The sequence below is a fragment of the Rhipicephalus microplus genome, chromosome 3, assembly GCF_043290135.1.
Source record: "Rhipicephalus microplus isolate Deutch F79 chromosome 3, USDA_Rmic, whole genome shotgun sequence".
In the NCBI taxonomy this organism is placed as follows: Eukaryota; Metazoa; Arthropoda; class Arachnida; order Ixodida; family Ixodidae; genus Rhipicephalus; species Rhipicephalus microplus.
The window spans coordinates 212,691,375-212,763,463 of NC_134702.1; the positions used below are offsets into that span (position 1 = coordinate 212,691,375).

The 72,089-nt window shown below is 43.2% G+C and overlaps 1 long non-coding RNA gene and 6 other non-coding genes across 7 annotated transcripts; 6 read left to right on the top strand and 1 right to left on the bottom strand.

Annotated features, from left to right (window-relative positions):
• Positions 1 to 27,784: 27,784 nt before the first annotated feature.
• Positions 27,785 to 27,857, bottom strand: TRNAT-CGU (transfer RNA threonine (anticodon CGU)). The gene has a single exon. It is a non-coding gene; the product is annotated as a tRNA-Thr (tRNA).
• Positions 27,858 to 28,402: 545 nt separating this feature from the next.
• TRNAT-CGU (transfer RNA threonine (anticodon CGU)) lies at positions 28,403 to 28,475 on the top strand. Its single transcript has one exon. It is a non-coding gene; the product is annotated as a tRNA-Thr (tRNA).
• Positions 28,476 to 28,860: 385 nt separating this feature from the next.
• Positions 28,861 to 28,933, top strand: TRNAT-CGU (transfer RNA threonine (anticodon CGU)). The gene has a single exon. It is a non-coding gene; the product is annotated as a tRNA-Thr (tRNA).
• Positions 28,934 to 29,318: 385 nt separating this feature from the next.
• Positions 29,319 to 29,391, top strand: TRNAT-CGU (transfer RNA threonine (anticodon CGU)). Its single transcript has one exon. It is a non-coding gene; the product is annotated as a tRNA-Thr (tRNA).
• Positions 29,392 to 30,234: 843 nt separating this feature from the next.
• TRNAT-CGU (transfer RNA threonine (anticodon CGU)) lies at positions 30,235 to 30,307 on the top strand. The gene has a single exon. It is a non-coding gene; the product is annotated as a tRNA-Thr (tRNA).
• Positions 30,308 to 30,692: 385 nt separating this feature from the next.
• TRNAT-CGU (transfer RNA threonine (anticodon CGU)) lies at positions 30,693 to 30,765 on the top strand. The gene has a single exon. It is a non-coding gene; the product is annotated as a tRNA-Thr (tRNA).
• Positions 30,766 to 43,502: 12,737 nt separating this feature from the next.
• On the top strand, positions 43,503 to 47,227 carry LOC142804122 (uncharacterized). Its single transcript, XR_012894466.1, has 2 exons — positions 43,503 to 43,759; positions 46,665 to 47,227. It is a non-coding gene; the product is annotated as an uncharacterized LOC142804122 (long non-coding RNA).
• Positions 47,228 to 72,089: the final 24,862 nt, after the last annotated feature.

Genomic DNA, 72,089 nt, shown 5'->3' on the forward strand with positions numbered 1-72,089 from the left:
GCAACACAGTATTTCTTAGGGTATGACGTGTTTCGGCAATTTGAACACTATTTATTTTCTTCTGGTTACGCATTACAGCTCCTAAATATATTCGTCCATTATCTTGCGTCATCGTAGAGACTTTTCTGGCGTAAATATTTGTGCAAGTAAGCTGACAGTTATGGCGACAAGCGCAATTAGCGCATGGCGTATTTTGACGTTTCTTACCTCCTATATCAGGTCACAGTGACCTGTGAAGTGGCTGCAGTTTCTAGTGTTGTCTCACATGAGATAGCTGAAAACAGCTCAGCCAACTTAGAATACTGCATTGGGGATAACGACAACGTGGTGTTTATTGCCTGCACCAAACATCGCAGAAACTTCGAGCACCCGCTTCTATACGCACAGTTCCTCACGCGTACGCCCTTTGGTCTCACGCTGGTCTCGATTTCTACGAATTCCCCAAAGTTAACGCATACAAGAGCTTCCCCGTGGTTATTTTTCTCCTAAGCAATCCAGGAGATCACCTTTGCGCTGATATTCTATATCGGGAAGCACTCGGTACACACTTGGCCCACAGAATAGTTTTCAGAGCTGACGATGCTGCATGGGAGTCAAGAAAAACAGCCAAGTGAAAGACAGTGAGACAAGCTTCACAAATTCAGACTGCAATGCCATATAAACTATAACAATTCCTCTCGTTACGAGGAGCACTTGCTTTGCACAGAAAACGCCGCTTTCCAAAACCGAAAAGCAGCGGCGGTTATCCACAGCACTCAATAGACGGGAAATAAACATAGCTTGCGTTCCGGCACTGAAGGAGTGAAATCCGATGTCAACAGTTGTAAGACATCATTTCGTAACGAAATATTTGTCGTGCTTCGAAGCTACAACGCGACACTCATTTTAAGGCATTTCGAAGATGTAACTGCGGCCTTTGTACCAGTAGTGAAAGGAGATGTGGACATCTTCATGGCCTTTTCAATGCTAGACGAAGAGGTCGTGCTAGCATTCAATGTACCCCGACCTGTCAGGTACACATACGAAACATTCTTTGCTATGAGAAACCACGGTTGCCCAGACATGTCTTTTTTCGCAGTTTTATTAGGTTCGAGGGAAGAGTTCTGCATTTTGCTGGTCATCATGCTTGTTGTGGGGTTGGCGATGAGCGTTCGTGACTGCAGCTACACAGGGGTGTTTCATTTGGATGCAGTTCTCGACTACATGATGTTTCTCATCGCGTCCTTCCTCGCAACCTCTATGACTATACCCACGACAAGCGCTGAAGGTCATCGTTGTGACTCTCGTTTTCCAAGCATGATCATTCTGTCGACCTGGATGCTAGCGATACTTACACTGTCCGTTTATTTCCACGGAGAACTAACTTCAAGACTGGCAGTACAACTTCCGTACGACTACGTAGACGCCTTGGCAAAGCTCTAAATAGAATTGGACTACAGAGGCATTCAGCCTTGCGTTGTGGCAAGCAGCTGCATGAACGATGTCATTGATGGCACCGATCCGTACGCTAACCAGACCTTGTTCATCAAGCTACAGAAGGTATTGCGCCTTCAACCGCAGGGAGCTGCCAGTGTGTTCAAGTCTGTGGAGGAATGCTTGAAGTGTGCCTCTCAACCAGGCTTTGCCTGTTTCTCGTGTCCCATAGAGGGTTGCGCCACCACATAGCTAACGCAAATTTTGGTAGAATCTAGAGAGTCGTTTAACGTAGTCTTTAGCACAATGCCATCTACGAAGAGTTTTTGTTTCGCTCGAGTCTGCGACTAGTTACTGCAGAGGTTATTCGAAACACAGCTTGGTCCATTGAGCGCTAAATACTGGCACTGTGACAACGACATTGCGATCACGGAGACAATAAATGACACCGAGGGCGTTGTGGAAGTTATCCGAATATGCAAATGGTCCGCGTTCTTAGCGACCATGGCATGCCTCATGTGCCTGGCAATCATTGCATTCTGTATTGAGCTTGCTCAAGGCTTTCAACGGACTCAGATGAAGCGTGCGTCTGCTATAGCCCGGCATGCTTCGAGCGAAGAGGTTATCACTTAGCACAATGGTGGTCACAAAAGGCGGTGAGCGCACCAGACTTTCCCGGTAATTGGTTGTAGTTCTAGAGGGTAAATTCAACCTTAACCCCTCTTTCTTTTCTTTCACATCAGTGACCTTTCAGTGGGCATAGCCGCTGTCAACGTAGAAGAGAGCGTAATGAGCCTGAACGGCCTCGTCGTCGTTGTTGCCCTTTTCCAGTGGTGAAGACCGGTTTATCAGTGAACAACTTGACTTTAAGTGCATATATACACGCAAGCTAGGTACCATATACAGTTATTTATGCTCGGACTTGTGCTACGTAACTTGACAGAGCCGAAGGTGCATAGCAGTGCTACTATGAGAAGAAGGCCCGTGGGAAGCAGGGAGCCCGGTAGTAACATTCTGGTTACTCTTACCTGTTCTAGGCCTGGCAAAGAAAGGATAAATGAATACCGGGTCAACAAACTGTAACTTCGTTTTCGGTTGGTCTTCCCCTACCCTTGTTTTCTTCAGTCTTTCAGCCACCTGTCGGAAGAGATGAGCGGACCGGATGATAGGTGGCTTTGTTGAAAATACACCGTCACGCACAGTTGTGGTGCCGCCTAGCTCCTCCGGTTAGTCTGCCTCGATCAGCCCGCCACTTCCGCTAATGTTCATCTGCGTGCCCTGTCCACAGGTGGCCCCATCCCATCTAGTACATGGACATGTTTCCTCATGTCAGATGCACCTGGCTACCTGTTCTCGACTAGCCCATTCATACGAAGCAGCCATTCGACCATTTTTGGCCCAAAGGCGCCACACCATTGCAAGATGCTTGCTGCTGATGCTGTTGATTGTGCTCGGGCTATTATGCCCTGATGCACGTTTTGATGAAAAGCCATCATCAACGCCCTTGTAAAAACGCCAAAGCCCTTACGCACTGGTTCAACTAGTGAAGGTGCCTGGTCCTTCTAATTTTATTTATTTTTAATTATTTTGGCATACCGTATCCTTTTATGCATATCTCAGGAGTGGAGGTAGCACGCGCAAAATGGTCAAACAGCACAAACTGTTTTTACTAAACAGGAAAGTCAGTGGCGTACGAAAATTCAGCATGTGTTGAATATATAATATGGCCATATAAAGAATCAATAGTTTATTAGCGCAGACGAAAAAGTTCGAATTATATGCAGTACCTTCGAGATGAAAAGAAGGTATAATCATCTCACGATGTCTGCAGGATGCAAGTTTAGCACCTCTATTGTCCACATTCTGTACGACAACACCTTTGATTTGCGCCGCTAGTGCAGCAGTTTGACTTGTATTAACGAAGCCTCAGGTGCGTTTGCTTCCGTTCGCGGTAATAAAAAGCACCATTATTGCTAAAGGTGGTGCTTGCTTTCGGAGTGTGAAGTGTTCGTGTGTCTGTATGCGAGCATCACAGAACGTTTGTCAATGAAATATTACTGAATTTTCACCACAAGTTAAATGGTAGATCATATAGTGAACTTTTGTGAAGCTGTTTCCTGCATTGCCACCGCATTGAGGTTGGTATCAAATTCAATCCATTTAGATTTACGTTTCGTGCAAAACAGCATTGAACGTAATATACCACGTAACAAGAGCAAGCAGCAAATTGGTAGCTTGATTTAATAAAGCGGTACTTCAAATACAGTACAATGCCAAATATATATCCATCCACTCTCTTTTCGTCGAGCACCTTCACAGTTTACTCACATGGTCACGTGTGTGTTCGCCCAAGTTGACACGAGGACAAAAATCTTCGTGTACTTTTTATTTTTCTTCTAAGCAGATTCTATCAATCTATTTACGCCCTTCGCCCAAACAGATTCCGCACATAAGGTGGATCTTTGGCGCCCCCGCCATGAGAGGCGTTGCAAGACTTTTGCAGCTTACATGCTTTCACCTTTTCAGTCAGCAATTTTTTCAACGAGAAATTATGTCATGTGATGATTAACTACGCAACATTGTGTATTGAGCCATTGTGACGTTATAGTGACGCCACAGATTTGGTCATTTGTGTTAGTTTTCCTAGCAGTGCGTTATTCGAGTATCTACTGTTTTTTTAGTTAACATGTGCAGCTCGTGATGTATACTGCTGCGTTCACCGGTGATCAACATGAAACAGTCCGAATATCTGCCAGGTCCTGCGGTGTCCACGGCAGCCGCCTCCAGGCAGCAGACGGGCCCTTACTGCGACTGGTAGAGCTAGATGGGTGGATGGAATTGGCATCCGTTCCTACATCCCGGTTGGCTACAGTGTCATCCCCAGCGTTATCTACGACGTTGACGCTGCCATTCCAAGCTCCGACTTGTGTAGCCTGGTGAAGCCAGCTAATCAAGCCAGCGCCATTGCCCAGGTTGCTCGTTTAGATTCCTCACACTCCTTGAAAAAAAATTAACGCCAACTTTTTACCTTCGTACGTAAAGGTGACCCACTTCTGCCTTCCTGTGAGACAGTTTGCGGTAAAGTCACTGCAGCATCGCAACTACGGAAGTCTCAGCCACGTGAATAATGTATGTGAAGGCAAGCGAGTGTGTTCTCGCTGCGCTAAAACACATTGCTCAGACGGTTTCAAAGCCAGTACCCTGAAGTGGTTTAATTGTAATGGATCACATGAAGCTTCGTCAAAGCATTGCCCAAAAATTAAACGTGTGACAGCTGTACTGAGACAAATTGTGAGAAATCATACATCGCATCGCGAGGGAGCCATAACAATCAGAAAGTGGCGCCATCGGCGCCAAAGGTGTCGTTGAAATCCAATACATCTGCATCCGCAGTGCCTATTTGACGCCCTTCTTCACCACCTGTTTTACCACCCGGTCTCTACAGGGCTAGTATGAATCATAAAGCAGTAAAAAGCATGGTTTCTGTGGATTCTACTTGCCCTATATTTCCACCTCGATCAGCCATCCCAATCAGCGACGGCCGGTACAAACCAGAACACCATAGAAGGCATGGATAGAACTTATGCTGCCTGGCCTCTACTGTTGAAGTTGCAGCGTCATGCGGATTCACAGAGCACCTCGGCAAGAGTGAAGCTGCTATACCCGACCGAAACGTTGCCAAAAGAGTTAAAACGAATCACCATAGTTTTCCAATTTCTGTTAGACACCACTTCTAGTGTCGGTAGGCTGAAGCCACCCTACGCTGAGTCTGTAAAACAGGTACTGGGAGTTCTATGTCCAGTGCTTGCAAGCCTTCGGTAGGCACCATGACCCAACGATTTACAGAGGAACGTTATACGCCTCAAATCCGGCATCGACTCCTATCGACTTTAGCAGCCAAGCTCAAGCTACTTGTATGGTTTGTTTTTCTATGTGATCTTCTTGTCTTTGCTACTTGTTTTTCCACCTTCTCCTAAGCATTTGTGATGTGATGATGGTGTCCCACGATTTCGCTATTGGTCACGTCATGTTACATTGTAGCCATGGTACGCCATCAGACCACTTAACACGAATGAGCAGTAGATACATGTGTGAAACTTGGACAAACCCCACCTGTTGTTGAAGCTTGTTGATGCATGTTTGGTTTTCGCCAAGTATAACAAAAGAAGCGTGATTCTTTGTGCAGCTTTAGCATTGCACATACATGACCGCTATATACACACTTACTAATATGACTGTTTAATTTTTTCTTTGAGTTGTTTAGTGTTACTGATAACGCTGAAGTGCTAACAATTTTTCTACAGTCGTATTCAGCTTCAGAAGTTAAGAGAGATCCGCATAACTTAAGAAGTACAGGTAACTGAATTGAGGCAGTCAATCACCTACAACAATAAAAATTATCCCGCTACTTTACATGGCAACGCTCTCCGAAGGGCACAGCCGGTTGTCACTGGTCGTATGACTCTTTACGTCAGTATGGATTCCACGCCCGCTGGGGCAGGATTGTGCACATCTACCTTTGACAAGGAAATGCCACGGTGTGCCAGAGTTCTATATGATTGCCATCATTTTATATGGAAATGAAAAATGTGTCTGCGAGAGATGTCTTTTAAATACCCCTCTGAATATCTGCTATATTGCATCTTGACGTGCCTTTCGTGTTCTCCAGGTGCGGTGAGCTTTTCGTGTTTAAGGCCTGATATGGCGCTTTGGTTGGTACACGTTGGGTTTTTTACAAAGTAGTTGGATCTTCTATTAGAGTTCCTTAACAAGCAGCATGTCAATAGTGATGCGTATTCCTTTATTGCTTAGTCTGCTACTGATAATCACAATTCTTAAGGTACCGCACCATCATTATAATATATTTACTCTTGAGGACCCCTCATTGTGCACTACATAACGTGGTGACAGCGTAAGAGATGGTCACCACATGTTATAAATTTAAAGCACAGCAAAAGAGACTGAAAAAAACTGGACAATAAATGAGCCCTATAAGCTCAAAAAGAATAGGACTTACTACCTAGACTGTGTATGGTACGAACATACCAATAACTGCTTAAACATCACCGAATTTACTTAATCGGGGATACCTACACTGGGAGGCATACATCCTAATAAGATATGACAGTCAACAAGAATCACGCACTTAAAGCACTCGCTAAACCCTGAATACATTGAACAATGTGACAAGCTGACATACGTTGCGATGATCTTATAGTCTCCACATAGTAGATCTATGCATAACAAGCAAGCTATTGTGCAACTGGTGAAGCATGTAAGGGTACTTTTGCACTGTAACAGAAAAACAGGAAGCTCATGGTACTGCCGTGATGGCATTTACTTGAAGGTCTTATTTCTAATGGTACACAGGTGAGCTGCAATTACTCTGACGATTTCCTCTAAAGCGCTGAGCCAGGAAAAGGAGTCCTGAGGCTCATTTGCAGAAACATTTTAGCCCTTCAATATAGATTGTTAGACTTCCATTAAGCACATCTTTTCAGATCCTCGCGGGTCGGCAGAACGAATATAAAATTTGCCGCCTCCTTTTTGAGTAAAATTGGTGCATTACAAGTAACACTGGTGACTGATCCTTTTAGACGTATCCTGCCTGTTCCACTGAACCTTCGGTCAACTGCGAGCGCACCACACCTGTTGTGTGACGTTCTCCGTGGAGACATGAGCTGAACAGTGCGGTGCCCATGTTCATGCTTGTAGGTGATTGTTCTCAAATACTTTTGTGTACCAGCGTACGCGGCGTTCGCAGGATGTCAGCGCTCAGAACAATGCAATGACAACTGTTTGTAGTGTCGCGACATCATGCGTAGACCTCAGCCATTCCGAGATGAGCTTAGTTTGCGTTGACCACGCCGTCATTGCCAGCAACAACTGCAGATTTGGAAAGTTAAGCAACAATGAAAGTTTTGAGTAGACGGATGACCACATAATTGCCCGCAGCTGCCTTGATACAAGGTGCGTCACCATAAGCGTGCGCTAGAGTGGGAGGAAGGGAAGTGGGGGCAAGGGGTGGCCACTCCTCTTCGTCAGATACGAGAGGGACGTGAAATCTGCTTCATACATTGTATATATAAGGAGGAGCGGCATTTTTAATGACCTTCATCCACCTCAAGCGGAACCCTGCGCATGCCTATGTGCGTCACCTAATTGTTGTTCAGAATGCTTTGATCATGTTAGAGCCTAAAACAGGGGTTTTAAAGTCGTTCCGTGAACATATCTCTTGTAAATTCTGTCCGTACATAACTCTCTCATGGGGCACATGCTAATTAAATAAAAGCTTTTATGGAAAGTTCTGCGATGCAGATGTTTTTCTGCCGCATGATAACATTCTGTACGTTTGCATCTGATGTAGTTCTCCTTGTGGCATGTCCGTATGTCCGTCTGTGCTCGAATTTTTTCTGGCTTGTGCGCTAGTATACGACACAGGCACTTACAGCGTCACATATTGCAATGACTTCATGGATGGTGGATTATTTAGCCATATGTTCATCTTCTCGGCGTGAAAGCAGGTTTGCGCAGTGGTCTCCAAACTGAAGAAGGCTTTTGAACTATGTATATGCGTTTAAGTGTCGCCAACAGTGACTCATTTACCACAATACCAGAAACATAAGAAAATGAATCAATATAACTGTATTTTGACGTTGTTGTCAAAGAAACCAGCAATGAGGCTACCTGTGAGAGGAGAAATTCTGCACCAGGAACATCTGCAAACGCCTGTAATAACATGTGTTCATAGTTCACACGAAAATACCGCTGCAGTATGCACGAGAAGTAGCGGAGTTATAAAAGTGATTGTGATCAAGCAAAAAAAATACCAGAGCCACAATCAGAGAAATACCATTAGCACGGTTTCATCAGCACTCGTTTCACATTCCACATACAGTTTTACAGACCGACAAATGACGGGAACAAAATGATCGACTAAGATCTTCAAAAATGATGACACTGCAGGTGCACATTTTCTTTTAAGCACTGTGGGCTTTTGCAAACAAAGTATGATGTGGTCTATTCTTTTATTTGAAATTCGGCATACATTCACTGTCCAGCCAGCTTTTCATGAGCTCTATACAATCTTTACATCTCAAAAAGCATTTATAAAATAACAATATACGTGCAATGAGCAATGATCAACGTGGTGTCACGTGGGGCCAACAAAGGCTGTTTTCGAAGGTCTATTTAAAATACATTGCTCATTAAGGGCAAAACAGACTTTTGATTTTATTCATAGGCATTTATCAGCACGTCATTTCAAAGTGGATACGGCGGCGCGCATACCGATGGTTTTGCTGGCACACTTTGAGGTTTCAGCTGTGGAAAATCTTCTGGACGCATCAGTTTTGGTGAGAATGTCCATGCGACCTTTTCAAGTATTTGGACAATAATAGGAACCACCCTGTGACATGGAGGAAAGCACGTTTGTGCTAAAATACTGCAAAGGGTGCTTTCTTGCACCTCTTCCACATTTACCGCGTTTCGCAACAATGCCTCTTTATTGCTTTGAAAGTAATCCTCAGCAATCTTTATTACCTCTATCACTTCCTGCAGAAAACATTCAGGGCCTGGTGGTGGTCAGGAAACGTTTCAGTCATGTCAGCTTCGAAAGAGGGCCATTTTCAACAAGTGGAATGCGACAATTTTCACACTGCCCCGCCGCGGTGGTCTAGTGGCTAAGGTACTCGGCTGCTGACCCGCAGGTCGCGGGTTCAAATCCCGGCTGCGGCGGCTGCATTTCCGATGGAGGCGGAAATGTTGTAGGCCCGTGTACTCAGATTTGGGTGCACGTTAAAGAACCCCAGGTGGTCGAAATTTCCGGAGCCCTCCACTACGGCGTCTCTCATAATCATATGGTGGTTTTGGGACGTTAAACCCCACATATCAATCAATCAATCAATTTTCACACTGCGTTCACTTAAACACACGTGAAACTACGTAGCCCGCGAGATACACCATGGTCTCTTCTAAATCAGTGCATAATTCTAGGAGATCTTCTGGGCTTTTAACATTGTTCTTATTTACTTCTGTATCAGCTGAGGCGGGAAAATTCACCAACATGCAGCCTTCCTCCTCAGCATAGCTGCCATGCTTGCTGGGTTTAAAAAATTGCACTAGTGTTGCACTCCTCAAGCTTCATTTTTTATTTTTATTTAAAATTCCTTACAGGCCCTTTGCAGGGCATTGAGTAAGGGGGGTAATTGGTGAAGTTTTACAGATAACACAAAATTAATTCACGCGTTACAAAGCGTACCAGCACAATAAAAATATGACGCGCATTGCAATATAAGTTGAAGTTAACAGGCGATAACAAGAAAAAAAGAAAAGGCGATTTCATAGTGCACACACGACAGTGGGAACCGAATACAGTCATTATAGCATATGAAGGCGACATCAACCAAAGATAGCCAGCTGGCTTTACCTCAACGACGTGCCGTAATTTGTTTATAAGTTGCAGAACATACAATAGAAAAAGCACCAAAAAACGCAGAACCTATGCCCATATATAGAAAACATTTCCAGTGTGCAACAAACATAATCGGGCACAAAATCCGACACGTGCAGCACAGAGGCAAGTCTATTGTGAGAAGAGAGTAAGCAGCAACTGACGGAAAGAATTATTGTCTGATACAGATGCGATGTTATCTGGAAGACCATTCCACAAACGTATGGCGCGAGGAAGAGCAGATGAGTTGAATGAATCAGTTGCCCCGTATAATCGCTTGAAACTGAAGTGATTATGCAACCTACGTGAAGTAATGGAAGGAAGATCGAGGTGGAGTGGGAGGGGTCTGTTGGTGTACCCGTATTTGTGAAAGAGGCAAAGAAGGGAAATGTCGCGACGAGTGCTCAGGGGTTGAAGAGAAAGATTGTTTTTAATTTGCGTTATGCTGCTGTGATAGTCATGATTGCGTGAAATGAAACAGGCCGCCTTATTCTGAATAGCTTCAAGCATGTTAATTAAGTAGTTGTGATAAGGGGACCTGATAGGAGCGGCAAATTCAAGCTGGGGACGGACAAAAGTTTGATGGGCTAGTTGACGGACGTGAGCGGGACAGCTATGTAAATTACGGCGAAGATATCCTAAGGACTTGGAGGCTTTCGCGCTAATGGTGGTGATGTGGTGAGACCAGGAGAGATTGGGTGTGAAATGAACACCAAGATACTTATAGGATAATGCCTGTGATAGTGCAGAATTAATGATAGTGTAGTGGAAAGTGCGAACGTTTTGTTTGCGCGTAAAGAAGATTATTTTACATTTTTCCGTGTTCAGGGACATTAACCATTTGTTACACCAGTCATTAATGCGGTGAAGGTCGCTTTGTAGAGTTAAGTGGTCGTCGGGGGATGATATAGGACGGTAAATTATGAAATCATCTGCGAAAATACGCATGCAGGAAGATATGTTATTTGGCAGATCATTTATGTAGATTAAAAGCAGTAGGGGGCTGAGGACGCACCCTTGTGGAACGCCAGAAGTTACGTGGGAAAGAGGGGAAGGGGAATTGTTAATTATAGTAAACTGCTGACGAAGTGAAAGAAAGTTGCGAAGCCAAGATAGGGTAAGAGAGTCTAATCGGAGGGCAGATAATTTAGAAATCAGACGGCAATGGGCACGCGATCGAAGGCTTTAGAAAAATCGAGGAAGATACAATCAGTCTGAAGGTTACTGTTCATATTGGAATGCAGCTCGGTTGTTAGTTCTAGCAGCTGTGTTTCGCAAGAAAAACCCTTTCTGAATCCGTGTTGGTTCAGAAAAAAGAAATTATTTGATTCTAAGTGTCGGAAAACATGGGAAGCGATTATGTGTTCAAGACGTTTGCAGCATATACATGTAAGAGAAATTGGACGGTAACTTTCGGGTAAATGCTTATTACCGGTTTTGAACACAGGCACTATTTTACCAATTTTCCAGTCAGAAGGAAGTTGACCTGTCGCTAAAGATTGCCTGAAAAGGTGATACAAAATGTTAACAAAAACGGAGGCGGTGTTTTTGAGAATTTTAGAATTCATTTCAAGTCATAGAGTCCGGTACAGGGGTTTTTTCACACAGCGTGGAAAAGAAACTTTTGAGACCGTCCTGGCTTAACCTGCCAAAAAAAAATAAACGTACTGAAAGTCGCACTTGCTTGGAAGTAAGTCTTGCACTTCTAGAGCTGTTTTTGTCGCTAGAATGATGCCTGTCTGCACAGGCTTCCAAACTTCTTTGTTTCCACTGCCAATATGAACGTCAAAGAATAACGTGGCTGTGGCATTAAAAATGCACTGGTATGAAACTGGTATGAAAGATAATATAGTGTATTTTTGGCGAATGGAAGACATGCTAATGCAGGCGTGACCAAAGCAATTGCGGCCACGGTCTCCTAGAAAATGGCTTACTTTCACTATCATTGCGCTTTAGCTTTCTTTTTATTTGCGTTGAGCCTCTGCATTTCTTTCGTTTTTTTTTTTGATGGACCGCGTCCATTTCATAATTTTTGCGTGTTATTCCCTCCTCCCAAAAATACACACAAAAAAACAAATGCTTTTATGGAAACGAGCGCTTATTAGCCTCTTGTTTATCCATCCATTCATTCATTTTCTCCAACAGACGTTCTGGTGAACAAACCATAACAGTCTCATAAAGCGCGATTGAGAAGCTGTGTCATTCCGCGGAATTGTTTGCAGTGAAAGCAGACTACAGTCGTGCATTTTTGACAATTGCCGAGGTGCGAGCGAGGTGATGAAGTATGAGCCGAGTATTTTATGTATTTTTATTTATTTATTTAGTCAGCGCCACATATTCAACAAATAATTATTTCAACATTCTGTAGACCAGAATGTTGGTCCAGGCAGGAGGGGCATAAGAAACATCAAGTGACTCGTACTAGCAAAAAAAAACATGTATCTATACACTAACAGAGGTCACATATCTGTGAAACAGCAACACAATTTACAGCATATTCAAACACTCTAATCACCAAGTAGATACGTTTCCAGCGTTATAGCAAAATATTCAGCCAAAAATATCTCATGCGGCCATGAATTCTAGCCATCAACTGTTCTGGGAAAATAACTGTATTTGTAAGCATTATTTCGTGCAAATATGGGTGCAGAGAATCGATCACGTTTTCAGCGGGTGATCCCAGCAGTGGCTGACTGAACGCAACAAGGTACATTTAAGGCAACTTTCCCTGCCATAATTTTGTATCAAAATTGTAAACGAATAAACTTCCTTGTTGGTTCTAACAAAGGAATTCAGGAGGTTGATGACAACTCCAGTTTGAAGCATCGCACAACTAGGTAATAAAAAAATCACAGCATGTCACCGAGGTGAATGATGACGAGTGGGGCAAAGCGTGCGGACGAACGGATGCACACATGGATAGATGGGCGGACGCACGGAAGGACTAACGGACGCTTCGTCCCACTCATCATTCACTCTGTAGATATGCCATGACACCGTTTTTATTAACATCCAATGCAATGCAACTGGCTACTACGACAACTACGATGACACGGGGCATACGACCCACGGCGTAAGGAGCTTCACCCGTAACGAACACTTGTGTTGATGAGCAGACAGAAACAATATTTCAAATGCAGCACTTGGCGATGCTTTGATATGAGCAATGAGAAAGGTGCCTTACCTCGCAAAGAACGCTATTTTTTGTTGGAACGAAGTTTCTTCGGCTGATGTGGAGCCACTGCTGCTTGCGCAAGCCATCGCGCTTACTTTGGGGCATCATAAAAAGTGCGTAACATTTTCCACGGTTGTTGTTGCAGTTAGAGGCGCAACAGCACGGCATAGCGACCGCACATATCACAGATAACAAAGCGCACGCTACGGTTTTTACGCGGAGAATCGGCGAAAACGGCGTGAGCGAAAAAAAAACACAAGCAAAGCGCAAGATCCACGCGTCTCTAAGGGCAACCGCAAAGGAGACCAATAATAGTGCAGAAAAAGTGTCGGAGACCGGGAGGATGTGAAAAGGGGGCGAGGAGGCAGAGAGGAGGTTGAGCGCGCAGCGGCGAATACAGTGGATGGCGGTACTACAGTGTACTGCAGTGTACTAGAAGGGAACAGTGCAGTGAACTGAAAAATACAGGGGCCTTAGAGTGAACGAGGCGGCCGCGCCGCATCTCGGCTGATTCTCCGGCTGGTGACAGCAGCGGCGGCGCTGTAGTCCCATGGTACTGAAGATGTCAGGAACGTCTGCATTGGGAGCGAGCGCCCGAGCCAGCGAAAGCGTGTAATTGCTCTTTCTTAGCGCCTTTAATGCGTCTAGGAGCCTTTATCAGCGGATGCACCTGCTATGTTCTATGGTGCACGAGTGAATATGCAGGCACGCCGTAATTGCGTCGATACATTCACTGTTTCAAGAGCCTGCCGACCCACAAACAAAAAAAAGTCAATCGGACATTGCACGAATACACCTAGCTTCTTACTCAATCAGTACTTCGAGCTGCGTTACATCATAAGTGGCTACTGGTGAACTATAAAGAGAGGAAAAGTATGAAAATCGTGAATAAATCATACGCTCGTTTTGTCCGAAGTCTCTACGATATCTAGAGCACAGTGTTCCTCATATCAGCCTACATGCGCTCGATTGTTTCACGATAAACCTGAGTATACGTAACGTTGTCACAACATTAATTGGGGACGACACTGTTTTATCATGCCAGTTTTGTGGAAGATAATATTTATTGCTTTCTAAAAAGCTCATGACACATCCCTAAACATAACAATATTAAACTTACTAGAAGAACACAAACATTTTAAAAAGTGCCAATTGTATATATAGCCCATCTGTTAATCTGCCTAAATTCATTGTAACCAGTTATCATTTTGTATCGACAGCTTAAATTGTGCTGCTTTCTAAATATTCTATTGGCATAACGCCATTGCAAGCAAGCAAATTTATGACGATGTTTCGTATTATCAGCGTAGTTATATTGTTAAGTGTCAAAAGTGTAGGCAGGCAGTGGTGCATCTTGTTTTGAGAAATTTACCTTCCTCGTATATGTACACAATACACACACGCACACACACACGGATATATATATATATATATATATATATATATATATATATATATATATATATATATATATATATATATATATATATATATATATATAGGCAGGGCATGGTGGTTGAGTGGCCGTAGCGTTGCATATAGTCCAGTAGATCCTCCGTGAGCGGTCACAACGTGGTTTATTTCGACGTTTCGGCCTAGAGTCTGGCCTTCATCAGGATGAAGGCCAGACTCTAGGCCGAAACGTCGAAATAAATGTGACCACTCACGGAGGATCCACTGGACTATATATATATATATATATATATATATATATATATATATATATATATATATATATATATATATATGTGTGTGTGTGTGTATGTGTGTGTGTGTGTGTGTGTGTGCGTGTGTGCGTGTGTGCGTGTGTGCGTGTGTGCGTGTGTGTGTGTGTGTGTGTGTGTGTGTGTGTGTGTGTGTGTGTGTGTGTGTGTGTGTGTGTGTGTGTGTGTGTGTGTGTGTAGAGGCAGGCATGGTGGTTGGGTGGCTGTAGCGTTGCAAGTAGTCAAGTATATCCTCCGTGAGCGGTCACAACGTGGTTTATTTCGACGTTTCGGCCTACAGTGTGGCCTTCATCAAAATTGAGGGTACAGTCTGTTGGTGCTCAGCTTTATACAATCTTAAATCAGAGGGGGAGAAAAAAAGAGGGAAGAAAAGAGAGAAAAGGAGAATATAAGGTGGACACCCTCGGGCGTCCCTTTCACTCTTCCTTCCCCTTCCCCCTCCATCTCTCTCCCCTTTCTCCTCTTCACCTTTAGGATGTCTGCGGGCTGTGTATCCTTCCTTTTACAAACGCATTGTTCCCGACCAGACGGCGCCTCCTGGCTCTGGCGGTTCGGTGTCGGGAAAAAAGAGCTTTTTTTAAGAAGTTTAAGCCTTTAACTACTCAGCCAAAGCCACCTAGAACAGGTTAAGGCCTGCGCACTCCCTCCGTGACGTCATGCGCCTTGTCTGAGTGGGCCGCGCCTCACGAAAATGTTTGTCTGCTAGCCGTCAAGCTCTACTCACCTCCATGCGCTGGATGTGCATGGGGTTGCCTCACAGAAGTAGCAGTAGTAATCACATATATGTACTTTTCACTCAAGCAAGCAGATGTAAACTCAAGGGCAAGATATGTTAAAATACGACATGCTAAAGGAAGCTTTGATTATTGTGCCCGCCAGCCGTAGTGTTAGAAGCGTGTCATAGATACTACGGTATGACGTCTTTTGATTTCCTTGAATAAAAAGAAATAAACCACGATCAAATAGTGTCCACGCAGACTGCATCATTTATTTATTCTTAGGTGAATCTTCAAGCCCTTAATTCTAGCTTAATTAAGCGTCTTCAGTTTTCTCTTTAACACTGCACCCTCCTTTACTGCTATTAACTTGTCGGTTTTCATTTGGACGCAGTTTTTCAGTAAGGTGTTGGTGGCTGCCCACAATATGTTATGAAGCACTGTGTCTGGATGGTGTCCTTAGCAACAAATGTCCAAATCTTCATTGTCAATTAAGTGGTGCTTCACCAACCTGAGAAGAAGCTGCCTTTAGTACCGTGCTGCATGAAATCGGGTAGTATTCTCTTTTGAGGTTAGCTTTTCAAGCACGAGTTGTTTGTGAAGAACAGCACTGATTACTATTGGTTAGGAAAAGAGGGCTCCTCGTGTGAGGCCTTCGATTAGCGCATCCTCTCCCATTGGCATATTCCTATCTCGTCTCGTGATGTTGGCCGCACAATTTTCACAGGGAATTTTTCTGAGAGCGGCGTGGATGCAATAACGTGCAATATACACTGTTGTAGGCAAGCTTTCTTCCTTTGACTTCACGTCCTCTTCGGTCACCTTCATGCCATATTCTTTTATCACCTTGGCAGCATCAAGCACAATGCTGCTCGGCTTGGGCAGCTCTTTAATGTCTGGAAATACCAGCGAGTTTTGAAGCCTCAGTTGGGCTTCTGATTCAAATATTTGTTGGACTGAAATATGGTAGTTGGATCCACATAGCGGACCGTAACGACCAAACTTCTCCTAGAGCCTGTCTGTCTGAAACTTTCAAAGCAAGACATATTCAAAACGTAGTTCATCCAGGCAATACTAGCTGACTTCAATCAAGGAGTACGATGTGAGACGTAGTGCCGAGTGCGTCTCCGTGGTTAACGGTCCTGCACATCCAGTGCCAATCTTCAAGTTTTTCGAAGTGTCAAGCCAGTCCACAAATGTATAAAGGAACTGCAGCTACACGTCCTACCTACTTCTTAGGGGTGCTTGATGAGAATTTCTTAGGTGCTTGCCTTTCGATGGTGTTTTAGTGTTGACAATCCACCACCATTTGTGTATTTATTCAATAAATTCGGCAGTTTCTAGGACAGAACTCAAACGAATGTTTGCACCAAAAGTTTTGAGTGCTTCTGCAATGAAGGGACTCATCACTTTCAGTGCTAGTATCCCGTTTTTTTCTTTCGAGGTTGAAGGGGTTTAAAGCCTTGTAGGTAAGTCCGTATTCATGCTTCCAAAGATTGTGCTGCTCGAAAGCGTACAGTTCACGAAGCGTCTCAATGTTGCTTTCTTCACTTGCACCTACAATGTCGTACTTGGAAATACGGGATACAAAATTGAACAGCCTTCATTTTTCTGGTTCAACCAGTGGTTACGGATGCACATCAGTGAATGCACAGTATCGACAACAAAAAATGGCGACTTTGAATTGTCTGCTGGATCTGGTAAACAATGTCTATTGTTTAGTTTTCCGAAAAAGAAAACGACATGAATTTTCGGTTCACGGCGTTGTTATTGGTGATAACGGCAATTACTGTAAGTCCTGCTTTTTCAAGACCCAAAGTTACTTTTTTCAAGAAGTCGTGGAAATTGCTGGCTTCAATGCTGAAAAGAAGGAGAATGCTTACCCCATCTTTAGGCGCAGAAAGCAACGAATTTGCCATAAAAACGTATGCTGTTTTTCCTGATTCAGAGGAATTTGATGCCGTGCCTGTAAATGAGCCGCCGTTATTCTCAAAATATTGCTGGATGTGAATTTCATCTAACATGAACTTACGACTTACGACAGCTTTAGAAGGCTCATCTTTTTTGTAATGTACTGCATAAAGGTTTCATCGCTTTGTTCATTTGCAGGACTAACATTGTACTTGCCACGCATCCTTAATATTGTGAAAGGATGACATAATGTTAATTTCCCAGTGTTGCGAACAAATTTGTATGCGTGAGGAGTGATTGTGTGAGAAATGCTTGCTAGTATAAGAAGATCTGAATAATATTTCAAAGCTCCTCGCTCTTTAAGTAGAAGGCGCAAATGTTCGTTCAGAAGCTCGAGTGCTTCTAATTTCTCTTCTGGCAGGAGGTCACCAATAGACAGGTCATCAAGAAGAGAAAAAGTATGTGGAAGCAAGCTTTCAACTTTTCTTCTTTTTAACAGACGTCTGGGGCATTGAAGTGCTCCACACTTTCAAACATAGTCTGGAAGCTCCGAACGTCCTCCAGATTTTTTTAAATGGGAACATCAGTAGCTTCATCTTTTTCCAGTAGGCAGAAATGTGCAACGCGTCGGAAAGAACCACCGAACGTTCAACGTCTGGAGGTAGTGTGTTTCTCTGAATGTGTAGAAACATAATACCAACTATCCAATAGTCGGACAACTTTAGTTCTGAAAGTTGTGACACAAGCTGCTCAAAATATGCCACCCTATTTTCGCGTTCATCCTCTTCGCGCGAAGAATGCGACATCTGAATAACCTTTTGTAGCTGATCTGCCTCACGGCGCTTCCGTTTTGAGTCAGGCTCCTCGCGAACCGGAGCACAGTCGGATAGGTAAGCGGGCCTGTTGGGAAACATCGTCGGCACTGCATCTTCGGTTAGTCGAATAAGGCTCATCGAAATTCTATTAGCCCCGAGATCAAGCGGAGTAACCACCTGGTGACCACTGGCTGAAGCACACCTATTGTGGATTGCTCCCTGTGTCGTCTGCTATCCACATAGGCTAGCACGTGCCCGTACGTCATGCTCGTGCTCAAAGTGTGATTTTTCTCAATCTGTCAGCGCAAGATTAACTACTTGTACGCTTGCCTAGCACTGTCTACAGAAGCATTTGGCCTTACTCGCCTGTATATGTACCGCAATAAGATGAGGTCGAGCACTTGGCAAGAAGTGATGTGTATCGTCGTCGTACCTCTCTTCGCCAGGATAATGTCCGTGTGGGTGCCGCTTTTTAGCTGAAGCCCATCGTAAAGTGCACTTGGCGTTTCTCCAAACATGAGGAATAATAAACATTTTGTGAAAGTTTTGCATTGTTGTTAGATGCCTACTTTAAAAAATTGGGACGTTCTTGCTTGTCGGTTATGCGACGAGCCTTATTTATGCTTGAGATAACCTTGCATTGTACGGTCCCAGTCCCATGACACTGCTGTATAGTGAATTCTGACACTTCGGTACTTCAATTGAATGACACGGAGCGGAATAAACTTGAGTTGCTGTGCGCAATTTTCGCATTGGGCGATATATTTATAGAGACAGATCAGTGTTCTTATCTAAAATGAACGCTTGGCAGTAGTCTGCTGCTTGAAAAAACTCCAACCAAAAATTGTTTTCAGAAAACCAACGTTTCGAAGCCAGACCAAGCGCTGACTCAAGCGCTGTAATAATTTTTTTGTTTGGAGTTTTCGTATTGCCTGATCCTTGCTCTTAGATTTGGGTTCACTTAAAAAAAGTCAGATTGTCAGAATTACTCCAGACGGCGTGCCTCACATATGACGTATTAATTCAATGAGAAGGTCACTTTTTTTCACAATATCTTGAGAACTTTTGTGGCATTGAGCTGTACAGACGAAAGGAGTGGACACACATACGCTTGAAAAAAAAACTTCGTTCCCTCAATTAATCGCACCTTTCCATCACTTTGATGTAGATAATCAATATAAAAAAGCTGCGGGCTGAACTATTAATTTTTATACTATTATAGGAGTAAGAACAAGCGAACATAAGCGCTGTAAGTCACGTAGCTTTCCTAAATAAACATATCGACTTTCCTACATTTATTTCATGAAGAAATTATTAAAACAAAAAGGCGGAATGAGCAATCGTTGTATTTTTGGGTTCATCGCTCAAAATATTGAACTTCTTCCTTTTTTGGGGGGTTGGTATTCATGACCAGCGTGCATGAAAAATGAATTTAGTCATGCTCAGCAATGCATAGTAGACGGGACACAAGCTCAACACCACGGCATATTTATTACGGCTGGGCAGCAGTCAACGCATTTTATTCGCGCACAATCCGCTAACAGCGCTCAGAAAACGCGCCATTGCGTGCTTTTGCATGCGCGCCACCGGCCACCTATCCACACTAGCACGGTGATGGTGCTGCCCCCTATTGCCGATTTCGGGGCGAATAGTCCTTCCGTTGCTATCTGTGTAAGTAGTGAAGTACTCTGCTTTGAAATGAAGTTCGCAGACCTGCGATATGCAAAAGCAAAAAGGAATGTTTTAAAATGTTTTAGCCACATTTCAGAAATGTTTTTCTGCCTCAATTATTTTATAGAAGATTGATTGCTTTATTTGCTTCGTCACAGTACTGTGTAACAGGAGGCGGAGGGAAAAGCCGTAATGACGGCTTGAGGGATCCTCCGCCCCCTTTGTGAACAATGGCAGCAGATGAAGGACATCACAATATCATACACTTTCACATTGTTTTACGTAAAGATCATGCCACAAAGGAAGGAAACCTGAAAACGTAGTTGATACATAGCTTACACAACAAAGGAACTTGCAGCAATCTTCTGCACCTGAATAAATACATAGTTTATAGAACATATAACATAGTTTGCTACATAGTTTATAGAACAAAAAGAGCCGCTAATTCTGCGACACTTAAATGAGACACATCTATACCTTTGCTAATATAAGTATTCAGAATTCGCGGTAGAGTACATCGAAGCATCTGAAAACCATAATTAGTGCGAAAGTACGGAACGTTCCACATTTCTGTATTTCTTGTTTCATACGCCTTTTCCTTTAAGCAAAGATTCGCCATTTCCGTAAACAAAAAGTTTGCGCGTTTGCAGCTAAGGCAGTACTCTCGTAGTAGTCTGTATTGATATAGGTCATTCACTTTGATTATCTTATATTTTTTAAATAGTGGGTCACTAGGTGCTAGAGCTGTAGCGTTTTCTATCAGCCTCAGTATTTTCTTCTGTATTCTCAGTAATTTTGTTAAGTTTGTTTCTGTAGTTGTTCCCCAAACCAAATAGCAATAGTTAAGATAAGAACTAAACAGCGATTTGTATATCAATAACTTCACCGAATTGGGGATGAGGTACCGGATACGGCTGAGTATTCCAGTTATCCGGCCTAATTTTATTTGAATATTATTTACGTGGTCATCCCATCGCAAAGAACTGGAGAAATGTACCCCAAGTACTTTCACTGACTTCACTATTTCTATATCTGAGCCTCTAAATACAATATTATTCTTCAAAGTCACTTGTTGACCTTTCGAATGAAAAACTACCGCTTTTGTTTTAGTTGCATTTATTTTTAACTTATTGTTACTTGTCCAGTTGTCTAACTTCTGTAAGACGTCATTAGCTTTATTAGAAAGAATAACATCTGATGATGAGGTGACAAATATACTCGTGTCATCTGCATAGATAATAAACTTAACTTCTGGGGAGATATGGACTATGTCATTAATATATAAAGTGAATAATAAAGGGCCAAGAATGCTCCCTTGTGGTACCCCTGAAATTATATTTTTCTTATCTGATACTAAATCATTTATCGAAACAAATTGACATCTATGCGCCAGATAGCTTTTAAGTAACATGAGTGGGAGCCCGCGAATGCCATAATGGTTTAATTTTTCAAATAAAATGCCGTGGTGAATGTAGTCAAATGCTTGTGTGAAATCCACAAAAATTCCGACCACTTTATTTTTTTGTTCAAATTGTTGTAGAATATATTCTTTTTGATCCAGTAGGGCGAGTTCTGTAGACTTATGTTTTTGGAAGCCATATTGTGATTTTGTCAGGACATATTTGGTGCAAAAACAGGATAAGCGACTAAAAATAATTTTTTCGAAACCTTTAGAAAATACGGGGAGAATAGATATCGGTCGATAATTTGCAACGTTATGCTTGTTCCCCTTTTTGTAGAGAGCTATTACGCGTGCCGTTTGCATTTTCGAAGGAAAAACCCCTGTCGAAATACAGAGATTGAATATGTGTGTTAGTGCTGGACTGATCTGATCGATAACATGTTTCACTGGTTTTATTTGTATGCCATCAGCGTCGCAGCTGCGACTGTTTTTTAAGCCGAGAAATACTGTGCGGACTTCTGGTTCGATAGTACCTGCTAAGAAAAACGTGTTTGCAATTTCTGGACCCAGAGTTCGGCAAGTAGCGGTTGATCTGTCGCTAAAGTCTCTGTAAACGAAGTAATCATTAAAAACATTGACCATAGCCTCTCCACTGACCAAGTTTCCGTCATGGAGTACCTCCTTAATTTCTTCTGTTTTCGAATTTCGGCCCATCAAAGAGTTTATTCTATTCCATAAAACATCTGCTCGTTTTGAACACACAGTAAATGCTTGTATATGATACAGCTCCTTTGATTTCTTCATTTCTTTACTTAAGGCATTTCGGAACTGCTTGAAAGCAATTAGGTCCGCCTCGTCGCGCGTACGTATGAATTTCCGGAATAATCTGTTTTTTCTGTCTATTTTACGTAAGAGTTCACGTGTCATCCAAGGCTTCCGACAACCTTTACGTTTTTTCCGCTGTTTATAAGGGAAGTGTTTTTTGTATATACAAATAAACGATTCTAAAAAAGCGTCATAGGCTGAGTTCGCATCATTTGAGTGAAAAACATTGTCCCAATGCAAAGTGCCAATCTCTAAACGGAAAGCATCTAAAGCAGCTTGCGAGACATGCTGATAACTATAAGGAATGTCATTCTGAATTAACGTAGGTGCAGCTGTTTTTACAGAACAACATATCGCCATGATATCACTAATAGGATACGTAAGGACAGCACAGGTAACACACGACAGATCACAGTTTGTGATAAATAAGTCTATGGTGGTCTCCGAAGACAGACTAATTCTAGTGGATCTATTTATAATGTTTTCGCAACCGTTGCATGCAATAATAGCTTCAAAGTCACACTTTCTCGTGCTTTCATGCCCCATGTCAATATTGAAATCACCACCCAATATAACAGTGTATTGATGTTGATTTACAAATGTTAAGAAAACATCTAAAAATGCAAAAAAATCAGACAAGTCACCATCAGGTGGCCGGTAACACACAGCAACTATGACATCTTGAAACTGAACACATAACATTTCGTAATGAGCAGTAACTGAAGTAAACTTTTCGAGCAATACGGCTGGTAAAGAATTTTCAAGTAGCATAGTGACACCACCTCCTCGACGACTTGGCCGAAAAACAGAGAACGTTTTCATATGAGGTAGTTCAAATTCTTCTGAAATATCCGATTTCCAGGTTTCCGTTAGCATAACAACATCAAAACAACCTTTCATTTGATTAAACAGACACTCGAGTTCATTTACTTTGTTTCCCAATGATTGTACATTTAAATGGAAGCATCGGAGAAAACCTCTTTGTACGTTTCCAAACCGCTTCGCTAACTCACGAAGGGCGATATATCCGAGGTCATCCATTTTACAGAGCAGTAAAAACAAACAAAAAAAAGAGATACCAAGAAACAGCACAAAAACCTAACATCAATTGCTCAACGCTGACAAGTCATCCTCACACCTGATGACCTGCGCACGTTCTCCACTCTTCCTACGCACCAAGACCTTCCCATTGGAATGCCATGCAAAGTCATAGCCAACTCTCCTAGCCCAGGTTTTAGCTGCTAATAAAAGAGCCCGGGAACGCTTGGTCATATTCTCAGTTATGTAGACATTTTCTTGTTCCTGCCTCAAGGATTTTCTTTTTTCAAACCACATATTTCGAAGGTCCTGGTGGACAAAGCGAAGGATCACTCCACGCTCTCTACCTGGCCTCGATGCCATCCTGTGAATAGCGGAAATATCCGCCGGAGCAAGTTCCGTCAAACTCAAGGTTTTCGCAAGATCATTTACCTTGTTTAAAAGATTTTCACCTGCAGTCTCAGGAATTCCATGTATCTCCACATTTAGACGTCGGCTGCGCCACTCGAGGTCATCAAAATCAATCTGAAGCTGGGCGAGACCCTTAGCTGGATCCTCCTTCTCAAGTTTGTCGATCTTGCATTTTATGTTTTTTATTTCCCTGTCATGCCCACTCAAGCGTTCTTGAATTTTATCAAAGTGATCCGACAGCAACTGAATTGACCTGTCTATTCCCTCTACCTTTTCATTCAAAGTGAGGAGAGAAGTTAATTTCTTGTCTATGTCCATGATCGTAATCTTAAGCTGAGCATCTCCTATTTGATCAGTGGGCCGTGTGGTACTCTTAGATGCCCCCGGCCTGCAGGCCTCACACTTCCATGCTCTTTTCTTAAACGACTTTTTCTTTTCAGCATACTCCTGTTCACTCATGCCTGAGCATACTGAAGCATGAAAACAGAATTTGCACTCACTGCAAACAATAGCACTCGCGGCATCTTCAATTTCAGCTCTGCAACCGCAACACTTTGTCATGTTTGGGCTCCAAAATCATTCGTCCTCAAAACAAATCGCTTGGCAGCAGCGACAGCGAATGAAAAGTCGTAAACGAACAAGAACAAGAAGTTTAACCAACCTGTAAAACACAGCAGAGGTTATCCAACGTGCTTTCCTCGCCGTCGCCGCTGCCAAAGTGCCCTGCCAAAATCACGCCCCTGCGCAAAGTCTCTTTCTGTCGTGGTGCCGCTGCTGTTTGCTGATGATCTGCGCCGATGATCTGCGCCGTAGAACGACGCAGTTACTTCCAAGCAGACAGGTAGAATGGGCGCGGGAAATTTGAAGTTCAGTCCAGGCGATTTTAGGCACAGCCTTGGGTCAAGGCACCACAGGAAGTTTTCGAAGTCAGCGCCTGTAAAACACAGCAGAGGTTATCCAACGTGCTTTCCTCGCCGTCGCCGCTGCCAAAGTGCCCTGCCAAATTCACGCCCCTGCGCAAAGTCTCTTTCTGTCGTGGTGCCGCTGCTGTTTGCTGACGATCTGCGCCGATGATCTGCGCCGTAGAACGACGCAGTTACTTCCAAGCAGACAGGTAGAATGGGCGCGGGAAATTTGAAGTTCAGTCCAGGCGATTTTAGGCACAGCCTTGGGTCAAGGCACCACAGGAAGTTTTCGAAGTCAGCGCCTGTAAAACACAGCAGAGGTTATCCAACGTGCTTTCCTCGCCGTCGCCGCTGCCAAAGAATGTTATGTTTAGCAAAGATAGAGGTCTATAGGGACGCTGCTTAGTAATCTGTTGCACTAACTCAGGTCTTCGACACAGAATCGGCTTCAAGCAGGCCCGTAGCCTAGGGGGGGTGCACCCCCTAGTGCACCCCCTAGACATTTTCATGATACTTGGTGTTTTACTGGAAATAAATAATGAAAATAGGCGCCCTTCTCAATTTGCCAAGGCTTTGAGGTAGTGCCCCCCTCCCCAAAAGAGTTTCCTGGCTACGGGCCTGGCTTCATGTGAAGTTCTATTGGTACAAATCTTATGTTCTTACCTTCGGATTATGCAGAGTGTCGATGTCAACGCCTTCCTGACGAATAGCGTGTTTTCATTTTATCCTGCGGTGGTCTTTAGGAAAGGAGAACAAGCGGACCTTCGGTCCACTTTCATAATTTCCACGACAGTTCCGCACGCAGCAGCGGTCCATCTTGTGAACTTTCTTGTAATTTCACGTCACGAAACTTCCCTGCTTGCACTCCAAATAACACAGACAAGGTCAAGACTTGCACAAATCTCCAAAGCACGTCCACGAGCAATATTTCCCCATTCTTGTCCAGCGTAGCACCTGGCTGTGGCAGGCCCAAACACGTTCTAACAGGCTCGCCCTAACGAAAGAAGTGTGTGACTGCATTCCCCAAACGGTTCTCACCTTGCCCACCAGTTCGTCGGGCTTAGTGTCGTGACGTCAGACAGGGAACGAAGGAAGTGGAGAGGCCTTGAAAATTCTAGACGGTGCTGACTCAGCGCCCCGTCGAAAACTCGTCGTAGAAAGAGGGGCGCCGCGTATTGCCACAGAGGCTTGCAAGCGGGTGCAATGACAATTCTTGACCACTTCTGGATCACGCGTGAAGTAGGGGCTCCTGACTGTACACAGGGTTGCTGCTGGGCATGTCATGTTTGGCACAATTGGTTGGATAGTAAGGTAAAAACAGAAACATATGACAGCTGTACTTATGAAGAGTAGTTACACTTGGAAATACTTTGAGTGGTCCAGTGCTCATCGCCGCTGCAGTGTCGCGCACTCAGTTATATTTTCATTATTGCCGTTATTGTTTTTTAATGCTTCAATTGCTGCAACTGTACCCGGATTCTCATTAATTGCTCTATCGAAGGTGTTAAATTGGTGAATAAGGTATGCCTCTTGTTGTTCACGTTCTCGGTTTGATATAATCCTGTCTCTAAGAGAGTTACTGATAGTTTGTCGAATGCGTGGTCTGGAAGATTGAGATGTTTTGATAGAGATAGACTTTGGGATGATTTCGCATGGGCTCTGTGATTATTGAAGCGAATTCTAAATGGTGTTTCTGTTTGTCCGATGTACGGCATACTAGACACGTTGCATTCGAGTAGGTATACCACATTAGAGGAATCGCATGTTAGGTTCCCTCGTATGTTAATCGATAACTTGGATTGCGTGCTGGTTGCTTTGTGTGTTTCTCGCATCACTTTACATACAAGATATCGTGACTTTAAACAAGGTTGGCATGAATTTTTGGGGGGTGAGGCGTTGATTTGAGAGTGGACAAGTGTGTCTTTGAGGTTGCGTGGTCGTCGGTAAACGACGCCAGGAGCGGATGAAATGCGCGTTTCAGACGTTTACTTTCTTCCAGAATGTTGTAATGTCGTTAATTAATTTTGTTTACAGTGGAGAAATTCGTACTGTAAGTTAAGCCGAAGTTTATTCGTTGTGGGTCTTCTTGCGTTTGTCGCTTCATAAGTAAGTCATCACGCTTCAGTTTTCTCGCTTTTTCAGCGGCGTCATCAATCACGTGTGGGGGGTTTGTTTATGGAGCATAAGTTTTAGCCTCTGTGAGCTCGTGTTAAAATCAGCGTCTCTTGAGCAGATTGGCTGAAACCGCTGAGCCTGGCTGTATGGAATACTGTTTTTACAGTGGCGTGGGTGATCGCTTCGGTAATGGAGGTATTCTGGTCGATCCGTTGGTTTGCGATATAGGGTTGTAGAGAGCTTGTCTTCTTCTATCATCATGGTAACACCAAGAAAATGTACGGTTGCTTGCGAGTAGGTGTGTGTGAATTGTGTGTTCGGATTTACAGCATTGTAAGTGTCGATAAAGGTGAGAAGCTCATTCTCGCTGTGGGTCCAAATAAGAAATATGTCGTCTATGTACCTTCTGTAAAACAGTGATTTCAAGGAACTTTGTGCAAGAAACTCCGATTCTAGCTTTCCCATAAATATGTTGGCATAATTTGGTGCCATTTTGGTGCCCATAGCGGTCCTGCTGATTTGTCGAATATACTCTTGGTTAAATCCGAATGAAAATCACTCGAGGACTATTCTCGTCAAAGTTGCGATGGCAGAGAAATCTGGGGTGTTAGATTGTCTATGCTCTGTGTACATGTTTTGTAATGTAGCTATGTTGTAATCGTGAGGAATATTTGTATACAATGAAAAGACATCAAGGGTAACCAAGTAATCAAGAGAGATGGAAGTGGAAGGGGAAGGAATAGTGAAAGAGGTGCCCGGGGGAGTCCGCCTTATATTCTCCTTTTCTCTTTCTTCTTTTTTCTTTTTTCTTTGTTCTTTTTCTTCTTTTTCGTTTCTTTCCTCTTCTTTTCTCTCCCCCTCTGATTTAAGATTGTATAAAGCTAAAAAGCTAAGCACCAACAAACTGTACCCTCAATCCTGATGAAGGCCAGACTCTAGGCCGAAACGTCGAAATAAACCACGTTGTGACCGCTCACGGACGATCTACTATATATATATATATATATATATATATATATATATATATATATATATATATATATATATATATATAAGGAAAAGAAGTGTATACCTAAGGGCTCGTTTTTCCGTGTTTTTAACACAATATTAATGAGATGTAACAGACAGTAATGCCAAGGAATGTACAGGGGAAGTTATTAAAACCAATGGAATGTAAATGAGAAGAAAGAAAAGTGGATGAAAAAATTACCAACTGTGAGCAGGAATCGAACCTACGACCTTCGAATTACGCGTTCGATGCTCTAACCACTGAGCTATCACAGCGGCCCTCCCTCCACGCACTTTTTTTTGGGTTTATCTGTGAATTTAGAAGTAGGAGCGACAGTCAGCGCCATCTATAAGCCAAACGACGAGTGTGAAAACACTCTTATGCGCATGTTTGGCGTCACGTAGCACGTGAACTTATTATGAGCGGGCAGCTGATTAATTGTCCCTCTTATACAGCCTAAACACACCAAGTCTGCCAGTACGAGACCCTCGTTCAATGAAATAAGGAAAAGAAGTGTATACCTAAGGGCTCGTTTTTCCGTGTTTTCAACACAATATTAATAAGATATAACAGACAGTAATACCAAGGAATGTACAGGGGAAGTTATTAAAACCAATGGAATGTAACTAAGAAGAAAAAAAAGTGGATGAAAAAATTACCAACTGTGAGGAGGAATCGAACCTACGACCTTCGAATTACGCGTTGGATGCTCTAACCACTGAGCTATCACAGCGGCCCTGACTGAATGGCGCTGACTGTCGCTCCTACTTCTAAATTCACAGATAAACCCAAAAAAAAAGAAGTGGATGGAGGGAGGGCCGCTGTGATAGCTCAGTGGTTAGAGCATCGAACGCGTAATTCGAAGGTCGTAGGTTCGATTCCTGCTCACAGTTGGTAATTTTTTCATCCACTTTTCTTTCTTCTTATTTACATTCCATTGGTTTTAATAACTTCCCCTGTACATTCCTTGGCATTACTGTCTGTTATATCTCATTAATATTGTGTTAAAAACACGAAAAAACGAGCCCTTAGGTATACACTTCTTTTCCTTATTTCATTGAACGAGGGTCTCGTACTGGCAGACTTGGTGTGTTTAGGCTGTATAAGAGGGACAATTAATCAGCTGCCCGCTCATAATAAGTTCACGTGCTACGTGACGCCAAACATGCGCATAAGAGTGTTTTCACACTCGTCGTTTGGCTTATAGATGGCACTGACTGTCGCTCCTACTTCTAAATTCACAGATAAACCCAAAAAAAAGTGGATGGAGGGAGGGCCGCTGTGATAGCTCAGTGGTTAGAGCATCGAACGCGTAATTCGAAGGTCGTAGGTTCGATTCCTGCTCACAGTTGGTAATTTTTTCATCCACACTTCTTTCTTCTTATTTACATTCCATTGGTTTTAATAACTTCCCCTGTACATTCCTTGGCATTACTGTCTGTTATATCTCATTATTATTGTGTTAAAAACACGGAAAAACGAGCCCTTAGGTATACACTTCTTTTCCTTATTTCATTGAACGAGGGTCTCGTACTGGCAGACTTGGTGTGTTTAGGCTGTATAAGAGGGACAATTAATCAGCTGCCCGCTCATAATAAGTTCACGTGCTACGTGACGCCAAACATGCGCATAAGAGTGTTTTCACACTCGTCGTTTGGCTTATAGATGGCGCTGACTGTCGCTCCTACTTCTAAATTCACAGATAAACCCAAAAAAAAGTGGATGGAGGGAGGGCCGCTGTGATAGCTCAGTGGTTAGAGCGTCGAACGCGTAATTCGAAGGTCGTAGGTTCGATTCCTGCTCACAGTTGGTAATTTTTTCATCCACTTTTCTTTCTTCTTATTTACATTCCATTGGTTTTAATAACTTCCCCTGTACATTCCTTGGCATTACTGTCTGTTATATCTCATTAATATTGTATTAAAAATACGGAAAAACGAGCCCTTAGGTATACACTTCTTTTCCTTATTTCATTGAACGAGGGTCTCGTACTGGCAGACTTGGTGTGTTTAGGCTGTATAAGAGGGACAATTAATCAGCTGCCCGCTCATAATAAGTTCACGTGCTACGTGACGCCAAACATGCGCATAAGAGTGTTTTCACACTCGTCGTTTGGCTTATAGATGGCGCTGACTGTCGCTCCTACTTCTAAATTCACAGATAAACCCAAAAAAAGTGGATGGAGGGAGGGCCGCTGTGATAACTCAGTGGTTAGAGCATCGAAAGCGTAATTCGAAGGTCGTAGGTTCGATTCCTGCTCACAGTTGGTAATTTTTTCATCCACTTTTCTTTCTTCTTATTTACATTCCATTGGTTTTAATAACTTCCCCTGTACATTCCTTGGCATTACTGTCTGTTATATCTCATTAATATTGTGTTAAAAACACGGAAAAACGAGCCCTTAGGTATACACTTCTTTTCCTTATTTCATTGAACGAGGGTCTCGTACTGGCAGACTTGGTGTGTTTAGGCTGTATAAGAGGGACAATTAATCAGCTGCCCGCTCATAATAAGTTCACGTGCTACGTGACGCCAAACATGCGCATAAGAGTGTTTTCACACTCGTCGTTTGGCTTATAGATGGCGCTGAGTGTCGCTCCTACTTCTAAATTCACAGATAAACCCACAAAAAAAGTGGATGGAGGGAGGGCCGCTGTGATAGCTCAGTGGTTAGAGCATCGAACGCGTAATTCGAAGGTCGTAGGTTCGATTCCTGCTCACAGTTGGTAATTTTTTCATCCACTTTTCTTTCTTCTTATTTACAGTCCATTGGTTTTAATAACTTCCCCTGTACATTCCTTGGCATTACTGTCTGTTATATCTTATTAATATTGTGTTGAAAACACGGAAAAACGAGCCCTTAGGTATACACTTCTTTTCCTTATTTCATTGAACGAGGGTCTCGTACTGGCAGACTTGGTGTGTTTAGGCTGTATAAGAGGGACAATTAATCAGCTGCCCGCTCATAATAAGTTCACGTGCTACGTGACGCCAAACATGCGCATAAGAGTGTTTTCACACTCGTCGTTTGGCTTATAGATGGCGCTGACTGTCGCTCCTACTTCTAAATTCACAGATAAACCCAAAAAAAAGTGGATGGAGGGAGGGCCACTGTGATAGCTCAGTGGTTAGAGCATCGAACGCGTAATTCGAAGGTCGTAGGTTCGATTCCTGCTCACAGTTGGTAATTTTTTCATCCACATTTCTTTCTTCTTATTTACATTCCATTGGTTTTAATAACTTCCCCTGTACATTCCTTGGCATTACTGTCTGTTATATCTCATTAATATTGTGTTAAAAACACGGAAAAATGAGCCCTTAGGTATACACTTCTTTTCCTTATTTCATTGAACGAGGGTCTCGTACTGGCAGACTTGGTGTGTTTAGGCTGTATAAGAGGGACGATTAATCAGCTGCCCGCTCATAATAAGTTCATGTGCTACGTGACGCCAAACATGCGCATAAGAGTGTTTTCACACTCGTCGTTTGGCTTATAGATGGCGCTGACTGTCGCTCCTACTTCTAAATTCACAGATAAACCCAAAAAAAAGTGGATGGAGGGAGGGCCGCTGTGATAGCTCAGTGGTTAGAGCATCGAACGCGTAATTCGAAGGTCGTAGGTTCGATTCCTGCTCCCAGTTGGTAATTTTTTCATCCACTTTTCTTTCTTCTTATTTACATTCCATTGGTTTTAATAACTTCCCCTGTACATTCCTTGGCATTACTGTCTGTTATATCTCATATATATATATATATATATGCAATGCGCCTTAGAACAGCTACTATTTTTACGCGCTGCATTTCTCGTCTGACTACGTTAAACTTGAACTAGTTTTGAGACCTTATACTGTCGAAAAGGGGAAATATACAGTGAGCATTTGTAGAAGAGGGCTATATTCAGAATAGGTGTGGCAGCTTTGGCTAGTTGGTGTGACATGATGATAGTTATAGCGCGAGAACAGAACGACGACGCCGAGACAAGAAGGACACGTAGCGCTCGCGTCTTTCGTGCCCTTCTTGTCTCTATGTCATCGTTCTGTTCTCGCGCTATATCTATCGCTATACACCGCTTCGCCAACTGTAAACTATTGGCGCAGGGCTACCCATGGCAGTTTTTTTTTTTTTGAGGGGGTGGAGTGTGCAGCAGAACGCCTAACTTTGGCTCTGGGTGGTCGCTGTGAATGCGTGTAAATATTTTATTATACCCTGAAAAGTTGAATTACGAAAACATTTCGTGGTGTATGTTGTTCCGATTCCCTTCCTCTCCCTTTTTTATTTGTGGCTTTCTGCTTCTGCGTGTATGTGACACAGTATTTGTTTATTCATCTCACAGATTTCTGAGCACAGGTAACTTCCAATAAATCGGCGCAGTTATTATGAATATTCTAGACGCCTGACCAACGAAGAAAGAGTTAAGAGAGAAGAAATCGGTATAAGTAACACCCTTTCAGAAATATTTTTGATCTCTCACAAGAGCTTTTATGGAGCTAAAATTCAGTAGATTGGCGTGTCATACTTCCAGGGCTATGGCATCATGTGCTCGACATGAATGATGGGTTGGTGCGAAGAAATCTGCATCAAGAAAACGCGATGGAGGAGACGAAGCGGATAGCAGTTCCTGCACGCGGCGCACGGCTCTGTCAGATGGATGGATGGATGGATGGATGGATGGATGGATGGATGGATGGATGGATGGATGGATGGATGGATGGATGGATGGATGGATGGATGGACGGACGGACGGACGGACGGACGGACGGACGGACGGACGGACGGACGGACGGACGGACGGACGGACGGATGGATGGATGGATGGATGGATGGATGGATGGATGGATGGATGGATGGACGGACGGATGGATGGATGGATGGATGGATGGATGGATGGATGGATGGATGGATGGATGGATGGATGGATGGATGGATGGATGGATATGGCTGCTCCCTTTAGATCGGGCGGTGGCTAGCGCCACCAAGCCGTAATACTTAATGAACCAAAAACAAGATTTATTTTTTTTCTTTAAAAAGTGAATTTGAACATTCGTACTTTGCAGTGAAGGGTTTAATTTTCACTCGTGACTTGACTTTAGCCACCAATCAGATAACCTCCTTCTAGTTAAGTCTACCTGCTTGAAGTCTATTTTGCCCTCCCTGTCCCTAAACCCCAGTGCTTTGAAAAACTCTGCGCCATCATCCTAAACTATAGGGTGAACCCATTTACAGAACATTATCGAGTGTTCGGCAGTTTCTTCATCTCCACACGCACTGCATACTGTGTCTGCCCCTTCGTATTTGGCCCGATATGTCTTGGTTCGCAATGCTCCCGTCCTGGCCTCAAACAGTAGAGAACTACCCCGAGTATTATCACAGATCCTTTCCTTGACAATTTGCTGTCTAAAAGTTCGATAGATCTCTAGTGCGGACTTCTTAAACATGCCCATTCTCCACATGTCAGTCTTCGTTTCCTTCACTTTGTTCTTAACCGATAGTTCTTTCTGGTTAACCCACCTGCTGTTTTCTAAGTATTTACCAGTCAATTTCCTGGTTCGCTTCCTCCATTTTGTATCGACATTCTTCACGTACAAGTAGCTGAAAACCTTCCTAGCCCAACGCTCCTCCCCCATTTTCCTCAATCGCTTCTCAAATTTTATCTTGCTGCTAGCTTCCCTGCCCTCAAATGATGTCCATCCAATATCACCTTGTACTCCCTGATTTGGTGTGTTCCCATGAACTCCTAAAGCAAGCCTACTTAGTCCACGTTGCTTAATTTCTAATCTTCCTTGAACTTCTGATCTCATGCACAAAACCGCATTGCTGAACGTCAGCCCAGGAACCATAACTCTTTTCCATAATCATCTAACAACATCATACCTATTGTAATTCCACAGTGCCCTATTTTTCATCACTGCTGCATTCTTGTTACCTTTAGTCGTCACGTATATTTCGTGTTCCCTCAGGTACTCGGTCCCATTGCTTATCCATACGCCCAGATATTTGTATTTATCTGTTATCTCTAGCGTGGCCTCCTGTATTCTAAGCTCACTCCCTTCGTTGTCATTGAAAATCATGACTGCTAATTTTTCCTTACTGAATCTAAAATCTAACCTATCTCCCTCATTACTGCAGATGTCCATCAATCTCTGCAAATCTTCCTTGTTGTTGGCCATTAGCACTATATCATCTTCGTACATTAATGCTGGTAGTGCCTGATCAATGAGTTTTCCTTGTTTGATTAAAGAGAGGTTGAAGCCCAGTCCACTTCCCTCTAATTTGGCCTCTACTCCTTGTAGGTACATCATGAATAATTAGGGTGACAGGGGACACCCCTGCCTAAGCCCCCGTTTTACTTCTGCAGGCTTGGATACCTGTTTTTTCCAATTTATAACTACCTTGTTACCTTTATAGATATCCTTTAAAAGATTAATGACTACATGTTCCACGCCTAGTGTGTCCAGTATTCCCCACAATTCCTCTTGAACCACGCTATCGTACGCTCCCTTGATATCCAAAAATGCTAGCCACAGGGGCCTGTGTTCCTTTTCTGCTATTTCGATGCACTCCGTCAGTGAGAACAGATTGTCTTCCAACCTCCTGTGTTTCCGAAACCCATTCTGCAGTTCCCCCAGCACCCCATCATCCTCTATTCATGCCTGCAGTCTTTCCTTTATAATCTGCATCGCCAGCCTGTGGACCACTGATGTCACTGTTATAGGACGGTAGTTGTTTATGTCAGCTTTGTCCCCCTTTCCTTTATAGATCATGCTCATCCTGCTAAGTTTCCATCCATCGGAAACTTCACCATCGATTATTATTTTGCTCACTGCCTCTCTCCAAGCCTGCTTAGTCTTCGGACCTGTCTTTATCAGCATAATTGGAATGCCATCTAGGCCTGTTGATGTACTACTAGGAACCCTTTTCTCAGCCCTTTCCCACTCTCGTTGTGAAAATGGAGCCATTGCACCACTTGATTCGTCCTTGTTTATTGTGGTGCATAAAGTACTTCTTTGTTGAAATTTTTTTGTCACCCTTGTTCTTATATATTCAATAGCTTCGTCCCCTTCTAGCTTAGCAACTTGGGCTGTAGTTATAAAACTCCGCTCTAGGCTCGTCTCATTTCTTAGGGAGTTAAGATGGTTCCAAAATTTCTCAGCTGCCTTTCTATCTTTTTTATGTACTTCTGCCAGCCACTGAGCTCCCTTTCTTCTAATCTTTTCATCGATCAGAAGGGATGCATTTCTTCTACAGCTTAGAAAGGTTTCCCATTTCTTTTAGCATCATCTGTCGGTTCACCCCGCTGCTTAGCATGCCTGTGTTCTCTAGAGGCGGCTTCCTGACGTTTTGCTATGGCTCTCTTAACTTCCTCATCCCACCAACTTTTGGGTTTGTGTCTTCTTTTCGGGGTGCCTTGTCACGCATCTTAGCAAGCTCTGGCTCAAAGAGTCTAATTAGATTCGTGTATGTCCACACTGTCTTATTATCCTCCGTGATTACTTTCTCAATTTGTTTAGTGGCTATATTAATTTGCATTTCTGGATAAAAATTTCCCTGTACTTGCTCATCTTGTCTCCTTCCCACTTTCACTGCTCTTCCAAAACTTAGCTTGATTCGTTTGTGATCACTACCCAGACTTCTGGAGCCACCTTCATCTATGTGCATTCCCCTGAGCTTATCATACATCCTATGTGACATCAGTGAATAATCTATCGTCGACTGCAGCCTTCCTGCCTCCCATGTTATTTGCCCTTCACACTTCTCGGTACTGTTGCAAATGATCAAATCAAGCCTTTCACACATATCCATGGTCATTTTGTTTGTCGGGTCGGTATACCCATCTATATCTTCTATGTGCGCATTCATGTCTCCTAGTATAATTATATCGCACTCTATTCCTAACTCCTGAATGTCCTTTGATATACATTCTACCATTGCCTGGTTTTCCTCTCTGGCCTTTGCTCCCGTCCACAAGTACACAAAACCAAGGAGCATCGTTTGACCTGCCACTTTCTCTTTTAGCCATAAATGTTCCTTGCACTCCTGCTTGACCCTTTGCCAGTCTGTACTTTTATGAATGAATGCCCCTAAACCACCCCCCTTTCTGCTGCCTTCTGTTCTATTACAATATTCCCACGCGTAGTCCGGATTGTTCGGAGGTTGTTCCATGTTCCTGAGATGTGTTTCTAAAAAACCGTATACCATCGGCTTCTATTCCCTTAGCTGTTCTTCTATTTCTTCCCACTTTAGCCTGTTCCTACCACCCTGCATGTTAATATACCCTATCTCTGAATTGGCTCGGCGCTCGTGGCTACGTCTATTTATGCCCCGGACTCTATTTAACTTAGATATTGGTGCCACTTTGGAATCGTATCTGTCCATACCACCTCTCGTTGTTTTCCTCGTTACTAGCTATCCTGCACCCCGAAGGGCTCGCTTGCCCCCCAAAAAAGCTACTGCACGTCCTGCAAGTCGCCAACCCACCTCATGACCTAGCCGCCGATCGAAGTGAATTCTGTCTCGTTGAAAACCACCCCACCAATGCACCTCTCTGTTTATTTCCACCACCTCAAAGCCTTTCTCTCGACTCATCCGCCATATCTCTTGGTTTGCGTTTACAACCGCTCTTTGCAGGTTGCTATCACGCACCGGTACCTTCGGTAATGTGCATATCACTACCTGTACCTTAGGAGAATTGGCGCGCATGTCATCGACGCCTTTCGCCAGTGTGGTTGCTGGTCCTGCTGTAGCTTCATTTAAGACATCGTTTAAACCGCCTGAAATCATCACTAGGTTTCGTCTTTCAGCTGTCGTTTTGAGTTTTGCGCTCGCTTGCCTCATGACTGCTTCAAGCTTGCGTCCTGGGAACGCCCCTACTGGAACCCTCTTGTCACCTCTTACCCTCTCTTTGATGGCTTCTGTGCATCGATTAAATTCGAGTCCCCGGCGATTATCACATGTTGTGACTTTTCAGCTGGAGCGTCCTGCACCTGGGGGCTACTTGCACCTGTGACGCCGGCTGCTTTGTCCCCTCCCAGCCCCACCACTACTTCGCTGAAGCTGGGCCTTGCGACAATTGAACCGGCTAAACCTGTTTTTTCCAAACTTGCTTGCTCTTCCTTCTCCACCATTCTGGTGGCCGGTTCCCTACTGTTCTCTCCGTAGGCCGCTTCTTTGTTCAGCTTCGCCAGTGCTTCCTCGGCGGACTTCAGTCTTTCTCCCATTGCCCTCGTTTTCTCTTGCTCTGTCGCCAACGCAGTCTCGAGCTCAGCGATTCTCATCAGCACTTCACTTTGGGCAACCATCATTTTCTCCATTTTTTCTCGACCTCACATTGCCTAAACTTCGCGTCAGCCTCTTCTCCATCCGCTTCTATGCTTGGGTCCACTTTCAAACCCACTCCCCATCTTGAATACTTTAGTCTTTTTAACCACGTCTTTCTGACACTAATTGTCCCTATACTCGATAATTACTAAACTCGAGCCCTGCACTACGAAAAAAAAAGAAAGTCTAAGCTCTACTACAAAAATTTGCAAGTTCAATGTACGTGCACTTCCCCCACGGGGTGGCAAAAAAACAACAAAAAATTCAAACACACACACCCGCACTAACTACTAAATACCTGGTGACTGGCCCCCGGAAACGCCGTACCATAAAATCAGTGCTACGAAGATTTCAACCGCTGCCTTATAATGATAAAGACAAGCTCAAAACATGCAAAAACACTTATCTGCGCAGTAGATCCGGAGCGCTCAAAAAATATGTCCATCTACCGTGACAGCCCGAACTGAACCTGATCTGAACAGTATTATTCGACTGCAGCGCCGCTACTGTGGGCAACGCGGATGGGATCAGGCGGCGAGGCATGGTCACGCCACTTAACACTTCTAGTATACTCTTGCGGTACTTTCTCAAGATCAAGGGGTTTTAGGTCGGTGGCCCTCGTGGCGCAAACTGACGGCGAGATTTGTAAACGCAGCGCATGCGCATAGACGCGCAAGGGTGGGGTTTGTCGTGGTTTATCTGCTACTTTCGCTCCGGCGCTTGCCGTGCGCTAGATACCACGTTCGGCTTTCCGCGATGCGATTCATGTTCTCGCCACTCTCCCTGCGCCCCCCCCCCCCGGTACTCGGAGCACAGAAAAAAAATTGCCGTTCGTTTGTTGTTGTGCTTTGTCGGCAGCTTTGCTGCAATTTCATTCATGACCACAGAGATTACCGGCGAAGATAAAAGAAAAGCCATGTGCCTATGGTATTTCTTGGAAACATGTTAAGGACATATGTGTTTGAAAATACTTCTACTTCAAAGTATCTTACTACGGTGTCACACCGCATTATATAAATATTGAGGATTGCAATAACCAACCAATGTTAGTTCTAACTCGCGTTACGTTTCTCTTTCTTCGTTGAAGTGAAAACGCCAGAAGCTCCATATTTCAAATATGCGATAGCGTTCAATTTTCCGAAAACCATTACATTTCACTAACACGCGTGCTGAAAATGGTGTACGTAGAACGATGCGAAGTAAACAAAGAAACATTTATTCGTAAACTATTTGTGACAGACAGGTTGAGTGAGGCCAGGTCTGTAGCCTAGAAGCATTTCTCTAATGCAAGGATAAAGAAACACATCTTTGCCCTCTTAAACACAAATAACACGCAGATCCGTGCAAGCAAACTAGGAGCACGCGTGACAGAACTAGGCACTGAAAAAAAATTAGATTCGTAATGCTGATGACTACGCTCGCAACGAGAAAAGAACGTTGTCACACAGGTCCCGTTAATTAGGGAGGCGATCGCCGGGCTAATTCCAAGGGCCGAAGTATCGGCCCCCTGAACCGCACCACGAAAGCGTGGACAATTTAGAAGTGGTCCTTTTTCGCGCCAGCGGACGCCGGCTGTGGCCCAAAGAACAAGTCAGAGCCGAGAGTTGATAAACAAACAAAATTATATTCTCAATAATGGCAGATCAAAACAATACACAAATATGCACACTCCACAATAGTTGCATACAATATGCCACCGATCAAACAACGTACTACACAGTACAATTAGCCACACTCGAACAACGGACACAGACAACAGTACACACTACAATGCAGTCGCATGCATTGAACAACCAAGACACTCAAAGACTAAAGAGATATAAAACCTATTCAGTCCAAAGTCCTCGGAAGAAAAGTCTGAATGATACTCTTCCGAGAATCACTCACTCAAAGTCCAGCGTTGTTGTCGTTCCACGCCCTCGAAGTTTCTCTTCCAGGAAACCTCGCGCCTTCAATTGGCCACTCTCCAAACTTCAAACTTCTTCGCCCGAACACGTCGGCTTCACACACACATCTGTCGCCACGCGTCTTCGCTCGATAGCGGTAAACGCACTCTCTTGCCTGAAGCTCGGGCCTTCACCCCTCAGGTGGAAATCCTCTTCATCTCCTGCTTCGCCCCTACGGACAAAACCTTCGCCGACTACTCGGCGGGATCCCTTCGCACTCTGGCGCAACTTCCTTCTTCTCCTCATCTCTCATCTCCGCTGCTCGAATAAATACCTTCCGCACGACATTCCAGAAAGTTCTCATTTCGTCGGCGCGATGCGCAGCGGAGGCTGGGGAGAGGCGCGAGACTGTACGAGGGCCGTCCCCGACCGATGACTCAACTCGGTATGACCACGCCTATTTCCTTCTGGAACTTTCCAGTGTTTGCCCGGCCGCCGCTGTGGGGTGAGGAGGTTCGTCGGCGAAGCCACGCTTCCGCGGGGAGAGCGCGCGCCCGGGGAGCCTTGGATGTTTGTTTTCTTTTTTTTTCTTTTGACCTCGCGGCGTTTCTCCCACCCGTTATTGCAAGAATTTGGCGGCGCGCCCATTTTTAGCGCTCGTTCTGTGACACTGCCCCCCACTTTAAGAATATTATCTCATAATATTCAAAACCACACAAACGAGCGCGAACAGTCACCACACACTCTGAACGACTGTAACACAAACCGTCGCTCATGACACTTCACATTCGCAATAGATCGCTCAATACAATCTTACATTGTAGTTCAATTCCACAACACATGAAATATAGCCACAGGTACACGACTACAACACTTCATCACTTACTCCAAACAATACAAACGTACAAAGTTCTCTCATAACAACAATTATACAACACTATATATCACATCACAGCACAGACACTTCGACACTTGTGACACAGGATAACACAACATTAACACAACATATGGCACTCAGCCCTGCCAAACACAATCCGATTCTAGAACCTCAGCACCTATCCTGTGTATTTCGAGCGGCGCTTGCGCCCTTTCTTGCGGTACTCACTCGATCTCTTCTTGTTTTTCCCTGTTGTTTTTCGGCGAGCCTTTTCCAACGACGGTATCTGAGGCGGCGTCTCAGCCATCGTTGTCACTTCTGACACAGTTATCGGGTCATAACGTTCAACGGGTCCTGTCGGTTTATTTACCAGCTTGTTCATGTCTCGACATTTGGCCCTGCTGGCCGACTACGTCACCTTTACACTGTCGGTCGGTTGGGGTCGTGCCGACGTACGTCCAGCTGCCCAGCACGTGAACTCATTCCACTCGATCATCTTCTCATTCGCTGTCTCTTGCGCCGCGGCTTCACCTTGGGCTCTAGTGAGATCCGTCACGGGATGCTCCTCCACTGTATCTCGCGGTCGCTGGGTTGGCGAGGGCTCTATCTTAGGGTCTTCTCCCAAACATTCCGGATCATTCGGTCCTCGCGCCCCGTCGATATTTCCGATAACAAGGTCGTGCAGGGGGGTCGTCATGCATAAAGCAGTAACCTTCCCGCTGAAGTACGGGGTTTCAACCTCAATTTCTGCTTCGGGAAGCATCCAAACCGTACGGTCAATTAAGCAAACCAGTTTCGTTTTGCCTGTCAACTCACTTTCCCGTACCAAATTTCTCCGCACGATAACCGTGGAGCTACCGGTGTCTCTTAGAACGGTAATCTTCTTGCCTGCAACCTTTCCCGGCAGTGTTGGCATTCCCTTCGTAACACCGGTTGGCTGTTTTGACATTATAGCACCCACAATAGGAATTTTCTGCCCATTCTTCAACTCTACGAATCCATCGGTGATGGCATTATTATCAGATTTCGGTGCCGCTTGCACACAGGATACTTGGTGAGTTTGACTCGCTCCGTTTCGACATGCGTCTGCTTTGTGCCCAGTCTGACCACACTTAAAACATTTTACTGCCGTAGGGCTCGTAAAGATCGTTCGACAGTTTTTCGCGCGATGACCCACTCGGTTGCACAGAAATCATCGCGGAATGCTCTCTGGTGCACGCTTCTTTTCTTCGGGAGCCAATTTCTTCGAATCTTCGGGACAATCCTTCTTGAACTTGGCCAAATTAGTGCCACCTTGCGCTTCCAAGAATTGATCAGCCAATTCAAGCATTCCTTTAAGTGACTCAGCCTTCCTCTCTTTCAAGTACAGCGACAGGCTTGGGTGGCAACTAGTAAGAAATTGTTCTCTAATTAGGAGCTCTCTAAGTTCATCGTACTCCTGCGCTGTCCCTGAAAGTTCAATCCATCCGTCGAAATAATGGCAAAGTCGGGCGGCATACTGCGTAGCCGTCTCACCATCAGCTGGCTTTCCTGTCCGAAATCTGTCCCAGAATCCTTCTACACTAAATCTAAATCGCTTCAGCAAAGCAGTTTTCACCTTTGCGTAGTTGGCTGCATCGGTCGGCGTCAGCCTACAGTACACACTGAGCGCTTCCCCACTCAAGCAAGTACTCAAAGCAGTTGCCCATTGATGTTCCGGCCAATTCTGGCTCTTCGCAATCGTCTCAAATCGGTGAAGGTACGCGTCAAGGTCGTCCTTCCTTTCATCAAACGCCACGAGCAACTTGCTTGGGTTCAAGCGGAAGCCATGATCTTCCCGTTCGCTGCTTTCAACTCTAGGTTGGACGGGAGTTTCACTTCGCTGTTGCAAACGGAGTCGCTCGAGTTCTATCTCGTGCTGTCGCTGCCGTTCCCTTTCCTCTCTTTCTTCTTTCGCCCTTTCAGCTGCCAGTCTCTCTTTCTCCAGCTCCAATTTCAATTGCAGCTCTCTTTCTTCTTTCGCCCTTTCAGCGGCCAGCCTTTCTCTCTCCAACTCAGCTGCTTTTTCTTCCTTGGCCCTCTCAGCTGCCAACCTCTCTCGCTCCAACTCAGCTGCTTTTTCTTCCTTGGCCCTCTCTGCTGCCAACCTCTCTCTCTCCACCGCCTCTTTTGCCTTCTGGCTTACCCATCTCCGTAGTTTGGCGCCGGAAAGACCCATCTTCTCACCAAGCACAACTAACTTTTCGAGATCCATTATGTCTCACAACTCGCAAATAAAACCTTGCCGCGTGCAAAAAGTATCTGCCTAAATCAGTCTATCGGAACACTCCCCTGCACTCGTTAACGAGAACACTGAACAACACACAAAATCGTTCCGATAGCACTATCAACAACTCGAGGCTCTTTCTCACTACTTTGGACACACTGTGCACCAAAAGGTCCTGTCGCGGACGCCAGATTAATTGTCACAGAGGTCCCGTTAATTAGGGAGGCGATCGCCGGGCTAATTCCAAGGGCCGAAGTATCGGCCCCCCGAACCGCGCCACGAAAGCGTGGACAATTTAGAAGTGGTCCTTTTTGGCGCGCCAGCGGACGCCAGCTGTGGCCCAAAGAACAAGTCAGAGCCGAGAGTTGATAAACAAACAAACTATATTCTCAATAATGGCAGATCAGGAAAACAGTACACAAATATGCTCACTCCACAATAGCTGAGTACAATATGCCACCGATCAAACAACGTACTACACAGTACAATTAGCCACACTCGAACAACGGACACAGACAACAGTACACACTACAATGCAGTCGCATGCATTGAATAACCAAGACACTTAAAGACTAAAGAGATATAAAACCTATTCAGTCCAAAGTCCTCGGAACAAAAGTCTGAATGATACTCTTCCGAGAATCACTCACTCAAAGTCCAGCGTTGTTGTCGTTCGCGCCCTCGAAGTTTGTCTTCCAGGAAACCTCGCGCCTTCAATTGGCCACTCTCCAAACTTCAAACTTCTTCGCCCGAACACGTCGGCTTCACACACGCAGCTTTCGCCACGCGTCTTGGCTCAATAGCGGTAAACACACTCTCTTGCCTGTAGCTCGGGCCTTCACCCCTCAGGTGGAAATCCTCTTCATGTCCTGCTTCGCCCCTACGGACAAAACCTTCGCCGACTACACGGCGGGATCCCTTCGCACTTTGGCGCAACTTCCGTCTTCTCCTCATCTCTCATCTCCGCTGCTCGATTAAATACCTTCCGCACGACATTCCAGAAAGTTCTCCTCATTTCGTCGGCGCGATGCGCAGCGGAGGCTGGGCAGAGGCGCGAGACTGTATGAGGGCCGTCCCCGACCGATGACTCAACTCGGTATGACCAAGCCTATTTCCTTCTGGAACTTTCCAGTGTTTGCCCGGCCGCCGCTGTGGGGTGAGGAGGTTCGTCGGCGAAGCCACGCTTCCGCGGGGAGAGCGCGCGCCCGGGGAGCGCATTTGTAATCTGCAGTAGGTTCAACGCATGGCAACCGCAGCGGTGCGCTATTGGTCACACTCTCGCAGGGACGCCGCCACGACGTGTGCCTAGCAACGGCCTCCGCGCCGTACTCTCGTTTCCAGGTTGCGCCGTCGCCCTGTTGCGCCCGCGAAACACGCCGGCCAAACATGGAGGAAAAAACAACTACTCAGTGCGCGCGCCCGACTGAGCATTTTTACGTGCGGCATGTTCGGCGCCTGCGCGTTGTCGCCACTTCAAGGAAGCCAATATGGGAAACACGACGCTCCGTGCACCTTTGTTTCTGGTAGGAGCAGCTCGGAAAGAGTTGCCAGTTTAGTTTGACTGTGATGCTACTAAGGTACTGTACCACCGAACATTAGGGCTTATGATCTGCCCTGCCCGTCGAGATGTCTAAGCGCGTTTGGACGCCATCGAGGAACGACGAGGTACCGCACATCACGAAGTGGAAGTATTGTAGGAAAAAGGAAAAAGAAAAAGAAATACTGTGTTGTGGGCGCCTTCTGCACGCAAACTTCTGCCTTGTCGCGAGCACTTGTGTTTCGCGTACGTGTTCGTCAACTACAAGCAACCGCATGCGAGTGCCCGCGCGATCTGCAGAAACTCGCATTTATCTGGTGAGTTCAAGCTACGTTTGCGTAACGCGCTTGTGCTCTCTTGCTGTGAACTTTTTTTTGAAGTAAACACCCGGCGTCATAATCCAGGCCAGCGTTCTTTTCTTCTGTAGGAATTAACTTTTCTTATGTATGCGCTGGTGTGAAGCCAATAAAACAAGCGCGAGAGAGGCGGCAAGCCGCTTGAAGAGCTCTGTTCAAAGGATCCTTCACAGGATGGTCGACATTCTCATCGTCATGAGTCTATCTGACAGAACGACTGTCCAGTGAATTAAGGATGGCAGGTGCGCAAAGTATTCTTTTTTAAAAACAATTTGTACCCCAGGAAGTTTTGTACTAAAAGTGTATTACTGCATGTATGCATTAAAGTGCAAACTGCATAAACTGAAACTCCTTCCACCGAAAGCTTTAAAATTTAAGCAATCTGTAGCTATGAAGGCAATTCTTCAGCATCTGTATTAGAAGATTAAGCAAAAATATTTATCCTACATATTCAAAATAACATCACTTTCAATAAAACTTCCAAAAGTATGTCAACAAAACTGAGCCATTTGCTTCACGATATGCAGCACATCCTTCTATGTTCCTTCTTACTGAGACTTTTAAAAATCGCGCGGTGTTGCGAAATACACACATTGGTTTTAGCAAGCGGTTTTCAGCAATGAGCGTCCTAATAGAAAACAGTTTTGGCAGCTTAAAGGAAACAATATGCCAGCTTGTTTGCCTTAAGTGCCACACCATATTGTGGTTGTTTTCTATTGCCTCTGATGCTTCATAACTTATGCATTAATTTTGCTGACTAGGAGTACACCCAGGTGGAATGGTAATAGCGCTCTAAAAATGAAGACACACAGAAAGCATACACACACGCACACTTTTGGAGTAGGAAGACCTAGATAATGGTGGTCCAGCACGGGGTACCCAATGGAACCAATAATCTTGTACCAGTGATATGCCTAACAATGTTAAAAATTTTATGAGCGGGTTGGGAGAAATAGAGCAGAAAGGTGCTGAAAGCTAACACTAATGAAAATAGCAGATGTAATTAGAATAAATACTTTCACTTGTAACTGGCTATTCTTTTACAAATGGTGCATATTTATTCACTTCAAACAGTAAATATCACTGACAATGAGCAAAACAGTGTGCCACAAACAGATATTTCCTCATATACAAAATCTGTGCCTTTAGTAACTCACTCAATGCATCTTCTAGTCTCTCAGATGTTTGATTGCTTTTTGCTCACCTTGGGTAAGTCAGTGGCATGCTTGAGCAGCTTTTCTTTTTATGTTAGAAAGCCTTTTAAAAGCAAAGCAATTCTTTAAAGAACAAAGGCACTTTGAGCATTTATATCTATCTAGAGGCCTGCATCTGGGTGTTATCGAGCTCACCTCCTTAACTTGGTACAACTGAAAAAGGCACAGCGGGGAATGACAATATGACGAACATGACTGTCTGGTTATGACATGTATACAATGAGTGTCCTGTTATGTACGTCATGGAACCCTTTTTCCAGTCACAGGCAGCAGAAGCCGGTACACTGTGGTTTGCGTTGCACGAGATGACAGTTTATAAATATTGGCAAGTTAAATTTGAGCAATTTAAATAAAATCTGGCTTTGGCAGCATTGACCAAAATAATACAAAGAATGACAATTGGGCTACTAGCAGGAATCAAAATCCGGTATTCTGCACAGCAGTCAAGTATTTTACCACAGAGACACGGCATGTCTTGAGACGGCTTTTGAAAAAAGGTTCTATGCAGGCATCATATCAGTGTAATGTTAACTATGGCTGTAGGGCCGGTACTGTAGTCTGATTAAAAGGTAGTAAACTTGACATATGTGTACTTAAAATACAGCTGTCATGTTGGGTTAATGCCAATTGTGTTTCCAGGGTGGCCTCCACTTTTGTGTGTCTAATAAACATTTCATATGACTCGGCAAGCTACATTCAAGTGTTGCTCGACCACGTAGGAATATGCTAATAAACAATCTTCACATTGTCGTACCATAGCATGCACTTTGTTGTGATGAAACTGGCGGCTGTGCTGTAAGATTAGTGCCGATGTGTCAGACCATAAGTTACCCTTCGAACTCCTGTGTAGTTAAGGTTTTTGGTAAGTCCTTGATGAGCACGAAACTGCAAGATTTATCAAAACACATTCATTCATGCAATAACACTTGGCTCAATGCCAAATATTGCATCATAGGCATCATCATTATGGACTACTTTGCATGAAATAGATTCCCACAATGTGTGAAATCTCCTTAATTTTCCTTCGCGAGTTTTTTTTTCTGTATTTTTTTCTTCGTTTTTAACCACCCCTGTTTCTCATGTGCAGTTCTTGATTATTTTTTTAACTTTCAAAAGAGCTCCAGTCAACGAAAAACAATCTTATTTTATTGTACTCTTACAATTGATACAGTTTTGGCTTTAACAGTTAGTCAAAAAAAACAACAGCCTTGTGATATACATTGCTGAATCTTTCACTACACTAGTCTGTTCATTGTCAGTGTTTTCTCATCATTTGTGTTTTTGTCGTATTTGTATAACCTGTGTTATATAACACAGGTTATATAGTGTGCTAGAAGAATAAGACAACAAGGTGCCATACATGGCAAGTTACATAACAAGTGGGTGATTAAAGCTGCCCAACCATTAGAAATGGCTCAGTCATAATTTTGTGATCAGCTAGAGCATCTACAAAGTGCATATAATGCCTCTTCAGTGTGTGTTGTACCTCGCTTCTCCTCAAAATCATTACGTAGAGCGTATTTCTTACATTGCAAAGCACAGATTTGTTGCATGCATTTTTTCTGTTTCTTGATGACTAATCAAAGTGAACAATTTAGTAATTAAGAATAACTTCATTCTACCAGATGCCATAATTTCTAGTATGAATCCAGGTACTCAAGATCAAATCATCTGCCCGAGTCTTGGCCAATTCCCCAGAGTGGCTTGGTTCCAATCATCAAAGGAGCATAATTATCAAGATTAACATATGTATTATTTCAAGTACCACATGTTTTGCTACACACTTGTAACTCCTTGCCACAGTCACATTTTTCTGAACCAAGTGCTTTAGAAAATTGGGAAATTTCAACTCGTTTTTCTGATCCAAGGTAGCTGCCATTTTGTTTATCCCCACATGTGTACGAGCACTCATGAAACTTGAAACGACTCCCACAAGTTGCATACATATACGAAATGTGTTAAAAAAATAATGTTTTTCACACTTTCACTGCTTGTGGTACATTTGAAGCATTGCTTCCCTCAAACTACTCCCCTCTACTGGCAATACAGTGTCCCAATCATTTCTTCCATTTTTGGTAAGCTTCCTGGAACGCACTAATGGCCTGGAAGTATCTTCTAGTATTGTCCAGGACCTTCTGTATTGTTTGGAAATGGCATCTGTCAATGTAGTTTATGTTTGGAATAAAGAAAATAAAATGAAATTTCATGACATTAACCTATTCTAACACCCACTTCGTCAGCAATTTCTCCAACAGTCAATAGAGATATCCTTAAATCACTGCACGAACTTTTAACGTGGTCATTATCTGTTTATGTACAATGTCGTCCAGGCTTGACATCGTTATCGATCTACATTATGTCATTATCAGAATGCTTGAACCACTCATAGCACTGAGTACAACTTCTATAATGCTCCCCGTATGCTTGATGAAGCAACCAAATCTTTATGTGAAAGTTTTCCCAAATTTTAGCTGTACTTCACACACACACACACATCATTCTTCCAGCTCTTTGCCATTTGGGCACTAATTCAAAGAAAATCTTGTCCATGTGCTCACTTTAGCGGCTGTAGCGTGCAAACCAAAGGTCAGAGTGAAACAGGGCTAATGACAGTTCTGGTTGAAACCTGCCACTATGTGGAATTAGTAGCTGCAGCCCGCTCCTTCTGGTAGTTGGCGAGCTATCAGAAAAGTTCAATACTTTTTACAGCGAAAGCTGTTATGTCATCACAACTCTGGTCACGTGCAGTTGTCCGCCACTGCCATCGGTGTCCTTAACCACATCGCTCGAAATTAAACCTACCACCAATGACACAGTAGGGCACGAACCTGGGTCCGCTGGGTGCCAGCCCAGTATTCCACCACTGAGCCACACCGGTGTTTAGGACTTGTTGGCAAACTTGCCTTAGGAAGGCTTAATGTCAAAAAAGCAATCACATTAATACGACTTACAAAGCGTTTTAAAACGGCAAAAGAACAACCAGTCGCCGCACAATGCGAATAGTGTAACGAGGGGGTCATCCAATACTCCAACCAATTACAAAAGTTTGTTCTTGTTCCCCTATTAACTGTGGCACAGACCCACTTCAGCTATTATTCCTCACCGTACTCAGCCACTGCATGAACAATTGGCTCAAAATTCTTTGCAAGTGTTTAGCGGATACACGCTTCTCAGAAAAATGACGAAAAATAGCGTAGTGAATGTCGACTTACTACCCAAGAAATTTTATTATTAGTACCCTAGTGAGTATCATGCATCTTTGCTTGCAGTAGTTACCCAATGAGTGTTTTGAAAGGCTTTGAAAGGCCGCTCTTCTAGTTTTTGCTGTGACTGTGCTCAGTCTTCTGTGCAGGCCTGGCATATTGTTTAACACAATTCATAAGTCTTGTTGCATCACTCCATATTAGCATTAGATACTAGCAAGTCATCACCATTCATCATTTTTGGGTTATTATCTTATGTACACTCTAGGTCAGGCTTCTGCCAATAATATGCAACTAACCCTATTCTGTGGGAGCTGGTTTCACTTTTTGTGAGTGAACTTTCAAATTTTGTGACTTTATCGATCCGCTGCCATCCTTGCCTATGGCATTCATCCCTTGGTATCTATACTGTAGCTCTAAATGACCTGTGGTTATCTGTCCTGCACAATGTTGAACACAAGTACCTTCTCAAGTGCAGTTAGATTAGCAGAGTTATTTCAAGATTTGGAAAACTTCGAGTGGAATATAATTGACCTTAGAGATATTAGAACTGGAAAGGCACATACAGCACTAATGGGCACACTGCTACAGAGGGCTTTTCGATAAAACAGTGCGGCATAGGGCTTCTAGTTCACAAAAACATTGCCAGAAACATTCAAGAATTGCATATTGTCTGTGAAGGGCCAGCAATCCTAGTCGTCCAGCTAAATAAGATATAAACTTAAAGTGGTGCAGGCGTTCGCTCCTCTGTTTGTCCTTTACTGTGAAGAAGATTGATTGATATGTGGGGTTTAACGTCCCAAAACCACAATATGATTATGAGAGACGCCGTAGTGGAGGGCTCCTGAAATTTAGACCACCTGGGGTTCTTTAACGTGCACCTAAATCTGAGCACACGGGCCTACAACATTTCCGCCTCCATCGGAAATGCAGCCGCCGCAGCCGGGATTCGAACCCGCGCCCTGCGGGTCAGCAGCCGAGTACCTTAGCCACTAGACCACCGCGGCGGGGCATTTACTGTGAAGAAGGAGTAATAGGCAAGTATGTTGAATATGCAATGCAAGAGAACTATACTCAGTACACCATAGTCATGAAAGACTTCAGTGTGAAGATAGGAAACAGAAAGGTGAGATGATGAGCTACAATATTAACTTTAGGGTTGAAACTAGAACTTTATCTTGGATCAAGTAGTGCCATATAGCGGCGAAAAATATCAAATAGAATACTAAAGGTTTTCTTGAAAATTAAAAGAAGTAACTAAGAAAATCCAATTTGCTCATGTCCTCGAGCACACAGCATGGTGAGAAACTGCTGTCAAACACATTGTCGCGAAGAAACAAAAGTCATGCCTCATTACAAGTCTTCAGGCTCTCGTCGTCATCTCATGATGTTTCCAGCAGCCAAAAAACGTGTGGTCGCAGGCCACCTCAGTAGATGAGAACGTATCAGAAAGCAATTTTTGTAATACCTGTATAAAGTTCAGTTCAAAACTCTTTCCAGTATTTCAAACCTTTCTTTTGTTCACAAGCTCAGTGAAGTAATTTTTAGTTTCTTGACTAGATCTGACTTTTTTTTTGCTTGCAATACAACAGTCTTCCATTACCTTCCCTGCCTTTTTTGCTGGAGCCACGACATGCAGGAATGGCATAATCTCAAGGGAAATATGTGCTGGCTTTAAAACCAGGGTATCAGTCAGAGTTTTAAAGCCTACTGTAATGACTTTCGCATTAGTTTTTTTGGACACCAACCTAACAGAGTTGCGCAATTAGGCTGTGTTTAGACACTTTAGATATTTTCCTGTATTTGAAAGTTGAATCAAAGCATTCAATTATAATTCTAAACATGAATATTCACACACCCTTAAATAATACACATGTTAGAAGAATGAAATGAACTCCACATAATGAACACCTTTTTCTGAAATTAAATAATTAGGAAGAGGATGTGGAAAGTCCTCACAGAGAAACAGAGTGGTAGATTTTATATAATCCTGGGACCCAGGCAATGCACATGAGAGAATTTAGGGGCATGGTAGAATGTAGTTATCATAGGCTGGTGAGGGTAGCCTTCAATGTGAGAAGACCAAGAGCCAGTTTATTTATTCATTCAAAATACCTTACACGCCGATAGGAGGACATCAGTAACTGAAAGACGGATAAAAAATACAAGGAAAAAACAGTAAAACAAAAACTACAAATGGCAACGGGCAACAATGTTACACAATACCAACATGTAACAAATCAAATTATCACTGAAAGTCTACTAAAAATTTTATAATTACAGTTACATGCAATGTGATACAAAAGACTGATTCGAATATGCAAGTGCCTAGGTTGTAATGACAACCTAAATGCCTGCGTGTAACCATGAGTGCACATGAAACTAATTGTGCTGTGAATGTGCCAAGACGTGTACACAGGAGGATAAAGCAGTAATAAAATTCATCACAATACTCTACCAGTGAAAGAGACACACAAGAGCAGTGATGTGGCTGGGCCATGTCATGCATAGTTTACTAAAATTAACTAGAGGGGACTCTGGCACTGTGATCGTTCAGCGACCCTGGGAATGATGGGTAGTGCACAGATTTGCCTACTCTTTGTACTTGCGGGTGGCGAACCCCACTTGTGGCTTCATTTTGCTGGTTTCGGTTTTGTTTCAAAGAAAAACTTTTTTGAACTTCATGACCTGATTTGAAATGGTAAGCCTAGAAGAATAACGTGGTGAAGTGCGATCACTGAATATTTGCTGATTTTCGTTTTGTGAGAAAACAGCTCCAAGCCACACGAATACACACAAATCCAGATGTATGAAGATTGGACGAATCCGTGTACTACGCATCATTCCTTGCTCGCTGATTTGCCATGCATGGTAGTTCCCATAGACACTATCGCCAGAGTTCTCTCTAGTGTATATTTAGGAAACTATGGTGTCATGTTTTACTGTAGGTGAATCTGCCTGCCCTATTTGTAATGGCTTCCAACATATGGACTAGATAATCTTGTTATGGTGACCATGTAGATGAAGCTTACTCTAAGATAAGATAAGATAAGATAATATTTTATTAATTCAATAAAAGATAATACATAGGAAAAATGTTATACAGAAGGAGGTCCCAAAGCTCTAGGCTGCAAGGGGACCTCCTGTGCTGGTTACATAAAGAAAACAAAACATGTAAAGCAACTCGGCAAACAATAGAATAAGTTTAAAGGAATCAAGTACATTTCATTGCAAAAGAAAGAAACAGTAAATTATTGAAAAATCGAAACACTTGATAGCAGATGAAATCCATCAGCAAATGATCAATAACACCTGGCAGCAGAAGAAATGAAACTTGAATTGTATATACACATAAGTGCATGTTAGATAATAAATGATCGATACAAATATCACATATGCTGAGTAGTAATAGGTAAAAAAAAGAAAAGTTAAAAGTGGTATGTCTCAAAGCGGCAACAATGCCAGACACATGTTATTCATCTAATTTGGTACAAAACAGAGCAAACATAATGAACGATTAGTTCCGATTGAGCAGCATAAACAACAAAATTATTTAAACATTAAGTAAATAGGAAATTAGGCGTTTTTTAAAACTGCCTATGTTTGGAGACATTTTTACGTCACTTGGAATACCGTTCCAAACGGAAATAGCTGTGAAGGTAGAAGTGAATCTGCCATAGTTAGTTCTAACTTTCGGTAACAGGAGGTTATTATTTGATGCAAATCGAGTTATATTTTGATTAATGAGTTGTTCTTTATGGAAGACCATGAAAGGCATGTTTGAGTGAAGAGAATTGTATGTAAGGGTTGCCATGTTGAAAAGAAAAAGTTTATGAATTGTTAGAATACGAAGCCCTTGTAAAATAGCAGATGCGCTACATCGTGATGGTTGATATGTGATAATGCGAATGGCCTGGTTTTGAACATATTGCAAAGGAGCAAGATGAGTGCTATATGTATTGCACCAGGATGCAATGCAGTAAGTGAAGTGACTGTGAACGAAGGCATAGTAAAGAGAAAGCAAGGTATTTAGACCAAAGTATGGACGTGCTTTGATGAGAATCCGGATGCCATAAGCTGCTTTTTGCTTTAGGTGTGAGACATGGGAAGTATACTTTAAATTTGCATCAAGAATCACTCCTAGAAATCTACACTGACTGGAGGCTTTGATAGGATAATTATTGACCGTTATAGACGGATATTCAGTGACCTTTTTTTGAGTGGGGTGAAATAGCACAAAAACTGTTTTACTAGGGTTAATTTCCAGTGAATTATGACGACACCAGCGAATTATATTTTCAAGATCACTGTTTAGTTTAAAAGTAACAGTATCGATCGAGGTGCAAGCAGTTAAAATCGTAGTGTCATCCGCATACAGATAAGGTAGACAGTGCGATAGGTGAGAAGTTAGATCATTAATGTAGATGGTGAAGAGTATTGGGCCTAGAATTGATCCTTGAGGTACTCCCCGATTGATTATTTTAAAATTAGAAAGATGATTGGATATGCTAACAGCCTGTTCCCTGTCAGTTAAGTAGCTGTGAATGAAGTTCAGGGCAGGTCCTACAACACCGGCCGCGTTTAGCTTGGTAATTAAAATTTTATGAAGGATTGAATCGAACGCTTTCGTGAGGTCAATAAACACTGCTCCAGCATATTTACCTGAGTCAATATAGTGTTTAATCGTATCCGTGAATGAAAGAAGCGCGAGGTTGGTAGAGTAGCCTGCACGAAAGCCAAACTGCGAGGCAGACAGAATGCTAAATTTAGTTAAGTAATTTGTTAGTCGCTTTTCAAAGCACTTCTCTATAACTTTGCTGAGCACAGACAGTATTGCAATGGGGCGATAGTTAGAAACCAAACCCTTATCGCCTTTTTTAAAGACAGGAACTATTTTGGCTCTCTTTAAATCAGATGGAAATGTGCCATTTTTAAACAAAAGGTTAATTACATGTGAGAGGGGATCAGCGACGATATCAGCGACATATTTCAAGTGAACTGGTTGAATTTCATCAAGACCCGCGCTTGTTAATTTTAATTTCTTGATCACATTGTGAATTTCTTCTGGTATGGTAGGATATAGAAAAAAGGACTGTGGTTGCCTTTCAAGCGTACCTTCAAAGCTATCGGAAACGGGTGTGTTATTAACTGTAAAATAATTATTAAATTCATTCGCAATGGCTGTTGGTTCTTTGTAGGTGCCATTAATGCTAGAAATCTCATTTATTAGTGTTTCTTTTGAGTTCCTGTTCAGAAAAGAGTTGATGAGCTTCCATTGTTCAGTGATACCAGTGGCTTCATGAAATTTAGCTTCGTAATACCTTTTTTTGGCGTCTCTCAATAATTTATTTAGGATATTTTTGTAACAAGAATATCGCTGCTGCAATTTGTAGTTAAATGGACAACGTTTCGTCTTTTTGTACATATTGTCTTTCTTACGCATACACTTCAGTAAACCATCAGTGAGCCATGGGTTATGGGGTGCAGGATACCTTTTGTGGCATCTAACAAAAGTGGTTGCTTCGCGAATACATTGCCTCAATACTGATGAGAATGCTTCAAAAGCTAGCTCTGCATTTGTTTCGGATTTAATTCTCGACCAGTCAAATGATGATATGGAATCTATAAATGAAACTTTGTCAAAGAGGGCTTTTCGAAAAGAATGCTTCGTTCGTGACAAGGCCGACGACAAGTGACAAAAAATGGCATAGTGATCGGTGATATCGAGGGGTATTATGCCACATTCATTACTTGATAAGTGGTTAGATAGAATGTGGTCAATAAGCGTGTTTGAGCCACCCGTAATACATCTTGTCGGCAACGTAAGAAGCTGCTCATAACCAAAGCCTGTAAAACAATTTGAATATTCAACCGAACCTTGATTGGAATCTTCTAATAGATTGATGTTTATATCTCCCATAATAACAACGTTTTTCCTTTCTCGTGAAATTCGATCCAGGGTTTCATGCAGTGCCGAACAAAACTCTGGCACGGATGATGACGGTGAGCGGTAGACGCATGCTAGAATAGTTTTTTCTGAATGGGGCTGTTCAAGATTGTCATCGATTTCAATCCATACAGATTCCGTGTTATCAGCTAGAATGGCGAGATCGTTACGACGCTTATATCTTACTGAAGATGATATGAATATAGCTGATCCACCATGACTGTTCGATTGGCGGTGACAATATTCTGGAGTGTAGTGTGGTAAGCAATATAAGTTTCGGTCGTCAGACGATAGCCACGTTTCAGACATACAGATGAAGGAAAAGTGATGTGCAAGGGATGCTAGATAAACACAGATGTCGTCATAATGTTTTCTGAGACTACGCGTGTTGAAGTGGATGGCCGATAATCCTGGGCTTTCGAAAAAACGTTGAAGCTGGTTAGCGGAGTAATACATTTTGAGGCGTTTTGAAGGTTACTCAGCAATTCAGTTGATTGCCAGACACCAACTAGGAGGCAGAATGAAACACAGAAAGGTCTGCATCCTTCGTAATGCGGTATACCCGACTGTCAACTGATTTTCGTGCTTTGATCTGACAATTGTCGGTCCATAGGAACTTCCAGCCATGTTCCCTCTTAAGCTTCAGTGCCTTAGCGAAAAGTCCTTTCTTTTCCAACGTTAGATGATCATTTACATAAACAGGACGACTTTGCGAGCCCCCAAAGCCTAGTTCATTGGTGTTCAGTTTAGCTTTTCGTGCCTTAGTAATGAAATCTTGTTTCTTAGTACGTGAGCAGAACCGCGCGATGAGATTCTTGTCCCCCGTTCCAACTTTCCCTCGAACGCGATGAACGACGTCTATGTCCCCATCTGTAATAACGCAATCAATTTTTGCCCCTACAGCCTTCAAAATTGCCGTACAGTCTTCTCCCTGTGTACACGGAACATTCTTCAATTCAATGTTATTTAGCCGTGAGTATTGCTCAAGTTCAGCTACTCTGGTTGTCAAGGCATCATTCTGTGACTGCAGAGCTTGATTGACTGTGCGTAAACGGTCGCTTTCTGACCTCACTTCTTCGACAATAGAATTCAGCATTTCGACACTGGAGACCAAACTGTTGACTTCGGCCTTCAATGCGTCAATTTCAGGTTGCGTTGCGGAAGCTTTTTGGTTCATCTTCGCAACCAGCTTTTCCACTACATCATCCAGTTTACCTTCGGACCAGGCCTCAAGCGACTGGATTCTTTTCGTTAGTTCAGCTACAGTTGGCATAGTAAGACAAGCTACAAGCCATACACTACAAGCTACAATACACTGGCAGCAGCAAATGCGGTAATATGTTTATGAGCACGATGCAATAAGAAAACCCACCAACCTGCAAAGGCAAGTAAGTTCGTTTAGCTTGCGTTCCTCCAGCCGCAGGTGCTGCTGCCAAATGAAGCCGGGTAGCCTCCCGCACTACTTTTGTAGTCTGTTGGTATCAGCAGTCTTTATCACCAGGCGATGTTTCCACGGTTGACACTGGTCACGCAGGCGCGTTAGCCACCGACAGACCAAATCAGATGACCAGGTAGAAAGCGTACGCACCCGTTGAACAGTGAGCACGGGCACCCAGCGAAGCCCAGGCGAACCAGCGTCGTGTGGTCAGCTACGTAACCAAGTTGGGAACGTCGCAGAAAGCCCAGGTGAACCAACGCTGTATGGTCTGCAAAGGCAAGTAAGTTCGTTTAGCTTGCGTTCCTCCAGCCGCAGGTGCTGCTGCCAAATGAAGCCGGGTAGCCTCCCGCACTACTTTTGTAGTCTGTTGGTATCAGCAGTCTTTATCACCAGGCGATGTTTCCACGGTTGACACTGGTCACGCAGGCGCGTTAGCCACCGACAGACCAAATCAGATGACCAGGTAGAAAGCGTACGCACCCGTTGAACAGTGAGCACGGGCACCCAGCGAAGCCCAGGCGAACCAGCGTCGTGTGGTCAGCTACGTAACCAAGTTGGGAACGTCGCAGAAAGCCCAGGTGAACCAACGCTGTATGGTCTGCAAAGGCAAGTAAGTTCGTTTAGCTTGCGTTCCTCCAGCCGCAGGTGCTGCTGCCAAAATGTGGGTAAAGATGAGATATGATAATGCATATACATTAGAAGATGCATTGCACAAGTTTCTGTGGAGGTAACCTGCAGATTGAGCTTTTGCTGAGATAGCTGCTACACGCCGTAGTATAGGATAAATCTGATGAAAGGTGAACACAAAGATATTTATTTGTATAAAGGGGCAGCTGAAATAATGGTATTGTTAATCATACAATGAGTGAGTTCTGCCGAGTTGCACTCTACCTGAACATCAAGTTAAGGTCATTTGAGAAATGAAATGATCATCAAAAAAGAGAAAGAAAAACTAGCCCATAAATTAATACTGCAATAGGTGATAGACTTGTTGTCATGTAACTAAATCAAGGATGAAAGGTCAGCGCGTAAGTCCTTAAAGGGGCCCCGCAACACTTTCTTTTTTAGCATTGTCAGAAAACGCTGCTGATTGGTAGTCGCAGCTCCCAAAAGCACATGAGCCAAACATTACAGTGCAGCATGCATTCTAAAATTCACAATTAATTCTCAAAGTGGGCCAGCAATTGCTCCCTCGTCTCTCTACAGGTGATGCCTTATACCTGGATTACTGTGTCATACCCGAGTCCACAGCCATTGACTGATTTGAGCATCATAGGCTATGCAAATACTGTGGCCACTGCAACTGCTGCCATGTGCCAGCGCTTGTGCTCACCCTAAAAGTAGCCATGCATTCTAAGAAAAAAAAAGGAAAGTGCTCAAGGTCATGACGTGCGCTGACAAAAGGGTGCATCTTTTTGCCCCCTTGTGTCCCTACCCAAGTTGCCTTCAGTGCACTCGCTTTTACGAAAAGAGAAAGCGCTTGCAGTATTCAACAAATTCCTCGAACTCCGCTTGTAATCGGCATATTCAAAAAAATTGCCCGCAGCTTCCCTCGGGGGAACACTGAGGAGGATGCGGAAGCATGTAATTGGATAACGGGTGTTAAATTGCGACTTACTTGGGTCGATGGCTAAATTGGTTAACGTGGTTGTGAAATGGGGTGTTAAATGAGTGAACACGTACGGCACGTATGCGAAAGGGCGGTGTTTTATTTATTGCGACGAACCAACGGACGAGCGGCAACTGAGCGAGCGAGCGCCGACCTTGAGTATATATACAGCGCGACGGTGCATGCGCTGTCAGCTGTCGAATGTTCTCGAAGGAGAAGCGCGCGCGCGGCACAGATGGCGACGGCGCGACGGCGCATGCGCTGTCAGCGGTCGAATGTTCTCGAAGGAGAAGCGCGCGCGGCACAGATGGTGGGCGACGGCGCGACGGCGCATGCGCGCGCGTCAGCTGTCGAATGTTCGAGAAGCGGTGCGGACGGCGCGGACGGCGCACTACAAGGCGCGAGTATAAGATGCTTCCGCATCTAATATGTTGAACGATTTTGAGTACTTCGTACTCAACTATGGGAGAGCACTGAGCCGTCCCGCTAAAACAGTTTAGTGGCTGGTAACAGAGTTAGACACATGCCTGAATACACAGGCATGGTTCAGTGTGCACCGACGCTCGCGTAGGTTTTAAATAGCTAACTTTACCGTACAAGCTCATGTTTGTGTTACTGGTTTCCGTACCAATACTTTACCTTCCTGGTGCATTTAATGTGAAACTTTGACCGTTTTAACTCGGACACATGTACGCTTTTGAAGTGCAACAAATAACCTTATACTTGATGAACGCGTGAATATTGCAGTAGCAGAGAACGAGTGATTATTGTATCAGACGTAATGAATTAGCTCAACTAAGGCGGTGCGGACGGCGCGGACGGCGCGGACGGCGCACTACAAGGCGGGAGTATAAGATGCTTTCGCATCTAAAAAATATTTCGGTATGTGATTTGTGAGGCACCATGAGCCAACAGTGACATACATTTCAAAAGTGTTGCAGGGCCCCTTTAATGTATATTAGAAAGAGTAACCGACTTAGCACACTGCCTTGGGCAACACTGCAGGTGATGTCGAAAACAGTAGACGAGATGTAGCTGACCACCAAGAATGAAAGTTTTTGTAGCCAAGATGGTGGTAATGAAGGAATACAAAGAACAGACAATGTAGAAATCAAATGGTAATTAGTTTGAGCATTGAACACACAGCGAAATCAAAGAAGGGGCAATTGGTTCTATCGTTTGTGTCTAGATTAAAGTGAATATTAGTCATGAACCTAAATAACTCAGTGTAACATGAGTAACCTTTTCTGAAGCCATGCCGACTAAGATAATAGTTATTAGTTATAACCACTAAGAAACTGGCCCACTTAGGTAAGATTAGGGCAAGAAATATTTGCCGAGATCGACTAGCGTGAATCCAGGATAGCCCTTAAAAAATAGGACGATGTACTAGAAAACGGAAATTATAACGACATAGAGAGAACGAACGAAATGAAATGGTTTCTGTAGCAGCAATGGTGCACAGAGGTAAGAAGCGAACTAAATTCTTCCCAACTAGAAAAAGCTTAATAGAGGCAACACATGAAGTTGACAAAATGAATGCATAAAATAAAATTTGTTGAACTAACAACGTTGGTCAATAAGAAAAAGAGAGTTACATAACCACAATGCAAAAATGGCAGAAGCAGCATCAAAAAGAAAAAAAAACATGGCAGCATCAAAGCAGCCAGAAGAAAAATGTTAAGGCAGAACAAAAATGCATGCATAAAATATACTCAGGGCAGTGACAGTGAAAGTGGCTGAAGACATACTCCACTGAGCTGCAGACGACCTGACTACAGTAACCTAATTGAGCCGCTATTTCGCAGGACGTCTTTATCAATGCTAGAGCCTTTTCGTCGTTAGTCGTGGCAGAGCAAGAAAACACAAGTTGTCAATGGCAGAGACATTACGAAACACGGAGGTCTGTAAAACAAGCAACCACGCACTGCGAACGCACCGTTTCAAGGCGCCCATGTTGCTTGTGTGTTGGTTTATCTTGACTCGGATTTTGTCTCCAAAGCTTGTGTAAATGTAAAAAAAAAAATTTCTATGTTGCGTATACATTTTTGAAATGCTACACAAAATTATGAATAGTAGTAAGTAATAAAATAAGAGTTATAATTTTAAAGATTATTGTGAACGTTAGCAGGTAAAAGTTTGAAAGTGTGAAAGTAAAAGCATATGCATCATCATCGACATCAACAGCAAAGTGCAGAAAATGATGGCAGTATGTAAATACAGCATCTGTGTACACTTGCGGATGACTCATGTGGCGTTTGCACATACAAATTTGCAGTCATTTCGTGATTTATGGTGCAGAAATACGCTTCTGATAACCAGGTAATGTTTAGCATGAGTGTGAAAATAAACAAGTGTTTGTACAAGCTGATTTTAGAGCATGGAGAGAGCCCCAACCAGTCACGAAACCAGGAGTACAGATTTGTGCTTGTTTTGCTACCAGTAACCAACTACTGCCCTGTTTCTCGAATAATGACAAAGGTGGCAGACTGCAGAATCCTCGGGCACGCTGCAGACGTATTTAATGTGCAGAATTAACTCCGCTTCTGATAAAACAAGTTACACGATAGACGTCAGTCTTGTGCCGCACGAAAGCTGTTAGGGGTGCCAAAAAAATCGGAACGCTTTTCCACAAAAAATGAATTGACCATTAAAAACGTGTTGGCTGACCCTGTTGCGTTACCTAAAAATAGCGCTGCTAACTGATTCCTTCAGGAAACCACGACCACGATTAATTCTCATCAATAATGTGTTTGAAATAAGTGCGGCTACTACTGTCTGTTGCAGAACTAGATGAAAAACCCGATTTTGGTACTGCGTAACATGTTACCTTGATGTGTTTGCAGTTCAGTAGTAGCTGTTTTCTCAAGGAACTCGTGCAGGTGCTTTCGTAAGTTGCATCTTGTACCAGTTGACCATATTTCACTTGCAACAGCATCAGGGAAGCTTTCTGATGGGTGCGCTGTATTAGTTTCCGCAGTTTTTGGCGCCTATTGGTCGAGCAGCATGATCACAAACACACACACACACAAAAACTTATGCAAAGGCATGCTGTTCACACATATCAAAAAAAAAGAGTCCGCAGTAATGGTGCTTGCGCTGCTGTGAATACTGTCGCTCGTATCATTTGAGCTAGTTCAAAAGGGCTGGGGGCAAGTGGTGTTTCAAAATGTACCGAATTCGGTGGCGTTATGAATTAATTACCAAGCGTGCTAGTAACCTTTTTCTCGGTGAAAATGCGAAGTTCTACACGATGTGCGAGATGGGGAAAGCCACATTACAAAGTGTTGTATGAAACGTGAGAAATTATAACAAAGACTGAAAAGGCTTCAGATGTCTCGGTACTTTATTTTGTAATGCGAGTGAGCTATTACACAAATTAGATCAACTGGTTTGGACAAAGTAACAGCAAAAGTATCACAAGTATTTATTCTCCATGCCAAAGGCAAAGATGTACTGACCTGCAACCCTCAGTCAAATATATTCTGATGGAAATAGCAAGCCCACTTTAAAACACTTGTCACCTTTTTGGACATTATTGCTATTAGGCATCAGAGATGCACAAGATATGGAAGAAGATGGCGCTCAGTGATCTTTCATGCAGTCTCTGATTGCAGTACATGTATTCTGAAAGTTGCACGAGATTGTCATGCTCAAACTGGTCCTGTGTGTTATGGGAATGACAAAATTGCCAAGCCATTTAACATAAAAACATAAAGTGCTTATTTTGATCAGATATTTATTGTTAAATTACATCATATATACAATATTGTGAAGAGAATTCAGTCTGTGATTGTGGTAATGATGTAGGCTTGTGCCTTTTACACACAAGAAAAATTTCACCAAAAGATAGAGGCTTCAATGTGGACGCACGATGGAACTGACAGGCTCGTTGCACATGCAGAAACATTTAAAACACGCTCCAGTCTAGTGTCTGTTCACGCACCGACAGCACACTCACTAACTCACGGCACATCAGCTGTGCAGCGACGCTGTCACCATAGATCCCGGTGTATATCGGGACAGAGCCCCAGTGCTAAGATGAACGTGCCTTAGATTAACCACACAGATGCCTTCAAGGAACATGGTTCCTATCCAGGCAACTCAACTATTGCAGAAAGTCTAGCACATGCACTGCTCATCGGCACCTAGTATGTTCAGCTGTGGACATATTGGGAAGCTCTGTGAGGTTGCTTTTAAGCAAGTGTCCAGGCATAGCAGTAACACAGTCAGGCTCTTCAAGTCTGAAATAGCAGTGGTATGGAGTGCACTGATGGAGCACAGTGTCAACACAGTCTTCATTCAATGATGGCGTGTGTGATTAATAATTTTTGGCATTAAGAAACCATGTTATTCTTTAACTTCATGACTCAAGTCAAATACAGACATAATAGAATGCGTCGTGTTCTTCATCAGCACCATCAAGGTTATTGACGGTGTTCGAGTAAGCAATCTACAGATAGAATATATAAGTGAGTACGGAAATGTTTGCATGCGCAGCTCATTGACCGAACTGTCCGAATACGTTTTTCAAAAGTGTCAGACAGCATGGCACGTGGCCAGTGACTGCAGTGAAGTGTCTTCCATATAAAAGTGGTTAGCCTTTCACAACCGACCAAATAGGATCACTGTTTGTCTCGATGTTTCTTTGTCCTCTTGTTAATGAATTGAAACCAATTTGCCCAAATATCCAGGTTGCCCACGTAATAACAAAATGGTTGACAAAGTGTGGGTGCTGTAACAGACTCCCTTAGCACTTATGTGTGTATGCTTCATTCCCTCTCCTGCAATCCAAGCTAAGCAGGAGGAGAGGGCAACTGCAAAAAAGTGGGGAAGGGGTACAAGGAGACGATGACAGACTACAATGATGAATTGAGTTGGTCATAACTGTTTTTATTGCCAGGTAGTATGGTGTGACCTGTGGCAGGCCGATGGAGAGGCCTGGCAACACGACGGTGTGTAGAGTGGCAACACGCAGACGAAACTCTGGCGATACTAGAGAATGTTGTCCAACATTTATTTTATCACATTTTTAAAGGAGGGGAAAAAGGGGTTATTGGCAAGCATTTCATGAGTCACATGACTTGTGTGGCCACACAGTTTGGCTACAGAAAACGGACATCATTGGACACCTCGCTCCATCCAGTGGCATAGACAGGCATCGTGAATACACTGGTGAATTGAAATGACACCCGAGGTTGCACGACACAATAGGAAAGAGGCTATTCCATGAAAAAGGGGGGGAGGGGTTGTACACGCGTCTTTGAATTATGGTTGTCAGAGTGTATTAAACATTTTAATATGGTGTGACTGCACATTTTCTATATTTTGGGGACTGGTAGTTTGTAGGATGTAAAGTTTGAGGTATACAGTTGAAGTCGTGAACTGCTACAATGAAATGTTGTGCCAGTGCTTTTGGTTATTTTTTCCCTGTGTTCATGCGATGCCTATTCAATCTAACATTAACAGCTTGTCCTGTTTTGCCAACGTACCACTTGTGACAATGAACAATCGATTTTCAACATTTCAACTAGTAACAGTAAAGCTGTATTTTATGTGATGTGTATCAATCAATCATTTTATTTTCTTTTGATTAGGAGGAGTACAGGACTAAAAGTTTAAGAGCTTGGCGAGGTCCCAATTCCGTTCACACGTTGGCAAAGCAGCAGGAATGGCAGACAATAATGCATGAATAATATCAAGTAAACTTATACGAATAACACTGCAAAAACTATTACAAAAATATTTCATTTCATTTATTGGTACCCTCAGGACCGGGAGCTATTACAGAGGGGAGTGGTATTAGCACAAAAAGAAGAAAAAAGAAAAAAAACAGAAATTCAGCAATGGATATGCAGTTATTACAGTGGTGCGGCTCCTACTCATACAGTCTTAGCTAATGGCGTTTTTAAACAATTCATGATCTTGGATAGTTGCTATTGATGCGGGAAGGTGATTCCATTCGATGCTCGTGCGTGGTAGGAATGATGTGTGGCAGCCATTTGTTCTGCATAATGGAACTCCGACCTTGTGACGATGATCTAGACGAGGTGATACATAATCTGGTAGTGAAATAAGTTCATTATGTAATTGCGGATGGTGATATATTTTGTGAAAAAGACACAAACGAAGAAACTGACAGCGAGATGCTAAAGAAGTTAGTTTCAAGCTAGATTTCATTGCCGATATGCTTGCGGTGCGGTTATAGTTGGAAAGAATAAAGCGGGTAGAATTATTTTGAACCATTTCGACTGAGTGTATTAGATTGGCAGATACAGGATCCCAAACCGAGGCAGCATATTCTAATTTAGGGCGAACCAATGTTGAGACTTACTTTAGGGCGAACCAATGTAGAGACTTACTTCGAATCACTTAAGTACCGAAAAGTGTGCAATACTTATTAAAAATATGTATTGAACGAATGTGAAAAACTCATCATAGAAGCTTATAGCAAAAACACAATGCTTTGAAATTATCCTTGTACTAGAGGGCTTAAGTAGAGAGCATATTTCAGGCTAATTCCTTTTTTGTTCCCTGTGTTCCTATCGCACCACTTTTGATATATGAGCATGAATTAGAGGTTGATAAGTGCTTTTAAACTGCCTGTTTGCACTGGAGCACTAAACCCAACGTCACAGCTTCAGTCCTGCAATTTTTAGGGGTCACGCATGTTAACAACAGCCTACAGGGTCTTATGCCGCACCCAGAAAGCCTTCATTGACAAGGTGTATAAGTGCCAATTTTCGGCATTTGTGACTGACTACCGATAAGTGGCTATCAATGCTTATATTCACAATGGGCACCTATATTACCACTATTTAACCCTGAATTTCTTATTAGAGTGCATTTTCAGACTGGTATTCATGTCCATACAACATTGACTGTTCGGAACTCCATGGTGTTTAAGCTAACCTTCTAGGTAAACCAAGTTAATGGAAAACTGCCACTAGCAGGGGTGAAATGGGATATGCTGGCTACCTCAAACAAGTGCGCTGACATGGTGCGACATTTTTTTATTTCCTGTCCTAGTTACAGGTTGGGATGTCCTGGCATGCATTTACGACATGAGGGAGTAAAAAATGTTTTGCCAGCCTATTTCTGATATATAAAAATTGTTTTGCCTGTTTATATTTAGCACAAAAAACACTCTTTTGCAGTGCGTAAAGATCTGGCCTCTAGTCATAAACTACTAAGGTACACATGGTTGCTGTTCTTTTACACCAAAGCCTGCACGAATTTGAACGCTGACAAGAATCCAAACTTGTGAGTTTTTATCGGCTAAGTAACTTACACTGAGCCCCCCAAAGCAGGTTGGGAAGGTGTCCTTCAGAAGCGTAAAGGCCGTGCAATAGCCTTGGGCTGACTGCGAATTATGAATTAATACCGCGATGGGTACGGCACCCGCATTCGTGGCTGCCAGAAGAACAGTCACGGTGCTTCGTGATGTGTCACACGATGGTGTCGAATCAATAAAAATAATTTCTCTTGCTGCATTTAACAGCTGTGCTCGTCTCATGATCGGTGTCGCAACCAAGACCACCCTGTACTGGCCATCCTCTGAGCGGCCGAGTTTGACATCAACGCCTGCAACGAGTAAAGAAATGCAAAAATGTTTTTGAAAGGGATTAAATTTGAAGAAAAAGAAACAACACTGCAACATATTCTGTACAGAGAAGTAAAAACATGTATTAGAGCATGGATCTGTGTGTCGACAGGAACTGAACCGAAAGCTATATGTTATTATATTTATGTGCACAAGAAAAGAGTAGTGATTTCAGTTTGTTAGTGCTGAACAAAGCAAGGCCATAAATCAAACTTTCTGTGACGTAAATTTATAGATCCAAAGTACTAAACTCATCATGTGTAATCGTGAAGCCACAGCCTACATTAGTGACAGTTGACAATTGTATTGCCTGTGAGGACCAGCTATTATGTTCGGTAACTCTAACTGAAATCTGTAATAAGCTGCCTATTGTGAGGCATAAATGTGTGTGATATAACTTTTGTGAGAAGTTGAAAAAATTTTATGACTGTTTTTAAGCTTGCAGCATCCATACTATCATTGTTCTAAAAAATATATAGAAAGGAATCAGGCATTCACAACACATGTAGCTCAGTCACAGTAAAAGCTGGAAAAGCAGCCTTTCTAGACCCCGGTCTAATCTCTCTTGGTGTAACTACCAGTGAACTTACAGGGTACTTATTACGCCATAGATCATTATAATTTTTGTCAATTAGGAAAGCACCCACTGTGCAGTTATTCAATATTTTACAAAGAAGTGAGGTGCCCACTACATATATTTGAAGCATTATGTGCTATTTGTTTGTGCTATGGCAAATGATACTGAACAATTACCACCAAGCAACATCGTGATAGTTGGGAAAACTTATGCAGTTCGCATAGCGTGACTCATGATTGTTATTCTACTCTTTCACCATGCTATTTCACTCCTGTAAATGCACTTCACTGCTCAACATGACGCCTCTATATGGTCATTCTACAAAAATTTTTTTATTCTAGCACTGGTGCTCTATGGTAAAATACCAGCCTGCCACATCCTTTCCTGGGTCGAAAGCATCAAATTTTAACAGCAAGGTACTATTGCTGCAGTCAGAGCAGGCAAGTCACTAAGTATCTGTGGATGTGACCTGTCGATGATGCAATCGCACTTTTTACGGTGTGCCGCAGCTTCGTAGTGTAATCGAAATGGTTACCACAGTGGCTTATAAAAGAGCTGTATCAGGGAATCGCACACTATGAAATGCTAGCGGGCGACTTCCAGAACAATTGTTTTTAAGGCTTTGGGGTGTAAGCATGGTCCAACCACCAAGTGTTAAAAAAAACAAGGAAAGGGAGATGCAGTAGTCAAATGACTGAATGGATCAGTCTTGTGAGTAACCATCTGCAAAAGTATCAGATTCCGCCTTTTGCTAAAATACAAATGTGGTTACAGAATACTGACTTTTTCTCCAGATACCATGCCTAGTACAGCTAAACCCCTTTATAAGTGGCATTCTCCGGGCAGCAATTCTTGTCTCTTAATACAGATTACCACGTATGCATTTTTCCTATCAATCCGTATTTTACTCTAAGCACACTGGTGTTTCTTATACCCATTTGTCTCTTATATCAGTGTCTCTTATAAAAGGTTTCAACTATAGTACTCTTTATCTACTAAAACACTGTCTTATTCTTACATAATGGAGGTAATCACATGACGTCATATGCAAGAGGCCCTAGCATGGAAGTCGCCATATTTGTGCTTTCGCGCTTAAACATCGTCATTCCACAACCAAAGTTCTTGGCAGTGTGTGTTTTGCTAATATTTTCATAAGAAAATGGGTTAGTGATGTGCACCGCCACCAAATAACACGCTGTCATAACCCAGATCACTGACAGACCAGGGCTATGGCAGCGCACGCACTGGTGCTGCCTCGCAGGAAGAGCTCATTGAATACCTCTTATCAAGACTAGGTAGTTGAGAATGCTGTCTGCAGACTAATTTTGCAGAAGATGGTCCTCACTCTAAAGTTGCCTGCACAACAATTACAGATACTAATGACTTATGGGTGAATAGCAGGTCATTTGCTTCATGGGCGTTAGAGCTGTGCATGTTGCCTCAATGCTTCCGACGAAAAATTGGGCAGAAAGAAGTAATGACCGCATGAAGAGGTACAGCAACTGGTACATGACTGAAGCACAGTCAATGTAAAGAGTTCTTTTTACATTGGTATTCAAGCAAGCATCTGAAAAAAGGTTGAGTGAGGAAGAATACAGGAAGACATATTTTTTGAAGACTTGAATCGGCTAAATAAATAACTAGTTATGAAAATATTGATTTGTATGACCTTTGTATTTATTTCAATGAAAAATTGTGTGTTACATTGGGCTGCAGGGGCTCCACATCCACTTATGTGACGACAGCTTTTATGGTATCATTTTGAAAAGTTGTATGCCGATGCGAGCTAGAATCTCATCCACACCATGTAAATGCTGAAATTAAGCACTCCAGGGTGCAGCTGTAGCGTGCTGTGACCATTGAGCTGTTGTTGACCCAAATGTTTGGTGACAAGCCATTAATAGCCCACATATAGTTCCAAATGCTAACTGTACAGCATTGATGAGTAATAGTCAGAGGAGCACCACCTGCAACTCTGTAACCTGAGGTGCAGTTAGCCCAAGAGATAGTTGGAAAAGCTTGTATGGTACTCAGTTGTTTTGTGAAAATGAAGCTCTGGGATGTGGTACTCATTTTCTGTTTTGCCACAAATTTATTATCTAGTGTTCTTAGCAATTTACAAATTAGTAATTTAAGCTGGAAGTGAATATTATAGAGCAAAATAAACAGTCAGAACTTGTTCCACTTTTTTCATTTATTCGTCACTTGAAACTTTCATAAACAGGCAAGCATATTTACTAAGTGACACCTAGTATGCAATTAATATAGAGGCATGTTGGAGTATTCAAACCGTTTTCACTGTGGGACTGAATGATAGTTTTTTTATAAAGAGATCTCTGTGCACTGATTTTATGTGCTTCTCAATTTCGTTACAAGCAAAATTATGGCATGTCATCCTGCATCGACCACACATTGTTACAGCACCCTGGTGATGACATTATGACCCTTTACGAAAGAAAGTAGCTCTGTTCGTCATTACTCTATGCTGAACTTTTTTGCTAGCATTGGGTGTCATCTATAGCTTGTGAGTAGTGGCAATAATGGTGCTTCTACTATATGCAATTGCGTGATATATGACTTTTCATTCTAGGAACTTGTATGGATTCCCTTTGAAACATTGGCCACAATATTACATGAATGTCTCATGTTAATATTGTGAACTTTACTGAACTGTTATAAGATTGGATGTATTATCTTTTGTAACTGAAAACACTATGTGTGGTACCTCTAGAGCTCTCTCAGTGCTTTAGCAGTGTCCAAAATCTGTGAATCAAGTGCTGCACTGACACAACATGTTAGAAAATGGGTTTCAAGATCTGTTGTAACTAAATGTCTTCTAAAAAATGCATGCAAATTAGGGCTTAGGATTTTAATAGCCTTTAATAATGCAAATATAATAATAATAATAATAATAATAATAATAATAATAATAATAATAATAATAATAATAATAATAATAATAATGTTTTATGTCTCAAAACCACGATATCATGACGCTATATACGGAGACAACCATAATTTTGCCCACCTGGCGTTCTTAAACACACCTAAATCTAAGCAGACAGGTTTCTAGCATCTTGGCTCCATTGAAATGCAACTGCCCCCGCCAGGATTCAATTCGGCGACCTTTGGGTTGGCAGTCAAGCACCATAACCACTAGACAGCTGTAGCAAGTATGGAACGTATGGTGTAAGTGCAGTGCTGTAATAGTCAACTCACCATGTTTAGCATAGAGTGGCATCTTCTCAGCTATATTTAAGAGGGGGTCTACATCCTTTCCAAAGTTTTTTTCTCTCCAGAGCCTGTGCCAGTAGTATATGGCAGGAGGCAATGGGTTCACTGCAGAGTTGGCAACGAGGGCATACCCATCTTCTTGCACAAGCAGTTTGCTCTCGTGAAGCCTGATGGCTTCAGCTGGTGACATGCCGTTGTCAAAGTATGCCAAAAAGGTCTCTCTAGTCTGCATTGTTGGAGTAAGACGAGAAAGTGCGTCTGCTGCTGCAGTGCTGTGGCTGTGGTTTTTGTGATGAAAGAGCTTTATCAGAGCTGGCAGTGGCTTTTCCCAACGTAAAAAAGCATCATTACGTTTTGTATTTCTGTTGACCTTCTTGATTTTAAGGTCAATCTTTGCTGGACAGTGTGCTGCAGCCTCACCACAAGATTTTTCCCGCTTTGCCTCTTTGCAGCGCCATACTTTGTGGAACACCATCCTGCAAAGCAGTATGAATTTAGAATTTCAGTGTCAGCAACGAAAGGGGTCTGCTTTGCCTGCAAATGCCATTTGATCAAAGGAAAAAAACACCAGTTACTTGAGCACTTACTAGGTACCTGCACAAATCTCCTTGCAGTGCATTTAACCCTTTTAGACGCTTTGTACACAATTGTGTACATCACTTGTTTTTGCTAGTTGTGCCAACTTAGGGGCTAAAAAAGTGCAAGTTTAGATGAAATAATAAACCTCCTCCCTAATAAACGTGTCTTTAACTTCAGTTTTCACACTACTTTTGCATATAATCACTTTTCCAGAAGCACTACCATAGTCGACGAGTCATTCAATGCAGCGCTTCGCTGGAGCCACTTCGAAATATCTTTTTTCTTTTCTCAATATCGTTAAAATGAGAAACCAATATCCAGTATATATCTAGTCTGAGATTTCATTCTATATATGCAAGAATCAAATATGAATGTCTTTAGAATAAGTGGCTGTTTCATAAAAGCTCAATTTCAATTAATTGCTATGAAATGCTTAAATCAATCTATTATAAAATTATTGTTGTTGCAATAGAATATAGACAGCCTTGAAATCATGTGACAATTTGACACATTTACAGGCAGTTCTTCACAGGTGGCATCTGAAAGGATTAACTCAACAAACCTGCCAAAAATGCACTCATTAAATTCACTTCATGCCTGACCGACGCACATTTAAGACATTTTCAGCTTGTAGGTTAGAGTTTGACGACAGTTCAGATGGTGAGGAAACATGATAATAAAGTTCCAGTCACTCAACAAGTTTAGGCGAAAACAAATGAGAGACGTTTCGGGACTAGTACAGGTTCCTAGTAGTAATCAAGGGGCTGTTACAGATCTCAGGGTGTCTCTCGTGAGTTTTCATTTTCACTTGTTCAGTGACTGCATTGTCATCATTAGGATAAATAAATCACGGAAAATGCCAATCCTGCTGCAAAGCTACTAGCTACCGTGGACACATCTTAGAGGCTTGCCACAACACTTGAAATTTGAACAAGAGATCACAGTTGTAAAGCCTGCACAAACTCTGCATTTGAATTTATCGTGACCATCAGCCCTTATTTGTGCAAGCTGGAACTTTATGGTAAACATTTGATGCTCTCACGATTCCAAGAAAAGGGGATTCAATCAATTAGTTTTCTGGCACAGTAATTCGTGAGTGAGACAATTTTACTAAATAATTTGCTAATGAATTGCTTTTGTATTAGCCAAACCGGGGGGAGTCGAGAGACACTCTCACAATAGCTTCCTGGAATCGGCACAAAGTTAAAAGTTGGTATTGGGGATCTAAGCTAGTCACTGCAGTCTCTACTGTGCCTGTAGTTCATCTGGGGGGTGCAGGGGGGGGAGGGGGGTAATACAACTTTTTTCTCAACTATTTCACAGTCCTAGAATACATGCTTTGAGGTGGTTCCTCTATTATTATAGAAGATACGTTTTGCCTCGCGGATGTAATTGCGAAAACTTACGGCCATGTTGTACCAGGTTTGTTTAATTTTTCGTTCTTTTTTGTAGTGTTTCTGAGAAAAAGAAAAATGCACTCTATTCTGCCCCCCCCCCCCCCATGCGAGGACACTTGTAAGCGCATTAAGTTTTGGTTTGAAGGCAACTCCGGTGAATCACCTGAAGGGTGTCCAGTTTGCGGCTAGGCGCTGGGAATGCGCGTTTCGTTATTTCTATATATTTGAGAAATGTCACTGAATGAGCGGAGTCTAGCCCTCTCGTACCGATCATCTCCTCGTTGTCCACAACCATTGAGACGGCGCATCGTTGGACATTATCCGCAAAACAAGAAGTTTTATCACCAGAGACGACGTAAGTTATTTTTGAAGTTATAACATCATTTTTTGCATTACCTTTCACACTTTGCTGTTGCTTGACGAAGTCTACAACCCATGACGTATTCGTCTTCAAGCCGTAGTCTTCTACCCAGCTGCAGGCGTGACGTTCATCGGTGATGTTTGCTCGAAGCACGTCGACGTCAGGTGATGAGCTCTCATTGTCTTTGACGCATTCGATCGCGCTGTGCGCCGATGTTTCACTAGCCATAGCCGTACAACACACTGCGATCGCGGCGATCACGCCTTGAAACACGTGGTCACCAGAGCATTCCGCGCCGCTAAGTTAAAAAAAAGGGGGGGGGTGGCGAGTAGTTCAACACAAAGGCAATCGCGTCGAGCGACAAGGCGAGGGCTCAAGACACTGGTGGCACCAAATATACTTAAAAGCCAAGCGTGTTCACTGTAAAAAAAAGTCGCACAGTAGGACACAACGGCAGATCACTTCTTGCTGAAGGGCCAAGGCCGCAAAAAGGCGCAGGCGTCAACACAAATGTTCACTGAATTAAAAAAAAATCACGCGTACGAAAAATGCACACTAGACCACAAATTAGTCCAACGCCACGCCAAGCGCCTCTTCCTCAGTCAACGCGAGTGCAGTTCACGGTGCACAGGCGGAAGCGAAAGGTGGTGGTAGTGGTTAGAATGAAGAGGAAAAAGGCACCTAATTTCTGTCTGCCTTCAGGGCGACACGGCCCAGTACCTGAAGCGAAAGTGCCACGGGCATTGAACAAAACAGCGCAAGCCTTTTCTTCCCATCTGCGCTGAAAGGAACGGCCATTAGGGATTCCTTCAGGGCGCACTCCGAGAACGAGAGTATTTCGTCATGAGGCGCGGCGGCCGTTGCTAGGCACACGTCGTGGCGGCGTCCCTGCGAGAGTGTGACCAATAGCGCGCCGCTGCGGTTGCCATGCGTTGAACCTACTGCAGATTACAAATGCGCGCCCGGGGAGCCTTGGATGTTTGTTTTCTTTTTTTTCTTTTGACCTAGCGGCATTTCTCCCGCCCGTTATTGCAAGAATTTGGCGGCGCGCCCATTTTTAGCGCTCGTTCTGTGACAAACGTAGACTGTCTATACCCGGGCTTTTGGTTTATATGTTTTCGGGGTGCAT